Genomic DNA, 72089 nt, shown 5'->3' on the forward strand with positions numbered 1-72089 from the left:
AAGTCGCCATATTGTATTGCTCATAAAGCCATTTTGAAATTCATCTGAAACCCTATTTTTCGATTATCGATGCAGGAACCAACACTGCCGTGCTAACGAGAGTAGAGAGGAACTACAGGTGGGGTCTTCAGAGACAAGGCTTCCCGTGAGCGTGAGTGAACGGTTTTTCAATCCAGAGGCATCCACGCTATTAACTTCGTTTGATGTAAGTCGCCATATTGTATTGCTCATAAAGCCATTTTGAAATTCATCTGAAACCGTATTTTTCGATTATCGAGGCAGGAACCAACACTGACGTGCTAACGAGAGTAGAGAGGAACTACAGGTGGGGTCTTCAGAGACAAGGCTTCCCGTGAGCGTGAGTGAACGGTTTTTCAATCCAGAGGCATCCACGCTATTAACTTCGTTTGATGTAAGTCGCCATATTGTATTGCTCATAAAGCCATTTTGAAATTCATCTGAAACCCTATTTTTCGATTATCGATGCAGGAACCAACACTGCCGTGCTAACGAGAGTAGAGAGGAACTACAGGTGGTGTCTTCAGAGAGAAGGCTTCCCGTGAGCGTGAGTGAACGGTTTTTCAATCCAGAGGCATCCACGCTATTAACTTCGTTTGATGTAAGTCGCCATATCGTATTGCTCATAAAGCCATTTTGAAATTCATCTGAAACCGTATTTTCCGATTATCGAGGCAGGAACCAACACTGACGTGCTAACGAGAGTAGAGAGGAACTACAGGTGGTGTCTTCAGAGAGAAGGCTTCCCGTGAGCGTGAGTGAACGGTTTTTAAATCCAGAGGCACCCACGCTATTAACTCCGTTTGATGTAAGTCGCCATATTGTATTGCTGATGAAGCCACTCTGAAATTGACCTGAAACCATATTTTTCGATTTTCTAACCAGGAACCAACACTGCCTTGTTAACGAGAGTAGAGAAGAGCTACAGGTGGGGTCTTCAGAGAGAAGGCTTCCCGTGAGCGTGAGTGAACGGTTTTTCAATTCAGAGGCATCCGCGCCATCACCTTCGTTTGAGGTAAGTCGCCATATTGTATTGCTCATAAAGCCATTCTGAAATTCACCTGAAACCATATTTTCCGATTATCGAAGCAGGAACCAACACTGCCGTGCTAACGAGAGTAGAGAGGAACTACAGGTGGGGTCTTCAGAGAGAAGGCTTTCCGTGAGTGTTAGTGAACGGTTTTTCAATTCAGAGGCATCCGCGCTATCACCTTCGTTTGAGGTAAGTCGCCATATTGTATTGCTCATAAAGCCATTCTGAAATTCACCTGAAACCATATTTTCCGATTATCGAAGCAGGAACCAACACTGCCTTGTTAACGAGAGTAGAGAAGAGCTACAGGTGGGGTCTTCAGAGAGAAGGCTTCCCGTGAGCGTTAGTGAACGGTTTTTCAATCCAGAGGCATCCACGCTATTAACTTCGTTTGAGGTAAGTCGCCATATTGTATTGCTCATAACGCCATTCTGAAATTCACCTCAAACCATATTTTCCGATATTGAAGCAGGAACCAACACAGCCGTGCTAACGAGAGTAGAGAGGAACTACAGGTGGGGTCTTCAGAGAGAAGGCTTTCCGTGAGTGTTAGTGAACGGTTTTTCAATCCAGAGGCATCCACGCTATTAACTTCGTTTGATGTAAGTCGCCATAGTGTATTGCTCATAAAGCCATTCTGAAATTGATCTGAAACCATATTTTTCGGATTAGCGAAGCGGGAACCAACAGTCTTGTTAACGAGAGTAGAGAGGCACTACAGGTGGGGTCTTCAGAGAGAAGGCTTCCCGTGAGCGTGAGTGAACGGTTTTTCAATCCAGAGGCATCCACGCTATTAACTTCGTTTGATGTAAGTCGCCATATTGTATTGCTCATAAAGCCATTTTGAAATTCATCTGAAAATCTATTTTTCGATTATCGATGCAGGAACCAACACTGCCGTGCTAACGAGAGTAGAGAGGAACTACAGGTGGGGTCTTCAGAGACAAGGCTTCCCGTGAGCGTGAGTGAACGGTTTTTAAATCCAGAGGCATCCACGCTATTAACTTCGTTTGATGTATGTCGCCATATTGTATTCCTCATAAAGCCATTTTGAAATTCATCTGAAAATCTATTTTTCGATTATCGATGCAGGAACCAACACTGCCGTGCTAACGAGAGTAGAGAGGAACTACAGGTGGGGTCTTCAGAGACAAGGCTTCCCGTGAGCGTGAGTGAACGGTTTTTCAATCCAGAGGCATCCACGCTATTAACTTCGTTTGATGTAAGTCGCCATATTGTATTGCTCATAAAGCCATTTTGAAATTCATCTGAAACCGTATTTTTCGATTATCGAGGCAGGAACCAACACTGACGTGCTAACGAGAGTAGAGAGGAACTACAGGTGGTGTCTTCAGAGAGAAGGCTTCCCGTGAGCGTGAGTGAACGGTTTTTCAATCCAGAGGCATCCACGCTATTAACTTCGTTTGATGTAAGTCGCCATATTGCATTGCTCATAAAGCCATTTTGAAATGCATATGAAACCGTATTTTTCGATTATCGATGCAGGAACCAACACTGCCGTGCTAACGAGAGTAGAGAGGAACTACAGGTGGGGTCTTCAGAGAGAAGGCTTCCCGTGAGCGCGAGTGAACGGTTTTTCAATCCAGAGGCATCCACGCTATTAACTTCGTTTGATGCAAGTCGCCATATTCTATTGCTGATAAAGCCACTCTGAAATTCATCTGAGACCGTATTTTTCGATTATCGAAGCAGGAACCAAAACTGCCGTGCTAACGAGAGTAGAGAGGAACTACAGGTGGGGTCTTCAGAGAGAAGGCTTCCCGTGAGCGTTAGTGAACGGTTTTTCAATCCAGAGGCATCCACGCTATTAACTTCGTTTGATGCAAGTCGCCATATTCTATTGCTGATAAAGCCACTCTGAAATTCATCTGAGACCGTATTTTTCGATTATCGAAGCAGGAACCAACACTGCCGTGCTAACGAGAGTAGAGAGGAACTACAGGTGGGGTCTTCAGAGAGAAGGCTTCCCGTGAGCGTTAGTGAACGGTTTTTCAATCCAGAGGCATCCACGCTATTAACTTCATTTGATCTAAGTCGCCATATTGTATTGCTCATAAAGCCATTTTGAAATTCATCTAAAACCGTATTTTTTGATTATCGATGCAGGAACCAACACTGCCGTGCTAACGAGAGTAGAGAGGAACTACGTGGGGTCTTCAGAGAAAAGGTTTCCCGATGGCGTTAGTGAACGGTTTTTCAATCCAGAGGCATCCACGCTATTAACTTCAATTGATGTAAGTCGCCATATTGTATTGCTCATAAAGCCACTCTGAAATTGATCTGAAACCATGTTTTTCGATTATCGAAGCAGGAACCAACACTGCCGTGCTAACGAGAGTAGAGAGGAACTACAGGTGGGGTCTTCAGAGAGAAGGCTTCCCGTGAGCGTTAGTGAACGGTTTTTCAATCCAGAGGCATCCACGCTATTAACTTCATTTGATCTAAGTCGCCATATTGTATTGCTCATAAAGCCATTTTGAAATTCATCTAAAACCGTATTTTTCGATTATCGAAGCAGGAACCAACACTGCCGTGCTAACGAGAGTAGAGAGGAACTACGTGGGGTCTTCAGAGAAAAGGTTTCCCGATGGCGTTAGTGAACGGTTTTTCAATCCAGAGGCATCCACGCTATTAACTTCAATTGATGTAAGTCGCCATATTGTATTGCTCATAAAGCCACTCTGAAATTGATCTGAAACCATGTTTTTCGATTGTCGAAGCAGGAACTAACACTGCCGTGCTAACGAGAGTAGAGAGGAACTACAGGTGGGGTCTTCAGAGAGAAGGCTTCTCGTGAGCGTGAGTGAACGGTTTTTCAATCCAGAGGCATCCACGCTATTAACTTCATTTGATCTAAGTCGCCATATTGTATTGCTCATAAAGCCATTTTGAAATTCATCTGAAACCGTATTTTTCGATTATCGATGCAGGAACCAACACTGCCGTGCTAACGAGAGTAGATAGAAACTACAGGTGGGGTCTTCAGAGAGAAGGCTTCTCGTGAGCGTGAGTGAACGGTTTTTCAATCCAGAGGCATCCACGCTATTAACTTCATTTGATCTAAGTCGCCATATCGTATTGCTCACAAAGCCACTCTGAAATTGATCTGAAACCATATTTTTCGATTGTCGAAGAAGGAACTAACACTGCCGTGCTAACGACAGTAGAGAGGAACTACAGGTGGGGTCTTCAGAGAGAAGGCTTTCCGTGAGCGTGAGTTAACGGTTTTTCAATCCAGAGGCATCCACGGTATTAACTTCGTTTGATGTAAGTCGCCATATTGTATTGCTCATAAAGCCATTTTGAAATTCATCTGAAACCGTATTTTTCAATTATTGATGCAGGAGCCAACACTACATTGTTAACGAGAGTAGAGAAGAGCTACAGGTGGGGTCTTCAGAGAGAAGGCTTCCCGTGAGCGTGAGTGAACGGTTTTTCAATTCAGAGGCATCCGCGCTATCACCTTCGTTTGAGGTAAGTCGCCATATTGTATTGCTCATAAAGCCATTCTGAAATTCACCTGAAACCATATTTTCCGATTATCGAAGCAGGAACCAACACTGCCGTGCTAACGAGAGTAGAGAGGAACTATAGGTGGGGTCTTCAGAGAGAAGGCTTCCCGTGAGCGTTAGTGAACGGTTTTTCAATCCAGAGGCATCCACGCTATTAACTTCGTTTGATGTAAGTCGCCATATTGTATTGCTCATAAAGCCATTTTGAAATTCATATGAAACCGTATTTTTCGATTATCGATGCAGGAACCAACACTGCCGTGCTACGAGAGTAGAGAGGAACTACAGGTGGGGTCTTCAGAGAGGAGGCTTCCCGTGAGCGTTAGTGAACGGTTTTTCAATCCAGAGGCATCCGCGCTATCACCTTCGTTTGAGGTAAGTCGCCATATTGTATTGCTCATAAAGCCATTCTGAAATTCACCTGAAACCATATTTTCCGATTATCGAAGCAGGAACCAACACTGCCGTGCTAACGAGAGTAGAGAGGAACTATAGGTGGGGTCTTCAGAGAGAAGGCTTCCCGTGAGCGTTAGTGAACGGTTTTTCAATCCAGAGGCATCCACGCTATTAACTTCGTTTGATGTAAGTCGCCATATTGTATTGCTCATAAAGCCATTTTGAAATTCATATGAAACCGTATTTTTCGATTATCGATGCAGGAACCAACACTGCCGTGCTACGAGAGTAGAGAGGAACTACAGGTGGGGTCTTCAGAGACAAGGCTTCCCGTGAGCGTTAGTGAACGGTTTTTCAATCCAGAGGCATCCACGCTATTAACTTCATATGATGTAAGTCGCCATATTTTATTGCTCATAAAGCCACTCAGAAATTGATCTGAAACCATATTTTTCGATTGTCGAAGCAGGAACTAACACTGCCGTGCTAACGAGAGTAGACAGTAACTACAGGTGGGGTCTTCTGAGAGGAGGCTTCCCGTGAGCGCGAGTGAACGGTTTTTCAATCCAGAGGCATCCACGCTATTAACTTCGTTTGATGTAAGTCGCCATATTGTATTGGTCATAAAGCCATTTTGAAATTTATCTGAAACCGTATTTTTCGATTATCGATGCAGGAACCAACACTGCCATGCTGACGGGAGTAGAGAGGAACTACAGGTGGGGTCTTCAGAGAGAAGGCTTCCCGTGAGTGTGAGTGAACGGTTTTTCAATCCAGAGGCATCCACGCTATTAACTTCATTTGATGAGTCGCCATATTGTATTGCTCATAAAGCCATTTTGAAATTCATCTGAAACCCTATTTTTCGATTATCGATGCAGGAACCAACACTGCCGTGCTAACGAGAGTAGAGAGGAACTACAGGTGGGGTCTTCAGAGACAAGGCTTCCCGTGAGCGTGAGTGAACGGTTTTTCAATCCAGAGGCATCCACGGTATTAACTTCGTTTGATGTAAGTCGCCATATTGTATTGCTCATAAAGCCATTTTGAAATTCATCTGAAACCCTATTTTTCGATTATCGATGCAGGAACCAACACTGCCGTGCTAACGAGAGTAGAGAGGAACTACAGGTGGGGTCTTCAGAGACAAGGCTTCCCGTGAGCGTGAGTGAACGGTTTTTCAATCCAGAGGCATCCACGCTATTAACTTCGTTTGATGTAAGTCGCCATATTGTATTGCTCATAAAGCCATTTTGAAATTCATCTGAAACCGTATTTTTCGATTATCGAGGCAGGAACCAACACTGACGTGCTAACGAGAGTAGAGAGGAACTACAGGTGGGGTCTTCAGAGACAAGGCTTCCCGTGAGCGTGAGTGAACGGTTTTTCAATCCAGAGGCATCCACGCTATTAACTTCGTTTGATGTAAGTCGCCATATTGTATTGCTCATAAAGCCATTTTGAAATTCATCTGAAACCCTATTTTTCGATTATCGATGCAGGAACCAACACTGCCGTGCTAACGAGAGTAGAGAGGAACTACAGGTGGTGTCTTCAGAGAGAAGGCTTCCCGTGAGCGTGAGTGAACGGTTTTTCAATCCAGAGGCATCCACGCTATTAACTTCGTTTGATGTAAGTCGCCATATTGTATTGCTCATAAAGCCATTTTGAAATTCATCTGAAACCGTATTTTCCGATTATCGAGGCAGGAACCAACACTGACGTGCTAACGAGAGTAGAGAGGAACTACAGGTGGTGTCTTCAGAGAGAAGGCTTCCCGTGAGCGTGAGTTAACGGTTTTTAAATCCAGAGGCACCCACGCTATTAACTCCGTTTGATGTAAGTCGCCATATTGTATTGCTGATGAAGCCACTCTGAAATTGACCTGAAACCATATTTTTCGATTTTCTAACCAGGAACCAACACTGCCTTGTTAACGAGAGTAGAGAAGAGCTACAGGTGGGGTCTTCAGAGAGAAGGCTTCCCGTGAGCGTGAGTGAACGGTTTTTCAATTCAGAGGCATCCGCGCCATCACCTTCGTTTGAGGTAAGTCGCCATATTGTATTGCTCATAAAGCCATTCTGAAATTCACCTGAAACCATATTTTCCGATTATCGAAGCAGGAACCAACACTGCCGTGCTAACGAGAGTAGAGAGGAACTACAGGTGGGGTCTTCAGAGAGAAGGCTTTCCGTGAGTGTTAGTGAACGGTTTTTCAATTCAGAGGCATCCGCGCTATCACCTTCGTTTGAGGTAAGTCGCCATATTGTATTGCTCATAAAGCCATTCTGAAATTCACCTGAAACCATATTTTCCGATTATCGAAGCAGGAACCAACACTGCCTTGTTAACGAGAGTAGAGAAGAGCTACAGGTGGGGTCTTCAGAGAGAAGGCTTCCCGTGAGCGTTAGTGAACGGTTTTTCAATCCAGAGGCATCCACGCTATTAACTTCGTTTGAGGTAAGTCGCCATATTGTATTGCTCATAACGCCATTCTGAAATTCACCTCAAACCATATTTTCCGATATTGAAGCAGGAACCAACACAGCCGTGCTAACGAGAGTAGAGAGGAACTACAGGTGGGGTCTTCAGAGAGAAGGCTTTCCGTGAGTGTTAGTGAACGGTTTTTCAATCCAGAGGCATCCACGCTATTAACTTCGTTTGATGTAAGTCGCCATAGTGTATTGCTCATAAAGCCATTCTGAAATTGATCTGAAACCATATTTTTCGGATTAGCGAAGCGGGAACCAACAGTCTTGTTAACGAGAGTAGAGAGGAACTACAGGTGGGGTCTTCAGAGAGAAGGCTTCCCGTGAGCGTGAGTGAACGGTTTTTCAATCCAGAGGCATCCACGCTATTAACTTCGTTTGATGTAAGTCGCCATATTGTATTGCTCATAAAGCCATTTTGAAATTCATCTGAAAATCTATTTTTCGATTATCGATGCAGGAACCAACACTGCCGTGCTAACGAGAGTAGAGAGGAACTACAGGTGGGGTCTTCAGAGACAAGGCTTCCCGTGAGCGTGAGTGAACGGTTTTTAAATCCAGAGGCATCCACGCTATTAACTTCGTTTGATGTAAGTCGCCATATTGTATTCCTCATAAAGCCATTTTGAAATTCATCTGAAAATCTATTTTTCGATTATCGATGCAGGAACCAACACTGCCGTGCTAACGAGAGTAGAGAGGAACTACAGGTGGGGTCTTCAGAGACAAGGCTTCCCGTGAGCGTGAGTGAACGGTTTTTCAATCCAGAGGCATCCACGCTATTAACTTCGTTTGATGTAAGTCGCCATATTGTATTGCTCATAAAGCCATTTTGAAATTCATCTGAAACCGTATTTTTCGATTATCGAGGCAGGAACCAACACTGACGTGCTAACGAGAGTAGAGAGGAACTACAGGTGGTGTCTTCAGAGAGAAGGCTTCCCGTGAGCGTGAGTGAACGGTTTTTCAATCCAGAGGCATCCACGCTATTAACTTCGTTTGATGTAAGTCGCCATATTGCATTGCTCATAAAGCCATTTTGAAATGCATATGAAACCGTATTTTTCGATTATCGATGCAGGAACCAACACTGCCGTGCTAACGAGAGTAGAGAGGAACTACAGGTGGGGTCTTCAGAGAGAAGGCTTCCCGTGAGCGCGAGTGAACGGTTTTTCAATCCAGAGGCATCCACGCTATTAACTTCATTTGATGTAAGTCGCCATATTGTATTGCTCATAAAGCCACTCTGAAATTGATCTGAAACCATATTTTTCGATTGTCGAAGCAGGAACTAACACTGCCGTGCTAACGAGAGTAAAGAGGAACTACTGGTGAGTCTTCAGAGAGAAGGCTTTCCGTGAGCGTGAGTGAACGGTTTTTCAATCCAGAGGCATCCACGCTATTAAGTTCGTTTGAGGTAAGTCGCCATATTGTGTTGCTCATCAAGCCATTCTGAAATTGATCTGAAACCATATTTTCCGATTATCGAAGCAGGAACCAACACTGGCTTGTTAACGTGAGTAGAGAGGAACTACAGGTGGGGTCTTCAGAGAGAAGGCTTCCCACTGATCTCACTGACAATTGCTGGATCGCGCTTGCCGCTCCCGCAAGTGAAGCCACCGGGCGTCACTCGCTTGGGATACGATTTGCCGTTTTTGCTAGCCTTTGCTGCGGTTTTCCAGCGTGCTGACGACACATTTTCTACTCGTTCGTCGTCATTCGCCGAAGAAGTTTTTTGAATACTCTGTGTATTGTTGAGACTTTCCGTTGTGAACACGTGGAAAATTTTACGAAAGTGCAGTGTGGCAGGAAAAAGGCACAACGCGTCGAAAGGAAGGGCTGGCGGCGTGTTCAAAGCATCCTTGGCACGCCGAAGTGCCGTGTCTCTGTGCCTTCGCGCGCTTGGATACCGACCAAGAACCGACGCCATGTGAATGTGTTTAGCGAGTGCAATGTGTGTGAAGCCGTATCAAAAGGTACAACTCGTCGAAAACGTGTCGCCGGTGTCGCGGCGTGATCAAAGCTTCCTTGGCACGCCGAGTGATGCATCTTTGTGCCTTCGCACGCTTGGATACCGGTCAAGAATTGACGCCGCGCCAAAGTTCTGAACGTGTGTCGCGTGTAGATGCCTTTAGATCATTTATATATATCGGCCACGGAGTTCTGGATCGTCCAGCTGTTCCGGTGAGTTGCTATCAATAAAAGGGGGAGATCTGTACGTATTCTTATGTACTATATTAACCATGGCTATGTCCCAAATCTACTCTAATAGATTCCGTGGGAGCACGAATAGGGCAACGTTGTACGTGGAGCCAGGGGGGTTTTCGAAAGCAAATGTACAAGACGGCGAGAATGAAAATCTTTGAAGCGCGGCCGATATGGTCGTGTGCAATCTGTTGACCAATTACAATTAGGCGAGTCGCGTAGGTTGATAATAAGCCAGCACTGATCAGTGATGAGGAGCTGTTGTGCACGGTATTGTCAGTGATGTGATTGCTGCGCCAATTGCGCCAAACTGCGCCAAGGGGCTAACCCTGCTACATCCTGCTACATTTCGCCGAAATATGGGTAATCTGCGCCAAGCCTGCGCCAAAGTACCAATTTCGGTCGCCTTTCAAAACCGAAACTAAACTGAGTGCCGTAATTGAGCATGCGTGAGCTAGGTGGCGCAAGCGACCGCCCGACAGAAAGTAGGCTGTATCAATCGTCCATCCGGTCTAGCATGGTTTTTCCCGCCGTGCCTCATTTCGCGCTCTCGTGGGTCTCGTCTCGCATCCTCTTGAATATATTTTAAGGATAGATGCAAGCGTACCAGCCATGCCGTCATGTTGTAAAACGAAACCACGTTTTTGCGCATGGGGAGTAACTTGTGATCTGAAGCACTCGCTTCCGAAAGAAACGGTCGTGGCAAAACTATCTTTGGTCCCTGCCTACCAGTCGCCGTGGTTATGACGTCGGGTGTTCCCGTCCACACATTGCTGCAGATATGGCGCTTTCTAAAATGAAACGTAAGGACCGCTGCAGGGTAATCAGCAATCTTGTCCTTGTTTAAATTAATCGGTATTACAAAAATCCCTCTAGCTCAAAGACTGTTGTGTCGAAGTACTGTTTATCTAGGTTTCTCTCGGTCGGATTTCTTTTGAGAGGGACATCGGTACGTGAAAAGTCTGTCGCAAAAGAAAGTTTAAGACAAGTTAGCTAAAGCAACAAAAGGCAATGCCGGCACGCTGAACCCGCACAGCGCGCTTGTTTATCTTGAGTTCAGTTGTTGCACAAAGCGCTCCAAGAACTTTTTGACCCTGACTCGCGATGTCTTGTATTGATGCGCTCAGGTTCTTTTTTTTAATTATTATTAGCTTTATTGTCCTTGTTTTGTTTGCGCTTTTTAACCATTTAACTTAGCTTGTGCCTCGCATACTGGCCTGGCAAGCACGCGCCGCTGGACTGTTTTTCTTTTTTTTTTATTCTGGATTGTTACATTTTGCATACAATTTTGGGGACCAGATGGCGACGGAGCGGAGTGGCAGAGTGTCGGTTTCGATCGAACAGCTGTCTCCGCTCGCATAACGAAGCGCGTGCAACTGCAAGCTGCCGAAGTTGCCCTCACGTGCATGCGAACATGATTGCACGACAGTGGTACCAGCCGGGACGCTTGCAATCCATTGCTTTACGTTTGCTTGCTTCTGACGAAAATCTGGCATGTCGGGAACCAGTAAAACGGTGGGAGACGTTTTGGAATTGCTCGGCAACGCCTACAGCACTGTACACTTGTGGGATGTCTCAACGTCTCTTTGGAGACATTGAAAGTGGACATTCATTACTTGCCGAAAGCTAAGCGAGGCGTGCAGCAGCCTTGCAGAAAGTTTCATCAAGCAAAAGGAAAAGCATCCACCAGTCGCACTGCACCTTTTTCATGTGTACAGTTTCGTATTGCATTGCAGTAGTTACGTGTTTCATCAGTTGGATACTGCTTCAATTTATTATATTATATAACCAGTGAAGTTTATGCTTTCATATTTACTGCTAAGCTGGTCATTTTCAAATAAATTTAGTGTGTGCAATTTAGTTCTTATTTATCTATAGCGGGTACATATATATATATATCATTTAACTGAAGCATTGCAAAAAAATGTGTCATTGCCATTTCAGTTAACAACTTGAATGACTCCCAGGTAGTCTAACTTGACCAAAATTTGATTATTGTGGCGAGCAAAGTGCCTTCCTTTGTCCAGCACTTTAAACAAATATTTTTTTTTTTATTTTTATAAGAAGATCTGCACCAAAAACCACTTTTTGCTGCTCCAAAACACTGTTTTGGCTGCTCCAAAGGCCACTTTTGCTGCTCCAAAACACTGTTTTGGCTGCTCCAAAGGCCACTTTTGCTGCTCTAAAACACTGTTTTGGCTGCTCCAAAGGCCACTTTTGCTGCTCTAAAACACTGTTTTGGCTGCTCCAAAGACCACTTTTGCTGCTCCAAAACACTGTTTTGGCTGCTCCAAAGGCCACTTTTGCTGCTCCAAAACACTGTTTTGGCTGCTCCAAAAGGTGCTCCAAAACGGCTTAGGCCAATCACATCACTGTATTGTGTAAATCGTCTAAGGACGAAAAAAAGACGTACCTTCTCCCCATCTCCCGTCGCTAGTGGACGCTGGATTAAGCTCGTTCCTAAACCGCGAGGGGAAAAGACGCTGATGCAGAGGCACGAACAGCTTCACGCACATTGCACTCGCTGAACACATACACACGGCGTCGGTTCTTGGTCGGTATCCAAGCGTGCGAAGGCACAGAGACACGGCACTTCGGCCTGCCAAGGATGCTTTGAACACGCCGCCAGCCCTTCCTTTCGACGCGTTGTGCCTTTTTCCTGCGACACTGCACTTTCGTAAAATTTTCCACGTGTTCACAACGGAAAGTCTCAGCAATACACAGAGTCTTCAAAAAACTTCTTCGGCGAATGACGACGAACGAGTAGAAAACGTGTCGTCAGCACGCTGGAAAACCGCAGCAAAGGCTAGCAAAAACGGCAAATCGTATCCCAAGCGAGTGAAGCCCGGTGGCTTCACTTGCGCTGCAGCGAACAAGCGGGGAAGCGCGATCCAGCAATTGTCATAGAGATCAGTGAGGCTTCCCGTGAGCGTTAGTGAACGGTTTTTCAATCCAGAGGCATCCACGCTATTAACTTCGTTTGATGTAAGTCGCCATATTGCATTGCTCATAAAGCCATTTTGAAATGCATATGAAACCGTATTTTTCGATTATCGATGCAGGAACCAACACTGCCGTGCTAACGAGAGTAGAGAGGAACTACAGGTGGGGTCTTCAGAGAGAAGGCTTCCCGTGAGCGCGAGTGAACGGTTTTTCAATCCAGAGGCATCCACGCTATTAACTTCGTTTGATGTAAGTCGCCATATTGTATTGCTCATAAAACCATTGTGAAATTGATCTGAAACCATATTTTTCGGATTAGCGAAGCGGGAACCAACAGTCTTGTTAACGAGAGTAGAGAGGAACTACAGGTGGGGTCTTCAGAGAGAAGGCTTCCCGTGAGCGTGAGTGAACGGTTTTTCAATCCAGAGGCATCCACGCTATTAACTTCGTTTGATGTCAGTCGCCATATTGCATTGCTCATAAAGCCACTCTGAAATTGATCTGAAACCATATTTTTCGATTGTCGAAGCAGGAACTAACACTGCCGTGCTAACGAGAGTAGACAGGAACTACAGGTGGGGTCTTCTGAGAGGAGGCTTCCCGTGAGCGCGAGTGAACGGTTTTTCAATCCAGAGGCATCCACGCTATTAACTTCGTTTGATGTAAGTCGCCATATTGTATTGCTGATGAAGCCGCTCTGAAATTTACCTGAAACCATATTTTTCGATTGTCTAACCAGGAACCAACACTGCCTTGTTAACGAGAGTAGAGAAGAGCTACAGGTGGGGTCTTCAGAGAGAAGGCCTCCCGTGAGCGTGAGTGAACGGTTTTTCAATTCAGAGGCATCCGCGCTATCACCTTCGTTTGAGGTAAGTCGCCATATTGTATTGCTCATAAAGCCATTCTGAAATTCACCTGAAACCATATTTTCCGATTATCGAAGCAGGAACCAACACTGCCGTGCTAACGAGAGTAGAGAGGAACTATAGGTGGGGTCTTCAGAGAGAAGGCTTCCCGTGAGCGTTAGTGAACGGTTTTTCAATCCAGAGGCATCCACGCTATTAACTTCGTTTGAGGTAAGTCGCCATATTGTATTGCTCATAAAGCCATTCTGAAATTCACCTCAAACCATATTTTCCGATATTGAAGCAGGAACCAACACAGCCGTGCTAACGAGAGTAGAGAGGAACTACAGGTGGGGTCTTCACAGAGAAGGCTTTCCGTGAGTGTTAGTGAACGGTTTTTCAATCCAGAGGCATCCACGCTATTAACTTCGTTTGATGTAAGTCGCCATAGTGTATTGCTCATAAAGCCATTCTGAAATTCATCTGAAACCATATTTTTCGATTGTCTAACCAGGAAGCAACACTGCCTTGTTAACGAGAGTAGAGAAGAGCTACAGGTGGGGTCTTCAGAGAGAAGGCTTCCCGTGAGTGTTAGTGAACGGTTTTTCAATCCAGAGGCATCCACGCTATTAACTTCGTTTGATGTAAGTCGCCATAGTGTATTGCTCATAAAGCCACTCTGAAATTGATCTGAAACCATATTTTTCGATTGTCGAAGCAGGAACTAACACTGCCGTGCTAACGAGAGTAGAGAGGAACTACAGGTGGGGTCTTCAGAGAGAAGGCTTCCCGTGAGCGCGAGTGAACGGTTTTTCAATCCAGAGGCATCCACGCTATTAACTTCGTTTGATGTAAGTCGCCATATTTTATGGCTCATAAAGCCATTTTGAAATTCATATGAAACCGTATTTTTCGATTATCGATGCAGGAACCAACACTGCCGTGCTAACGAGAGTAGAGAGGAACTACAGGTGGGGTCTTGAGAGAGAAGGCTTCCGTGAGCGTTAGTGAACGGTTTTTCAATCCAGAGGCATCCACGCTATTAACTTCATTTGATGTAAGTCGCCATATTGTATTGCTCATAAAGCCACTCTGAAATTGATCTGAAACCATATTTTTCGATTGTCGAAGCAGGAACCAACACTGCCGTGCTAACGAGAGTAGAGAGGAACTACAGGTGGGATCTTGAGAGAGAAGGCTTCCCGTGAGCGTTAGTGAACGGTTTTTCAATCCAGAGGCATCCACGCTATTAACTTCATTTGATGTAAGTCGCCATATTGTATTGCTCATAAAGCCACTCTGAAATTGATCTGAAACCATATTTTTCGATTGTCGAAGCAGGAACTAACACTGCCGTGCTAACGAGAGTAAAGAGGAACTACTGGTGAGTCTTCAGAGAGAAGGCTTTCCGTGAGCGTGAGTGAACGGTTTTTCAATCCAGAGGCATCCACGCTATTAAGTTCGTTTGATGTAAGTCGCCATATTGTGTTGCTCATCAAGCCATTCTGAAATTGATCTGAAACCATATTTTCCGATTATCGAAGCAGGAACCAACACTGGCTTGTTAACGTGAGTAGAGAGGAACTACAGGTGGGGTCAACGAGGTAGAGGGGCTTAGAGCGATAAACCGGGGTTCCGGTCTGCACTCGAAAGTGACCCCCATAAGGAGGCTGCCATTGTACGCAAATTTGACCACACGTCACATGACCAAACCAAATACGTGACGTCACAGGAAAGATGGCAGCGCCCATGCAGCGGCTGGCCCCAGCTGGGCCGGAGCTTGTCGGATGCTTTGTTGGTTGTCGTTCGTCTCGGCGAATTGATTTCAGACGCGGAAGCCGTCATATGAGGCCGGTCGAAAGCGAGTTCAGAGTTCAGCGTTGTGTTTGACGTAGGTATAACGTGAAAATGCGGAGAAACGGTGTGCATTTCGCTGGTGACCGACCGGGATATTGCCACGGAAGAGACAATCTGACCTACGTTGCTCGGACCTCGGATTGATTCGGATACCGGTAGGATAAAATTTAAGGCGACGTTTCTGTGCTCTCGTTGACCATCGGAATCTTCGAGGTTTGCAGTGAAGCGTGTGCAATATATTTGGATAGACAGTTTAGCGACGGAAATTGCGTGAGTCGTGCTTGGCGGTGTGCAATCGTGGTGCAGCTTCGATCAAATGACCGAGGGCTCACTTCGGTTGTGCGGCGCACCGGAAGGCTGCATTGAAGCTGGTAGTTCCCGTGCCGTGCTGAATGATGCTGTGCTGCTTACAAATTGTTCCGGCGTAGAAGTACACTTTCACGGAGCGCAGGTGTGCGGCGCACCAAAGAGCTGCCTTCAAGCTGGTAGTTCTTGTGCCATGCTTTAGGTGGTGCTGTGCTGCTTCCGAAATTGTTCCGGCATAGACGTGCACTTTCGCGGAGCCCAGGTATTGCAGTTGGCATTGATCCCGCTGGTCTGTCGCACGTTTCGTCAACACAAACGTTTCATCCACACTCGTTACGCGCTGTCCGGACATTTCACCGAGCGTGTTACGTACCCAGCTCACGCCGCTTTGTGGCAACAGTCTGCAGTGGCTCATTACCAGAAAAGTGGTCCCACATCCATTTCAGTTCAGTTCGTCCACGGCAGTCGCCAAACCCCGAAGGAGAGGATTTATTCGGACAGAATGCCACTAAAGCAATGCAGCTTCTTCAGTGGTCAGGATAGATTCTCTTCTGCTAGTTTTGTTATACTGTCACGGATCCTTGTTCCAGTCCTATCTTCTATCAATATTCACTATTCTGGGACACTGCAGGTCATGCTCAGCTGTAATCGTATGTTCAGGTGGAGGTGCTGGGCACTTTACCCGTAGCCCTTCATTCTGTGTGAACCCGGCGGCTCTTCAGCCGAGTTACCCGATAATGGGACACGGCTGGCGGACTATTCTGCGTCTTCTACCCCTGTCGAGCCGTAAGCAAAGTCCTGACCCGAGCCTGGCAGAACAACCGCAAGACGACCGAGTACCACAAGGAGTAACCTCGGAAATACACCACGAAGCACCTGAAATCCGAGCCAGTTGCTGCTACCAAAAAAAATTACCGGAATTCGGTCTCCTGTCAGAAAATCCGAAGCTGACTAAGCCAACAATGACAAACCTGTAGCAGCAAACCGTGTCCCCTCCCACCATTGTTTGCATGCCCGTCGCAAATCGCACTCCAACGCTTTTTCACGCAAGCTGTATGAAGACGTCAAGGACTGGATTGAACAATATGACAGTGTCGCCCGCCACATTGGGTGGACAGACAACCAGCTCCTGCAGAACCTATACTTCTCGTGGAAGAAACTGCCGGCACTGGTCTGAGAACCATGGATCCTCCTTAACGTCATGGGAAGTTTGCAAGATCAAGCTGAAGCGCGCATCCGTCAGCCAACATCAACGAAAGAGAGCCGCATTCTTGATTCTGTCCAGGACACTGCCCCAATGAGAGCGCCACCGCACTCGTGGAGGATGTTTTGCGCTTGATCGAGCGCCCACGCCCACGCCGACCTTGATGCTACAGAAGACAAGAACCTAAGAATCCCATGCGCCTCACGTGAGGGACAACACCTTCGGCAGCCTTGTCCGCAACCCCCCAACAGTCGAAGTGTTCATATCACTGAGGCTTCCAACATGGAATGTGCACTGCATGCCCGAGCCTGCCACTATGAACAACTTCCCGGCGTCTCGACACTCAAGTTCTCCAGCTACTACTTCGACGCCAGCCTCCCAGGCATCCACGACATCACCCGCGACGTTGTCTGGGAGGAGATCAGGAAGCTACTTCCTGCCATCAGTTGCCCGGCTTTTATTTTGATTGCCGAGATTGTTTCGGAACAAGTTTGACAGGTATTTCAACCGAGACTTCTGCGAGCGAAGCGGCATCTGACAAACCTTGGGCAACTTACGCCACAATGGCACGACGACCGCCACCGGCTGCCCCTTAGTATTCAATGCCAATTCAATGAGACACTCTAACGCCGAAGCATTCCCGACATCGTGTGTAGGACTGTGCTCAACAAAGTACACCGAGGAAAACGTAGGTGATGCGAATGTGCGACCGAAAACCACTTTGCTACCACTGCATGAAGCCGACCATGTCTACCAAAGCAGCCCGTACCAATGAATTGGTCGGCGAGGGTTCGTGCCAAACGACCCTCGATTACGTCTCGAGGAGCGACCACGGGAGATTAAGGATTACCTTCGGCGACCTTTGTCCCTGATGCCGAAGGTGCTGAATCGAAGATTCTGAATCCCTGATTACCCCAAAGCTCCTCATGTCCATCACTCAACAAGAGGTAAGCACGACAAAGCAGGTGAGCGGCGATGCAGTGACAGTGGATTTGGTGTCGGTTGTCGTCCAAGGACAATACCTAAAAATTTGCTGACACCAATTTTCTGTGTCCACTCCACGAAGCACACAATTTCCAACTTTGAGGGAGAATGCCCCTGAGTGACTTGAAGGAATAAAATGGTTGGTTGCTCTCAAAAGTGAACTGCAAGCATCACCAGACTTGGATAGCAAACAAAATTTGTTGCCAGCTTTCAAGTCAACGGTACAGCAAAAGGCACAGCCACATAAGCAATACATGCCCGAGCTTGCTACATTGATGCCGAAAACTACCAGGAAAATTTTCGGATTAGAAGCCAGCCCTGCAGCTTCAGTGCACATGACGTATGATTACAAGACAGCATCAGTCGGTCAAAGTTGCCACTCGACCAAACTGAACACCGACGTGCCAGGAGCGTCATCCGACAACAAGGTCCACAGGTACTACGACTGAACGCCTGACACGAGACTGTCGCAGAAAGAACTCGTTATGGAACCATTTACTAAGAATCAATAATTATGTAATCAAGTGGAAATAAACATATTTGATACACTAACCAGATAAACATATTTCTGCTTGCCTTCATGCCTTGAGAGTCTACACACCAAAAATTGTGTCCATTGCACGCTCTGAACCTTACGAGGACACTCGCTTCTCTGACCCTTCAATATTAATTAAGGGGTCATACCAGACTGGCAGACTTCTTGCAAGGGGCTGCACTCGTTCAACCTTTCCTGAACATGTGGTGCATCCAAAAACCAACTCCAGTGATGTGAAAATGTTATTTATTAATTTATTCCTTCCAGGGGCCTTCGTAGGCATTGCAGAGAGGATACTTAAAACTACACACATGATAATAGCATTAAAGCACGCTGCTGTAACTTGTTAATTGGAAAAACAAACACATCTCTGAGCATATAGTTTAATAGTATGTGTGGATGCATTGTTATATAGCATGACACTTCCTATATGTATGACACAAAAGACCCTTTGCAGAACCTTATCAAGCAACACAACCGTCACCATTTTTTTCGGCGCAAAGCACACGAATGGGCCCCAGTTCACGTCTAACGCCAATGCAGCCTTCGAGTCCAATAGGTGCTGAGCCGAATTCACAGGGATGGCGGACATAACATTCTTGTCGAACAAATACCCAAAGTATGAAAGCCTGGGGTAATTACAGTAGTAGCTACTGTAATTTGTTTCATCAGAATTTGGCAGACGGCAAAGGCTACGGTCTCGGTGAGTCAATACACACATTGGAGAGAGGCATACATGACAGCATATCACCAGAGTGCTCGTCTGCACAGATTTGTCACACACCTTCGCTCCGTCTCTCTGATTGGCTCGAGGGGGCTCTGGCGGTTGGCCTTTTCCAAGTTACGGTGATGCGAAGTATAGACAGCCCACACTTTTAAGAAGAGTCTATTGAAGAGACCGAAAGGAATGGTAGTCAACATTTTTCAACAAGACTGCTCTCCAGGCAAGGGATGAACACAAATATGAATCATCTTATCCAGGTAATTAGAACAATTAAATAATTGACCGACTAATACAATGCACTCTTGATGGAAAAGAGTATAGCTGCAATAAATCCTACAAAACAGGAAAAATGCGCAGTTAATCTCTGCATGCACCAAAACAGTTGTTCTTATAGCAAGTCGAATAGCTTTGAAGCAGGTGCCTGCAACGATTTATTCTTCCCCATACTCAATAAAACGCCAACCTCGTAGCTGAAAATAAGGGTGCACTTCGCACTCACACACACACACAAAAAAAAGGAAGAAAAGCGATCGAATGTAGAATCGTGGATTAGCACAAAAGGTTAAAATCGCAGGAGCTTCCTCGCTAAAAGTTGCTATGGTTGTTCGGTGACGGAGGGCTGAGACAACTTCCCTTAGGCCCTAACGCGACGTATACATTTCGCGTAGATTCTCAGATATTTCAACGTTCAAACAAAGCTAAGAGAATGCGAAAATTTCATGTTAAAAGCACTCAAAGTTCTATCGATCCTCGGACACATCCCGGAATCCGAGCACCGGTACGGCGATGCAGAGCTGATGCTGTCTCACAGGCGTTAATATCCAGATAATCCAGAGCGATCTTGCGCAAAAACGGTATAAAGTCTCATTCCTTCATATTTTCACATTATACCTGCGTCAGCGAGCACGAAGAAGCCCGAAGTCGTCGGAAAGCAGCTGCACATCACGGCTACCGCGCACCGAATAAACTCGCATCCGCCAGCTCTGGGCGCTGCCATCTTACCTGTGACGTCACGGCTCTTGGGAGGTCACGTGACGAGTGGTCACATTTGCGTAAAATATGGCGGCAACCGGGGGGGTGCCACTTCCGAACTTCCGGTTTATCACTCTAAGCCCCTCTACCTCGTTGGGTGGGGTCTTCAGAGAGAAGGCTTCCCGTGAGCGTTAGTGAACGGTTTTTCAATCCAGAGGCATCCACGCTATTAACTTCGTTTGATGTAAGTTGCCATATTGCATTGCTCATAAAGCCATTTTGAAATGCATATGAAACCGTATTTTTCGATTATCGATGCAGGAACCAACACTGCCGTGCTAACGAGAGTAGAGAGGAACTACAGGTGGGGTCTTCAGAGAGAAGGCTTCCCGTGAGCGCGAGTGAACCGTTTTTCAATCCACAGGCATCCACGCTATTAACTTCGTTTGATGTAAGTCGCCATATTGTATTGCTCATAAAACCATTGTGAAATTGATCTGAAACCATATTTTTCGGATTAGCGAAGCGGGAACCAACAGTCTTGTTAACGAGAGTAGAGAGGAACTACAGGTGGGGTCTTCAGAGAGAAGGCTTCCCGTGAGCGTGAGTGAACGGTTTTTCAATCCAGAGGCATCCACGCTATTAACTTCGTTTGATGTAAGTCGCCATATTGTATTGCTCATAAAGCCACTCTGAAATTGATCTGAAACCATATTTTTCGATTGTCGAAGCAGGAACTAACACTGCCGTGCTAACGAGAGTAGAGAGGAACTACAGGTGGGGTCTTGAGAGAGAAGGCTTCCGTGAGCGTTAGTGAACGGTTTTTCAATCCAGAGGCATCCACGCTATTAACTTCATTTGATGTAAGTCGCCATATTGTATTGCTCATAAAGCCACTCTGAAATTGATCTGAAACCATATTTTTCGATTGTCAAAGCAGGAACCAACACTGCCGTGCTAACGAGAGTAGAGAGGAACTACAGGTGGGATCTTGAGAGAGAAGGCTTCCCGTGAGCGTTAGTAAACGGTTTTTCAATCCAGAGGCATCCACGCTATTAACTTCATTTGATGTAAGTCGCCATATTGTATTGCTCATAAAGCCACTCTGAAATTGATCTGAAACCATATTTTTCGATTGTCGAAGCAGGAACTAACACTGCCGTGCTAACGAGAGTAAAGAGGAACTACTGGTGAGTCTTCAGAAAGAAGGCTTTCCGTGAGCGTGAGTGAACGGTTTTTCAATCCAGAGGCATCCACGCTATTAAGTTCGTTTGATGTAAGTCGCCATATTGTGTTGCTCATCAAGCCATTCTGAAATTGATCTGAAACCATATTTTCCGATTATCGAAGCAGGAACCAACACTGGCTTGTTAACGAGAGTAGAGAGGAACTACAGGTGGGGTCTTCAGAGAGAAGGCTTCCCGTGAGCGCGAGTGAACGGTTTTTCAATCCAGAGGCATCCACGCTATTAACTTCGTTTGATGCACTGATCTCTATGACAATTGCTGGATCGCGTTTGCCCGCTCCGCGAATGCGGTCACAGGCGGCCATCTTTAGGTAGAGTTATATCACCTCTAGCCAATGTAAGCTGCTGCAGCCGCTATCATCCATCCATGGCAGATAGCGTTTTGGCAGGTGGGTTGGCAGGCTGCGGTCAAAATAGCGTGGGTGATATTGCGTGCTTGATTAAAATTATTTGACGAAACATGTTTTTGAAACCCGGCGTGAACAGTAGTCCGGCTTTTGAGGACCTGGTAAAAGTTTCACGAAATCGCAGCACCGGGAGAAAAGCAGCACAGCACGTATCGAAAGTCGCATCGAAAGAAGCATCGAAAGCAGACGAAGGTACGGAGTCTGCTTTTGATGCGAGCTGCGCTGCTTTCCCCCGGTGCTGCGCTTTCGTAGAACTTTTGCCGGGTCCTCACAAATGAGGCTACCGTTCACGCCGGGTTTCAATAATCTGCTTCGTCGAACAACTTTAATCAAGCACGAAATGTCACCCACGGTACAGTGTACTAGATCTACCGCTATTTTTATGGCAGCCTGCCGCCATTGCGCTGTCCGCCATATTACTATGATGGCTAGAGATGATATAACTCTACCTAAAGATGGCCGCCAGTGACCGCATTCCGGTCTATAGGAGGAGCTGGTCAAACGCGATCCAGCAAATAGACATAGAGATCAGTGGTTTGATGTAAGTCGCCATATTGTATTGCTCATAAAACCATTGTGAAATTGATCTGAAACCATATTTTTCGGATTAGCGAAGCGGGAACCAACAGTCTTGTTAACGAGAGTAGAGAGGAACTACAGGTGGGGTCTTCAGAGAGAAGGCTTCCCGTGAGCGTGAGTGAACGGTTTTTCAATCCAGAGGCATCCACGCTATTAACTTCGTTTGATGTAAGTCGCCATATTGTATTGCTCATAAAGCCCTTTTGAAATTCATATGAAACCGTATTTTCCGATTATCGATGCAGGAACCAACACTACCTTGTTAACGTGAGTAGAGAGGAACTACAGGTGGGGTCTTCAGAGAGAATGCTTCCCATGAGCGTTAGTGAACGGTTTTTCAATCCAGAGGCATCCACGCTATTAACTTCGTTTGATGTAAGTCGCCATATTGTATTGCTCATAAAGCGATTTTGAAATTCATCTGAAACCGTATTTTTCGATTATCGATGCAGGAAACAACACTGCCGTGCTAACGAGAGTAAAGAGGAACTACAGGTGGGGTCTTCAGAGAGAAGGCTTCCCGTGAGCGTGAGTCAACGGTTTTTCAATCCAGAGGCATCCACGCTATTAACTTCGTTTGATGTAAGTCGCCATATTGTATTGCTCATAAAGCCATTTTGAAATTCATCTGAAACCATATTTTTCGATTATCGATGCAGGAACCAACACTGCCGTGCTAACGAGAGTAAAGAGGACCTACAGGTGGGGTCTTCAGAGAGAAGGCTTCCCATGAGCGTTAGTGAACGGTTTTTCAATCCAGAGGCATCCACGCTATTAACTTCGTTTGATGTAAGTCGCCATATTGTATTGCTCATAAAGCGATTTTGAAATTCATCTGAAACCGTATTTTTCGATTATCGATGCAGGAACCAACACTGCCGTGCTAACGAGAGTGAAGAGGAACTTCAGGTGGGGTCTTCAGAGAGAAGGCTTCCCGTGAGCGTGAGTGAACGGTTTTTCAATCCAGAGGCATCCACGCTATTAACTTCGCTTGATGTAAGTCGCCATATTGTATTGCTCAAAAAGCCATTTTGAAATTCATCTGAAACCATATTTTTCGATTATCGATGCAGGAACCAACACTGCCGTGCTAACGAGAGTAAAGAGGAACTGCAGGTGGGGTCTTCAGAGAGAAGGCTTCCCGTGAGCGTGAGTCAACGGTTTTTCAATCCAGAGGCATCCACGCTATTAACTTCGCTTGATGTAAGTCGCCATATTGTATTGCTCATAAAGCCATTTTGAAATTCATCTGAAACCGTATTTTTCGATTATCGATGCAGGAACCAACACTGCCGTGCTAACGAGAGTAAAGAGGAACTACAGGTGGGGTCTTCAGAGAGAAGGCTTCCCGTGAGCGTGAGTGAACGGTTTTTCAATCAAGAGGCATCCACGCTATTAACTTCGCTTGATGTAAGTCGCCATATTGTATTGCTCAAAAAGCCATTTTGAAATTCATCTGAAACCGTTTTTTTCGATTATCGATGCAGGAACCAACACTGCCGTGCTAACAAGAGTAGAGAGGAACTACGTGGGGTCTTCAGAGAAAAGGTTTCCCGATGGCGTTAGTGAACGGTTTTTCAATCCAGAGGCATCCACGCTATTAACTTCAATTGATGTAATTCGCCATATTGTATTGCTCATAAAGCCACTCTGAAATTGATCTGAAACCATGTTTTTCAATTGTCGAAGCAGGAACTAACAGTGCCGTGCTAACGAGAGTAGAGAGGAACTACAGGTGGGGTGTTCAGAGAGAAGGCTTCCCGTGAGCGTGAGTGAACGGTTTTTCAATCCAGAGGCATCCACGCTATTAACTTCGTTTGATGTAATTCGCCATATTGTATTGCTCATAAAGCCATTTTGAAATTCATCTGAAACCGTATTTTTCGATTATCGATGCAGGAACCAACACTGCCGTGCTAACGAGAATAGAGAGAAACTACAGGTGGGGTCTTCAGAGAGAAGGCTTCTCGTGAGCGTGAGTGAACGGTTTTTCAATCCAGAGGCATCCACGCTATTAACTTCATTTGATCTAAGTCGCCATATTGTATTGCTCATAAAGCCATTTTGAAATTCATCTGAAACCGTATTTTTCGATTATCGATGCAGGAACCAACACTGCCGTGCTAACGAGAGTAGAGAGAAACTACAGGTGGGGTCTTCAGAGAGAAGGCTTCTCGTGAGCGTGAGTGAACGGTTTTTCAATCCAGAGGCATCCACGCTATTAACTTCATTTGATCTAAGTCGCCACATCGTATTGCTCACAAAGCCACTCTGAAATTGATCTGAAACCATATTTTTCGATTGTCGAAGAAGGAACTAACACTGCCGTGCTAACGAGAGTAGAGAGGAACTACAGGTGGGGTCTTCAGAGAGAAGGCTTTCCGTGAGCGTGAGTTAACGGTTTTTCAATCCAGAGGCATCCACGCTATTAACTTCATTTGATCTAAGTCGCCACATCGTATTGCTCACAAAGCCACTCTGAAATTGATCTGAAACCATATTTTTCGATTGTCGAAGAAGGAACTAACACTGCCGTGCTAACGAGAGTAGAGAGGAACTACAGGTGGGGTCTTCAGAGAGAAGGCTTTCCGTGAGCGTGAGTTAACGGTTTTTCAATCCAGAGGCATCCACGGTATTAACTTCGTTTGATGTAAGTCGCCATATTGTATTGCTCATAAAGCCATTTTGAAATTCATCTGAAACCGTATTTTTCAATTATTGATGCAGGAACCAACACTACCTTGTAACGAGAGTAAAGAGGAACTACAGGTGAGTCTTCAGAGAGAAGGCTTCCCGTGAGCGTGAGTGAACGGTTTTTCAATCCAGAGGTATCCACGCTATTAACTTCATTTGATGAGTCGCCATATTGTATTGCTCATAAAGCCATTTTGAAATTCATCTGAAACCCTATTTTTCGATTATCGATGCAGGAAGCAACACTGCCGTGCTGACGGGAGTAGAGAGGAACTACAGGTGGGGTCTGCAGAGAGAAGGCTTCCCGTGAGTGTGAGTCAACGGTTTTTCAATCCAGAGGCATCCACGCTATTAACTTCATTTGATGAGTCGCCATATTGTATTGCTCATAAAGCCATTTTGAAATTCATCTGAAACCGTATTTTTCGATTATCGATGCAGGAACCAACACTGCCGTGCTAACGAGAGTAGAGAAAAACTACAGGTGGGGTCTTCAGAGAGAAGGCTTCTCGTGAGCGTGAGTGAACGGTTTTTCAATCCAGAGGCATCCACGCTATTAACTTCATTTGATGAGTCGCCATATTGTATTGCTCATAAAGCCATTTTGAAATTCATCTGAAACCCTATTTTTCGATTATCGATGCAGGAAGCAACACTGCCGTGCTAACGAGAGTAGAGAGGAACTGCAGGTGGGGTCTTCAGAGACAAGGCTTCCCGTGAGCGTGAGTGAACGGTTTTTCAATCCAGAGTCATCCACGCTATTAACTTCGTTTGATGTAAGTCGCCATATTGTATTGCTCATAAAGCCATTTTGAAATTCATCTGAAACCCCATTTTTCGATTATCGATGCAGGAACCAACACTGCCGTGCTAACGAGAGTAGAGAGGAACTACAGGTGGGGTCTTCAGAGACAAGGCTTCCCGTGAGCGTGAGTGAACGGTTTTTCAATCCAGAGGCATCCACGCTATTAACTTCGTTTGATGTAAGTCGCCATATTGTATTGCTCATAAAGCCATTTTGAAATTCATCTGAAACCGTATTTTTCGATTATCGAGGCAGAAACCAACACTGACGTGCTAACGAGAGTAGAGAGGAACTACAGGTGGTGTCTTCGGAGAGAAGGCTTCCCGTGAGCGTGAGTGAACGGTTTTTCAATCCAGAGGCATCCACGCTATTAACTTCGTTTGATGTAAGTCGCCATATTGTATTGCTCATAAAGCCATTTTGAAATTCATCTGAAACCCTATTTTTCGATTATCGATGCAGGAACCAACACTGCCGTGCTAACGAGAGTAGAGAGGAACTACAGGTGGGGTCTTCAGAGACAAGGCTTCCCGTGAGCGTGAGTGAACGGTTTTTCAATCCAGAGGCATCCACGCTATTAACTTCGTTTGATGTAAGTCGCCATATTGTATTGCTCATAAAGCCATTTTGAAATTCATCTGAAACCCTATTTTTCGATTATCGATGCAGGAACCAACACTGCCGTGCTAACGAGAGTAGAGAGGAACTACAGGTGGGGTCTTCAGAGACAAGGCTTCCCGTGAGCGTGAGTGAACGGTTTTTCAATCCAGAGGCATCCACGCTATTAACTTCGTTTGGTGTAAGTCGCCATATTGTATTGCTGATAAAGCCATTTTGAAATTCATCTGAAACCGTATTTTTCGATTATCGAGGCAGGAACCAACACTGACGTGCTAACGAGAGTAGAGAGGAACTACAGGTGGTGTCTTCAGAGAGAAGGCTTCCCGTGAGCGTGAGTGAACGGTTTTTCAATCCAGAGGCATCCACGCTATTAACTTCGTTTGATGTAAGTCGCCATATTGTATTGCTCATAAAGCCATTTTGAAATTCATCTGAAACCGTATTTTTCGATTATCGAGGCAGGAACCAACACTGACGTGCTAACGAGAGTAGAGAGGAACTACAGGTGGGGTCTTCAGAGACAAGGCTTCCCGTGAGCGTGAGTGAACGGTTTTTCAATCCAGAGGCATCCACGCTATTAACTTCGTTTGGTGGAAGTCGCCATATTGTATTGCTGATAAAGCCATTTTGAAATTCATCTGAAACCGTATTTTTCGATTATCGAGGCAGAAACCAACACTGACGTGCTAACGAGAGTAGAGAGGAACTACAGGTGGTGTCTTCAGAGAGAAGGCTTCCCGTGAGCGTGAGTGAACGGTTTTTCAATCCAGAGGCATCCACGCTATTAACTTCGTTTGATGTAAGTCGCCATATTGTATTGCTCATAAAGCCATTTTGAAATTCATCTGAAACCGTATTTTTCGATTATCGAGGCAGGAACCAACACTGCCTTGTTAACGAGAGTAGAGAAGAGCTACAGGTGGGGTCTTGAGAGAGAAGGCTTCCGTGAGCGTTAGTGAACGGTTTTTCAATCCAGAGGCATCCACGCTATTAACTTCATTTGATGTAAGTCGCCATATTGTATTGCTCATAAAGCCACTCTGAAATTGATCTGAAACCATATTTTTCGATTGTCGAAGCAGGAACCAACACTGCCGTGCTAACGAGAGTAGAGAGGAACTACAGGTGCTGTCTTGAGAGAGAAGGCTTCCGTGAGCGTTAGTGAACGGTTTTTCAATCCAGAGGCATCCACGCTATTAACTTCATTTGATGTAAGTCGCCATATTGTATTGCTCATAAAGCCACTCTGAAATTGATCTGAAACCATATTTTTCGATTGTCGAAGCAGGAACTAACACTGCCGTGCTAACGAGAGTAAAGAGGAACTACTGGTGAGTCTTCAGAGAGAAGGCTTTCCGTGAGCGTGAGTGAACGGTTTTTCAATCCAGAGGCATCCACGCTATTAAGTTCGTTTGATGTAAGTCGCCATATTGTGTTGCTCATCAAGCCATTCTGAAATTGATCTGAAACCATATTTTCCGATTATCGAAGCAGGAACCAACACTGGCTTGTTAACGTGAGTAGAGAGGAACTACAGGTGGGGTCTTCAGAGAGAAGGCTTCCCACTGAGGCTTCCCGTGAGCGTTAGTGAACGGTTTTTCAATCCAGAGGCATCCACGCTATTAACTTCGTTTGATGTAAGTCGCCATATTGCATTGCTCATAAAGCCATTTTGAAATGCATATGAAACCGTATTTTTCGATTATCGATGCAGGAACCAACACTGCCGTGCTAACGAGAGTAGAGAGGAACTACAGGTGGGGTCTTCAGAGAGAAGGCTTCCCGTGAGCGCGAGTGAACGGTTTTTCAATCCAGAGGCATCCACGCTATTAACTTCGTTTGATGTAAGTCGCCATATTGTATTGCTCATAAAACCATTGTGAAATTGATCTGAAACCATATTTTTCGGATTAGCGAAGCGGGAACCAACAGTCTTGTTAACGAGAGTAGAGAGGAACTACAGGTGGGGTCTTCAGAGAGAAGGCTTCCCGTGAGCGTGAGTGAACGGTTTTTCAATCCAGAGGCATCCACGCTATTAACTTCGTTTGATGTCAGTCGCCATTATGCATTGCTCATAAAGCCACTCTGAAATTGATCTGAAACCATATTTTTCGATTGTCGAAGCAGGAACTAACACTGCCGTGCTAACGAGAGTAGACAGGAACTACAGGTGGGGTCTTCAGAGAGGAGGCTTCCCGTGAGCGCGAGTGAACGGTTTTTCAATCCAGAGGCATCTACGCTATTAACTTCGTTTGATGTAAGTCGCCATATTGTATTGCTGATGAAGCCGCTCTGAAATTGACCTGAAACCATATTTTTCGATTGTCTAACCAGGAACCAACACTGCCTTGTTAACGAGAGTAGAGAAGAGCTACAGGTGGGGTCTTCAGAGAGAAGGCCTCCCGTGAGCGTGAGTGAACGGTTTTTCAATTCAGAGGCATCCGCGCTATCACCTTCGTTTGAGGTAAGTCGCCATATTGTATTGCTCATAAAGCCATTCTGAAATTCACCTGAAACCATATTTTCCGATTATCGAAGCAGGAACCAACACTGCCGTGCTAACGAGAGTAGCGAGGAACTATAGGTGGGGTCTTCAGAGAGAAGGCTTCCCGTGAGCGTTAGTGAACGGTTTTTCAATCCAGAGGCATCCACGCTATTAACTTCGTTTGAGGTAAGTCGCCATATTGTATTGCTCATAAAGCCATTCTGAAATTCACCTCAAACCATATTTTCCGATATTGAAGCAGGAACCAACACAGCCGTGCTAACGAGAGTAGAGAGGAACTACAGGTGGGGTCTTCAGAGAGAAGGCTTTCCGTGAGTGTTAGTGAACGGTTTTTCAATCCAGAGGCATCCACGCTATTAACTTCGTTTGATGTAAGTCGCCATAGTGTATTGCTCATAAAGCCATTCTGAAATTCATCTGAAACCATATTTTTCGATTGTCTAACCAGGAACCAACACTGCCTTGTTAACGAGAGTAGAGAAGAGCTACAGGTGGGGTCTTCAGAGAGAAGGCTTCCCGTGAGCGTGAGTGAACGGTTTTTCAATCCAGAGGCATCCACGCTATTAACTTCATTTGATGTAAGTCGCCATATTGTATTGCTCATAAAGCCACTCTGAAATTGATCTGAAACCATATTTTTCGATTGTCGAAGCAGGAACTAACACTGCCGTGCTAACGAGAGTAGAGAGGAACTACAGGTGGGGTCTTCAGAGAGAAGGCTTCCCGTCAGCGCGAGTGAACGGTTTTTCAATCCAGAGGCATCCACGCTATTAACTTCGTTTGATGTAAGTCGCCATATTTTATGGCTCATAAAGCCATTTTGAAATTCATATGAAACCGTATTTTTCGATTATCGATGCAGGAACCAACACTGCCGTGCTAACGAGAGTAGAGAGGAACTACAGGTGGGGTCTTGAGAGAGAAGGCTTCCGTGAGCGTTAGTGAACGGTTTTTCAATCCAGAGGCATCCACGCTATTAACTTCATTTGATGTAAGTCGCCATATTGTATTGCTCATAAAGCCACTCTGAAATTGATCTGAAACCATATTTTTCGATTGTCGAAGCAGGAACTAACACTGCCGTGCTAACGAGAGTAAAGAGGAACTACTGGTGAGTCTTCAGAGAGAAGGCTTTCCGTGAGCGTGAGTGAACGGTTTTTCAATCCAGAGGCATCCACGCTATTAAGTTCGTTTGATGTAAGTCGCCATATTGTGTTGCTCATCAAGCCATTTTGAAATTCATCTGAAACCGTATTTTTCGATTATCGATGCAGGAACCAACACTGCCGTGCTAACGAGAGTAGAGAGGAACTACAGGTGGGGTCTTCAGAGAGAAGACTTCCCGTGAGCGTGAGTGAACGGTTTTTCAATCCAGAGGCATCCACGCTATTAACTTCGTTTGATGTAAGTCGCCACATTGTATTGCTCATAAAACCATTGTGAAATTGATCTGAAACCATACTTTTCGGATTCGCGGAGCAGGAACTAACAGTCTTCTTAACGAGAGCAGAGAGGAACTACAGGGGCGGTCTTCAGACAGAAGGCTTCCTGTGAGCGTTACTAGAAACGGTTTTTCAATCCACAGGCATCCACGTTATTAACAAATACCGTTGCGAATAATACAGGAAACTCCGGGCTAAAATGGGAGACGGAAGTAGAAAGCGATCCTGGCGGTGTGGAGTGGACAACCCGCCACTTTTCCCGGAAATGAATCAATTGGGTCTGACTCACTAGAGAAATTGATAGTCTTTGAAATATTCCCATTTTTCGACGGAGCATAGGCAGCATAAGCTCTTGATATTGGACCTCTTGGTATTTTGATGTCGAAATGCAGTGTGTTGTATAGACCAGTCAGGATTTGTATAGCGATTTTGTACAATCTAAATAATTATTAATCTTTTCTGAGCTTGTTGATTTATTTGTTTTATTCCTACCGAAACATGTCTTATTAGATGCCCTTGGCTCCAAGTGACCATAATTGGCAATAGGCATACATTTTTTATGAGACCGACTTGAAATGACTCCAAGTGACTAGAATTGATAATTATGTGATTTTTCTGTGTGCTTACTCTTATGAACGGCTTTAAGTAGCTTTTGTTAGCTATTAGCATCTTCTTTGACCAGATTGACCTTAAATGGCTGCCAATAGCTATTGATGAGATAATTGACAATTACCCATTTTGGCGTTGGTGGATGCACATGGTTTCAACTGGCTATTATTGGCTATCAGCCTCCATTTTTATATATATTTGATAGATATGGGCTACAAATATTAATGAGTAATGAAAACTGAGCTATTTCTGTTTATAAACTGGAATGACTTCAGGTGGCTATTGTTGGCGATTAGAATATATTTCTGACCAGATTGGCTAAATGGCTACTAATGGCTGTTAGTCAGTATAATAGCAATTATCTGCTGTCTGAGTGTTTACGATTGAGAATGGCTTCAAGTGGCTATGCTATTATTGGCTATAAGCACCTATTTTTGAATAGATTGGCTGCAAATGGCTACAAACTGCTATTAGTAGTTAACTATTGCTTGAGCTATTTTTTAGATTTACGAAATGGAATGGGCTTGAAGTGGATAATCTGGGCTATTTGTAATTATTTTTGACCAGATTGAATTGAAATGGCTGCTGATGGATATTGATGAGATCATTAAACAATTACGTGCTATTTCAGTACTTAAAAATGAGTATGGCTTCAAGCGGCTATTATTGGCTTATGCATCAAATTTTAGATAAATTTGATTGAAAAGGCTACAAATGGCTATTAGTGACTAATGTTGATATTTATGGGTGTTTTAGTGTTTACTAACTGGAATGACTCTAAGGGGCTATTGTTGGCTATTAGCATATATTTCTGACCAGATTGTCTTCAAATGGCTAGCAATGGCTATTTGTAAGTATAATTGACAATTATGAGCTATTTCAGTGTTTATGGATGAAAATGGCCACAATTGGCTATTACTGGCTATAAACATTTATTTTTATTGCAAGGGCTTAATTTGGCTACAAATGGCTATCAATGACTGCTGTTGATAGTTTATGAGTGATTTTTGTGTTCACCAACTGGACTGGCTTTAAGTGGCTATTGTTGGCTTTTATCATCAATTTCTGACCAGACTGGCTTGAAATGGCTAGCAATGGCTATTAGTGAGTATAATTGACAATTATGTGCTATTTCAGTATTTTTGAATGAAACTGGCTACAAGTGGCTATTACTGGCTATATGCATTTAAATTGGCTTAAAATTGCTACAAATGGCCAGTAGTGACTAGTGTTGATATTTATCAGCGGGTTTTATGTTTACTAACTGGAATGGCTTTTAGTGGCTATTGTTGGCTATTAGCATCCATTTCTGGCCAGATTTGCCTCAGATGGCTTGCAATGGCTATTAGTGAGTATAATTGACAATTATGTGCTATTTCAGTGGTTTTGGATGAAACTGGCTACAAGTGGCTATTACTGGCTATAAGCATTTAGATTGGCTTAAAATTGCCACAAATGGCTAGAAGTGACTATTGTTCATATTTATAAGCAGGTTTTATGTTTACTTACTGGAATGGCTTTTAGTGGCTGTTGTTGGCTATTAGCATCCATTTCTGGCCAGATTTGCCTCAGATGGCTTGCAATGGCTATTAGTGAGTATAATTGACAATTATGTGCTATTTCAGTGTTTTTGAATGAAACTGGCTACAAGCAGCTATTACTGGCTATAAGCATTTAGATTGGCTTAAAATTGCTACAAATGGCTAGTAGTGACTAGTGTTCATAAATATAAGCAGGTTTTATGTTTACTAGCTGGAATGGCTTTTAGTGGCTATTGTTGGCTATGGCCAGATTTGCCTCAGATGGCTTGCAATGGCTATTAGTGAGTATTAACTGACAATTATGTGCTATTTCAGTGGTTTTGGATGAAACTGGCTACAAGTGGCTATTACTGGCTACAAGCATTTAGATTGGCTTAAAATTGCTACAAATGGCTAGTAGTGACTAGTGTTGATATTTATAAGCAGGTTTTATGTTTACTAACTGGAATGGCTTTTAGTGGCTATTGTTGCCTATTAGCATCCATTTCTGGCCAGATTTGCCTCAGATGGCTTGCAATGGCTATTAGTGAGTACAATTGACAAGTATGTGCTATTTCAGTGTTTTTGAATGAAACTGGCTACAAGCGGCTATTACTGGCTATTAGCATTTAGATTGGCTTAAAATTGCTACAAATGGCTTGTAGTGACTAGTGTTGATATTTATAAGCAGGTTTCATGTTTACTAACTGGAATGGCATTTATTGGCTATTGTTGGCTATTAGCATCTGTTTCTGGCCAGATTTGCCTCAAATGGCTTGCAATGTCTATTAGTAAGTATAATTGACAATTCTTTGGTATTTCACTGTTTATGGACGAAACTGGCTTCCAGTGGCTATTATTGACTATAAGCATTTATTCTTTATCGAACTGGCTTAAAATATCTACAAATGGCTATTAGTGGCTAGTCTTGATAGTTATGAGCAATTTTAGTGTTTACTAACCGGTCTTGCTTTTAGTAGCTGCCGTTGTCTATTATCATTCCTTTCTAACCAGATTGGCTTCAATGTGCGAGCAATGGCTATAGCAAGTATAATTGTGGATATTCATGAATAGCCATTCATAGCCATTCAATAGATATTCACGAATAGCCATTCATAGCCATTTGAAGTCATTCTGGTAAAAAATAGATAGTAATAGCCAAAACTAGCCAGATGAAGCCATTTCAGTTTGTAGACAAAGAAATAGCTGCTAATTATAAATACTAGTCACTTTAAGCCATTTGTAGCCAATTCAGGCCACCCAAGTCAGGAACAGATGATTATAGCATATAATAGCCAATCCAAGCCAACCAAGTCAAGAACAGATGCCTATAGCCAATACTATCCAGTTAAAGTCATTCAAATCTATACACACTCCAATTGCATAAATTGCCAATAATAGTCACTGATAGACATATATAGCCATTTTAAGCCGATTTGGCCAAGAAGTGCCCATAGCCAATAATAGTAGGCACTTGTATCCATTCATATTCAAAACATCATGAATACCATGTCACTAAATGTCACTCATGTTCATTCTGAAGCGATTTAAGGTGATATTGTTAAGATGATATGCAATTGCTAACAATAGCCACTTGAAGCCATTTTCATTCATAAGTATAGCGTAGCAGAATATTGCAACCAATAAGCACTAATAGCGATTTTTTGGCAATTCGAGCCAACCAGGTCAATAGCAGATGCATATAGCCAATAATAGTCATTGGAAGCCAACTCAGCCTGCAAAAAATCAAATAAGTCGAAATAGTGACTGATCATCATTGATAGTCACTAGAAGTCATTTGGACCCCAAATCCGCCATATAATTTATAAATATGACAATATGGCCAATATAGCCATGTAAAGCCATACCAGTCTGCACACAATCAGGTAAGTCGAAATAGTGACTAATAGCCATTGAAAGTATCTAGAAGTCATTTGGACCCCGAGTCTGCCATATAAATAAGAAAATATGATTGTATAGCCAATAGTAGCCATTGGAAGCCAACTGAGCCTGCATAAAATCAAATAAGTCGAATTAGTGAGTCATAGTGATGGATAGTCACTACAAGTCATTTGGACCCCAAGCCCACCTTATAATTTATAAACATAATCATATTGCCAATAATAGCCATATTAGACCAACTCAGTCTGCACACAATCAGTTAAGTCGAAATAGTGACTAATAGCCAATGATAGTCACTAGAAGTTATTTAAACCACGAATCTGCCATATAAATAAAAAAAATTATTGTATAGCCAATAATAGCCATTGGAAGCCAACTCAGCCCGCACACAATTAAATAACTCAAAATTGTGACCAATAGTCATTAATAGTCAGTATAAGTCATTTGAACTCCGAATCTGCCATATAATTTATAAATATAATCATATAGTCAATAATAGCCATATGAAGCCAACTCAGTCTTCATACAATCAAATAGCTCCAAATAAGAACTGATAATCATGGACAGTCACTAGAAATCATTTGGACCCCAAATCTGCCATATAATTTATAAAAATGATCATATAGCCAATAATAGCCATATGAAGCCAACTCTGTCTGCACATAATCAAATAAGTTGAAATAGTGACTAATAGCCATTGATAGCCCCAAGAAGTCATTTGGACCCTGAATCTGCCAAATAATACTGAAATAGGACCAAATAGCCAATAGTAGCCATTGGAAGCCAACTCAGCCCGCACACAATCAAATAACTCAAAAGTGTGACCAATTGTCATGAATAGTCAGTAGAAGTCATTTGAACGCCAAATCTGCCATATAATTGATCGATATGATCATATATCCAATAATAGCCATATGAAGCCAACTCAGTCTTCACACAATCAAATAACTCGAAATGGTGACTGATAATCATGGACAGTCACTAGAAGTCATTTGGACCCCGCATCTGCCATATAATTATAAATATGAAAGTATAGCCAATAGTAGCCATTGGAAGCCAACTTAGCCTGCATAAAATCAAATGTCGAAATAGTGACTAATAGTGATTGATAGTCCCGAAAGTCATTTGGACCCCAAATGTGCCATATAATTTATAAACATTATCATATAGCCAATAATAGCCATATGAAGCCAACTCAGTCTGCACACAATCAGGTAAGTGGAAATAGTGACTAATAGCCATTGATAGTCACTAGAAGTCATTTGGACCTCGATTCTGCCATATAAATTAAAAATGTGATTGTATAGTCAATAGTAGCCATTGAAAGCCAACTCAGCCCGCACACAAATAAATAACTCAAAAGTGTGACCAAGTGTCATTAATAGTCAGTAGAAGTCATTTCAACTCCAAATCTGCCATATAATATATAAATATGATCATATAGCCAATAATAGCCACATGAAGCCAACTCAGTCTTCACACAATCAAATAACTCGAAATAGGAACTGACAGTCATTGACAATCACTAGAAGTCATTTGGACCCCAAATCTGCCATATAATTATAAATATAAATGTATAGCCAATAGTAGCCATTGGAAGCCAACTCAGTCTGCTTATAATCAAATAAATTGTAATAGTGACTAATAGCCATTGATAGCCACAAGAAGTCATTCGGATCCTGAATCTGCCATATAATTCTGAAATAGGATCAGATAGCCAATAATAGCCATTAGAAGCCAACACAGCCCGCACACAATCAATCAACTCAAAATTGTGACCAATTGTGGTTAATAGTCAGTGGAAGTCATTTGAACTCCGAATCTGCCATATAATTTATCAATATAATCATATAGCCAATGATAGCCATATGAAGCCAACTCAGTCTTCCACACACACAAAATAAGAACTGATAATCATGGGCAGTCACTAGAAATCATTTGGACCCCAAATCTGCCATATAATTTATAAAAATGATCATATAGCCAATAATAGCCATATGAAGCCAACTCAACATAATCAAATAAGTTGAAATAGTGACTAATAGCCATTGATAGCCCCAAGAAGTCATTTGGACCCTGAATCTGCCATATAATACTGAAATATTATCAAATAGCCAATAATAGCCATTAGAAGCCAACTCAGTTTACACACACTAAAAATGACTAATTGTCATGAATAGTCACGAGAAGTCATTTGACCCCAAACATGTCATATAATCAAAAAATATTATCATCCAGCCAATAATAGCCACTGGAAGCTAACTAGTCCACACATAATCAAATAATGTGAAATACTGACTAATAGTCATTGATTGTCACTAGAAGACATTTGAAGCCCTCAATCTGCCATTTATTTAATAAATATGACTGTATAGCCATTGGAAGCCAACTCAGTCCCCCACAATCAAATAGCTCCAAATAGTAACTAATAGTCATGCATAGACACTAGATGTTATTTGGACCCCCGACCCTGCCATATAATTCAGAAATATCAAAAAGCCAATATTAGCCATTGGAAGCCAACTTAGTCTTCACACCATCAAATAACTCAAAATAGTGACCAATAGTGCTTAAAAGTAACTAGAAGTCATTTGAACTACCATATCTGCCATATCAAATTTAGATCAAAGAGCCAAAATTGGCCATTGAAAGCTAACTGAGTCCGCACGCAATCAAATAACCCAGAATAGTGACAAATAGTCATTGACAGTCATTAAAATCGTTTGGAACCGAAATCCGCCATATAATTAGGAAATCAAACCAAATAGCAAATAATAGTCATTCAAATCCAATCAGAGACCTAACCTCACGAATATCCCGAAATGGTCAGTAATGGTCATTAAAGTCTATCGCAAGTGGAACTACCTAGTAAACAGCTGCTTGGTCTATATGCCCCAAAATAGCTCAGGATATTGGCCCAGAGCCATTAATAGCCATTGGAAGGCAATCTAGTTTATACTCGTCCAAATAACTCAAAAGTACAATCCAACAGTCATTGCTGTCATTAGAAACAACGCAGGCCCCCAAAACGACAGGTCATACTGAATCGGACACTCTTTCTACTTCCTTGTAAATACTGGCTCTCCATTAAACAGCCAGTGTAGCATTTACTGGCTGTAATTACTACGTCGTGTAGCATTTCCAGCCTCATTGGAAGTGAATCTCATATAATTTAAAATAATGACCTATGAAGCAATTACATATTTGAATTACTGTGCTTTATTTCTAACTGCAAAGAGCCAGTCACTACAGCTCGTAACAACCTTTGCTTTTAAAGTGGTCCATAAATAGTCAATTTACTAGAAAGTGACTAATTGCCAGTAGCTCATTTGTACCAGGTGTAATACATAGGTCCATACAATCTAAATACTTACTGCTAATATGAACCTCGCCTCATTATTAGAAATACAGTGTATCAGCTCTTGCTCAATTGAAATCGGAACACCGACTCGCCATATATTCACAATTCCTGATAGTGTGAAGAGAAAGAATAGTGTAGTGAACGACAGTTATCTTTTTAATTTCGAGCTCATAGTTTACCATCCCACACCGAAAGATGGCAGCACTTCTGTGTCTCCCGACAACCCCATGTATTTTGGCTCGAGTTTCCAGTATTGTTAGTCAATGGTATTTGTTATTAACTTCGTTTGATGTAAGTCGCCATATTGCATTGCTCATAAAGCCATTTTGAAATCCATCTGAAACCGTATTTTTCGAGTATCGAAGCAGGAACCAACCACTGATCTCTATGACAATTGCTGGATCGCGTTTGCCCGCTCCGCGAATGCGGTCACTGGCGGCAATCTTTAGGTAGAGTTATATCACCTCTAGCCAATGCAAGCTGCTGCAGCCGCTATCATCCATCCATGGCAGATAGCGTTTTGGCAGGTGGGTTGGTCAAAATAGCGTGGGTGATATTGCGTGCTTGATTAAAATTATTTGACGAAACATGTTTTTGAAACACGGCGTGAACAGTAGTCCGGTTTTTGAGGACCTGGTAAAAGTTTCACAAAATCGCAGCACCGGGAGAAAAACAGCACAGCACGTATCGAAAGTCGCATCGAAAGAAGCATCGAAAGCGGACGACGGTACGGAGTCTGCATTTGATGCGAGCTGCGCTGCTTTCCCCCGGTGCTGCGCTTTCGTAGAACTTTTGCCGGGTCCTCAAAGATGAGGCTACCGTTCACGCCGGGTTTCAAGAATCTGCTTCGTCGAACAACTTCAATCAAGCACGAAATGTCACCCACAGTACAATGTACTAGATCTACGGCTATTTTATGGCAGCCTGCCGCCATTGCGCTGTCCGCCATATTACTATGATGGCTAGAGATGATATAACTCTACCTAAAGATGGCCGCCAGTGACCGCATTCCGGTCCATAGGAGGAGCTGGTCAAACGCTATCCAGCAAATAGACATAGAGATCAGTGGAACCAACACTGCCTTGTTAACGAGAGTAGAGAGGAACTTCAGGTGGGGTCTTCAGAGAGAAGGCTTCCCGTGAGCGTGAGTGAATGGTTTTTCAATCCAGAGGCATCCACGCTATTAGCTTCGTTTGATGTAAGTCGCCACATTGCATTGCTCATAAAACCATCGTGAAATTGATCTGAAACCATATTTTTCGGATTAGCGAAGCAGGAACCAACAGTCTTGTTAACGAGAGTAGAGAGGAACTACAGGTGGGGTCTTCAGACAGAAGGCTTCCTGTGAGCGTTACTATAAACGGTTTTTCAATCCAGAGGCTTCCACGCTATTAACTTCGTTTGATGTAAGTCGCCATATTGCATTGCTCATAAAGCCATTTTGAAATTCATCTGAAACCGTATTTTTCGATTATCAAAGCAGGAACCAACACTGCCTTGTTAACGAGAGTAGAGAGGAACTTCAGGTGGGGTCTTCAGAGAGAAGGCTTCCCGTGAGCGTGAGTGAATGGTTTTTCAATCCAGAGGCATCCACGCTATTAACTTCGTTTGATGTAAGTCGCCACATTGTATTGCTCATAAAACCATCGTGAAATTGATCTGAAACCATATTTTTCGGATTAGCGAAGCAGGAACCAACAGTCTTGTTAACGAGAGTAGAGAGGAACTACAGGTGGGGTCTTCAGAGAAAAGGCTTCCTGTGAGCGTTACTATATACGGTTTTTCAATCCAGAGGCATCCACGTTATTAACTTCGTTTGATGTAAGTCGCCATATTGTATTGCTCATAAAGCCATTTTGAAATTCATCTGAAACCGTATTTTTCGATTATCGATGCAGGAACCAACACTGCCGTGCTAACTAGAGTAGAGAGGAACTACAGGTGGGGTATTCAGAGAGAAGGCTTCCCGTGAGCGTTAGTGAACGGTTTTTCAATCCAGAGGCATCCACGCTATTAACTTCATTTGATGTAAGTCGCCATATTGTATTGCTCATAAAGCCACTCTGAAATTGATCTGAAACCATATTTTTCGATTGTCGAAGCAGGAACTAACACTGCCGTGCTAACGAGAGTAGAGAGGAACTACAGGTAGGGTCTTCAGAGAGAAGGCTTTGTTGTAATTGAGTTTATGAATCGCCACCAGGGTGCCCATTTTTCCTTTAATCGCCCTTGTGCGCGTGAATAAAGAAGTGTAGCAGCGTTCGTCGGGGCTGGACGTGTCCTTTTTCCTTCGGCGTGTCCGCTTGGCCGCGGACCGCCGCTGCCCTCCACGCCATCGTCGTCGTACCGTAAGCATTCCTGCGCATATATCCTAATGCAGTATAGCCCCTCAAACACTACATTCTGGCGACGAGGATAACTGGAATAACTGAGATCGAGCTACCTCGACAGATTTCAAGATGTCGGCGTTCGCGAGCACAGCTCCTCCGCCATTCATGCCAATGCCGGGTGCCCCCGCGCTACCCTGGGCGATGTGGAAATTAATTTTTTTAAACCACTTAGATGCAATCGATGCCGACGCATTCACCCCGAGACGGAAACGGGCCCTGCTAATTGGAATGCTTGGCCAGGAGGGTCAACGGATCGTGTCCACCTTCAACCTAGCAGGAGCTGCCGTTAGCGCCGAGCTTACTGAATTCGACGTACTGCTCCAGTCATTAGATCGACAGTTCGGCTTTACTACCAACGTAGTTCTCGATCGCAAGAAATTCTTAACTCGGGTTCAGGCCCCAGGAGAAAGCGTATTGGAATTCCTTGGTGCTTTGCGTCACCTGGGCTCCTTTTGCAATTTCGGAGCGACTTTAGAAGATCGCATCGCCGAGATTTTTCTGGCTTAACTGCGATCATCAGAGGTACAAGATCGCTTAATCCGAGAGGCTGCGGGGGCTCAGCCACCAAGCCTCGAACGTGCTGTACTCCTTGCTCAGCAGTTCGAGCAGTCCTCTCGCGATTGCGATCAGTACCGCCAGCTATCAACAAATTTAAACTCGCAAGAACAGTCTTGTGTTGAGCGGGTCTTCGCGCCGCGGACGCAAGACAACGCCGCTCGACCGTCCCCGTCATCAGGCCGTGTCCAAGACGGCGAGCGCCAGCAATTCGTTGCCTCCTCATCCCGAGCTGAAGGTTTCAATTTATCTCCGCGCCACCAACCGCGCCCATCGGGTTGTGTTTGCGAGCGACGACCAGCACGTGACGCCCCTCCGGGAGCGCGTGCTTTCCGTTACGGTGCACCATTATGCGACTTTTGTGGCCGTCCACCCCACCCTCGGGACCGATGCCCCGCGTCGGGGGCTACGTGTTTTTCATGTGGCAAAGCCGGACACTTCGCCAACGTGTGTCGGAGTCGTCCACCTCCATCCGCCTGCGATCGGCGCCAGCTGGCCTTTCCCGCTGGGCGCGGCCGAGGATCCGGTCGCCGACTTCCGCCAAACGGAGGCAACCGAGCGCGGGCCCCCATCCATGGCATCGTGACCTTCCCCGAGGAAAACGAGGACGAGGAGATCCTGTCCACTGTCTACACCGTCAGACCGGCCAGAAGTCCTTCGCAGCATGACCGTCACCGTAGCCTCAACTTCGTAGTCGACGTGGAGGTGAACAATTTTCCCATGTCCCTTCTGATTGACACTGGGTCCGAAGTCTCAATTCTCTCTGAAGCGACGTTTTCACAGCTCACGACCTCTAAATAACTACAGTTAAGAAAACCGCCACGGACCCTCGTCCATTATCTGCGAGGGCAGATCCCCGTTCTGGGTTGTTTTTACGGACTTGTCAAATTTCAGGATCGGTCGGAGACTATTCTTTTTTATGTTGTTCGTGACGGCCGATCGCTCCTTGGCACCGATGCCGTGCGTGATCTGAAACTTATCCTTTCGGGCGCGTCTCTGACGTGTCGTATCGTTCATAAAGGTGGCTCCCGTTCAACCATCCCGGGACATGTGACACCGGCTGGTGTTTCACAGCCAACGAGTCCCAGTCCGTCAGGTTCTTCAGACGAGTCTCAGAGACCTTCGAAAGTATCTTCAGATCCATTGAACATGCCCAGTCCTCTAAATCGTTTTTCAAGTATCCCACATGAGCCATCTGCGCCAGGTGTATCTCCACCGAGGACACCAAGCACAGCTACGTCGAGGGACGTTTCCAAGCTTCCTGCTGGCTTCGAACATTTCGAAGATCTCTTTTCACCTGGTCTAGGTCTGGTAAAAAACCAAGCCCATACGATCACCGTCCGTCGAAATGTGCCGCCAGTTCAAGCCAAGCTCCGTCGACTGCCGATCACCCTGCGTGACGTAGTAACGGCGGAGATCCTGAAGCTCGAGCAGCAGGGAGTTATCGAGCGCGTGAGTGCTTCGGAGTGGGTTTCGCCCATCGTGGTTGTTAAGAAGAAAGAGGGCGGCATCCGTATGTGTGTGGATCTCCGAGCGCCGAATAAGGCCATCGTTGTCGACTCTTTTCCGCTCCCACACATTGACGAGCTGTTGAACTCCTTAAGTGGAGCATCCCATTTTTCCAAGTTGGATCTCGCATCAGCATACTATCAGGTCCGGCTTGATCCTAAAAGCCGTGACCTTACAGCGTTCATCACTCATGAAGGCCTTTTTCGTTTCACACGAGTTTGTTTTGGCCTGGCTTCCGCGCCTGCAGCGTTCCAGAAGATCATGTCTAATATCCTTAAAGGGATACTGAACCGAAATTTCGAACTCACAAAACAAGGCTGGACAGATAGGCGGGACGATGCAAAACCCAAAAACATCACTCATACAGCGATATCTCAAACGGATCGCCATATTTTTAGAAAAGAAGCGCCCGACTGAACCCGGCCGACGAGGCCGACAAGGCAAGGCACGTCACGATTCTTATTCCCTCTCCTCCTCACTACGTCCCGTGTCGAGCTGGTGAACCGAAGCGAGGAGGAGAGAAGCGAGGCCGCTCCCCCTCATTCTCAAATTCTCCCGGAGGACAGTGATGTCAGAGGCCTCGCTTGATCGCGCCCTTCTTTTCGAAAAGTGCGGCCATCCGTTTGAGATATCGATCTACGAGCAATGTTTCGGAGTTCGTAGAGTCCCGTTCAACGCTTCTAGAGCTTTATTTTGCGAAATTCAAATTTCGGTTCAGTATCCCTTTAAAGACTGCAAGGGCGTACAGTTTTACTTGGACGACGTCATTGTGTACGGTTCGTCTCAGCAAGAACACGATGAAAATCTGCATACTGTGCTCCAGAAAATTTCCCAAGCTGGGATGAAACTCAATAAGAAGGCCGTTTTTAGTGTCCAAGAGCTTACTTTTCTCGGACATCGGCTGTCGGCGGGAGGCTTAGCGCCCCTTCCGTCAAAGATAGACGTCGTTCTGAATTTTCCGGCGCCATGTGACCCTTCTCAGTTGAAGGCATTCTTGGGCCTTGTCGAATATTACAGTAAGTTTATCCAGCACTGTGCCACCATTGTGGAGCCCCTTCGTCGTCTTCTTCGCAAGGGTGTGACTTTCGTCTGGTCGTCCGAAGCCGACACCAGTTTCCAGCAGATTAAGGCCTGCATTCAGCAGGCACCCATTTTGACTATGTTCGACCCTTGCCTCCCAGTTGTTGTGTCCACGGACGCCTCAAACTACGGGTGGGAGCTGTTCTACAGCAACAGCATGGATCCCAGCTGAGGACTGTTGCTTTCGCCTCCCGTTCTCTCACGGAAGCAGAGCGAAAATACTCAACTGGGGAGAAAGAGGCTCTCGCAATCCTCTGGGCCTGCGAGAAATGGCACATCTACCTCTGGGGTCGACAGTTTACCATCCGGACCGACCACCAAGCATTGGTCACCATGATGTCTACGCAAGGAGCTGGCGTTCGCCCATTGCGGATCAGCCGCTGGGTTGCCAGGCTCTTCAATTACAACTTTGTAATTTAGAACCGCAAAGGAACCGACATTGTCGTTGCTGATGCCCTTTCTCGCCTTCCAGTTCACGATACTGAAGATGGTACGACTTTTAGAGAAGAAATTGTTTCCATCGTCTGCGCTTCCCTCACAGAGAAGGATTTCCAGGAGGCAACTTCACGAGACCCTGCGTTGCGTGAAGTCATGAAATATACTTCATCATCATGGCCAGAGGAAGGCAAGCTATCTCCAGAACTCAGGTCATATTTCGTTCTTAGAGATCAGCTTTCCGTGGTCGACGGACTCCTTTTCCAAGGGGAGAAGATCATCGTGCCGCCGAGTCTGCGCGACAAGGTTATCCAGGTCGGCCATGAGACCCATCAAGGAATATCGAGGACGACGAGTTTTATAATGGAACTTTATTGGTGGCCACATATCGCAGAAAACATCAAGAACGTAATCCAGCATTGCACTGTTTGTCACTCCACCGACAAGCCCGCTAAGGCTTCCCCGGCGCCCCTACAGCCGGTAGCATTTCCTTCCCGTTCGTGGACCAAGCTTGCCATCGACATCGTTGGGCCGTTTGAGCAAGCCCCACCAAAAGAACGTTACTTCATTACTTTGGTGGACTACCACAGCAAGTGGCCGGAAGTGGCTTCGTCCCACAACGTCACGACAGCGTCTGTCGTTGACTTTTTGAAATCGATTTTTTCTCGAGAGGGCCTGCCTCTCGAGATAACAACAGATAACGGTCCACAATTCACATCCCATGAGTTCAACCAGTTCCTACAGACAAATGGCATAAAACACGTAAAATCTTCCCTTTATCACCCTCAAGGTAATGGGCAAGTTGAAAGATTCAATAGAGTCCTAAAGTCCGTCATCCAGTTGGCAATGGTGCAACGCCGTCCGCTTCGAGAGGCCATCTTTGAATACCTTGGAGTTTATCGAAGCACTCGGCATGCGGCCACAGGTGAAACCCCGGCGTTTCTGCTGCATGCAAGAAATCATCGGACTCGCCTACACATCCAAGGACGAGCAACTCCGGATCCACCTCTACCTCGGCACATTGTCCAGCGCGACCTGCCGGAAAGGGTACAGGCGTACCAAGCAAAGATGAAAAAGTACTCGGACTCAAGGCGAGCAGTGAAAGTGCCATCTTTTAAAACAGGACAGTATGTAAAGGTCCATAAGCCAAGACACCATAATAAATTTCAGCACAAGTATTCTGAACCACAGATGATTTCTGCGAAAATTGGTCCTTCTACATATACACTTGATGATGGTACAACATGGAATGCCGACAAATTTACTCGTACACCTCTCAAACCTACGTAGCCTACTCACACAGATCACACAGATCATCCTGGGCGGCTGATGAAGCTTTGTTTCCTTGTGCACCTCTTCAGCCCATCCCTGCCGTTCCTCCCGTCAGCTTTTCACGAATTCCTCCACCTCCTGGTGTCTTCGGCACTGAACCACCCTCCGTGATTGGTCGTGAAGCGTCCGCCAGTGCTCCTCCTCCGCCTGGTCTACACTCTAGAATCAGAGCGAAGTTCCCCTAGACCAAGCCATCTGGACCAGTCCTCCCCCGCAAAGTCGTCACCGGAAGTGAGCGGAACTACCGAGTACAGCGAAGCATCAACCTCTGCCAGATCTGCTTCACCAACTCCGGATCATGACAATATCGAACAGGAGCAACCTTCTTTCATTCCTCTTGGTGGGCTGATGAATGACTATCCAGCTTCACGTCCCCCAGCCCGACCGCAGCGACCCAAGCAACGACCAGCTTGGCTCGACGACTATGTCTGCGATTATGTGTGTGCTGAATGAATTTTTGTGCCCTGTGTGCTCATGATGAAACGTTGCGGGATAGGATGTGTTGTAAATAGTTTTGGTTCCCAGTTTTATTTCGTTCTTCATGTTCTCTCTTTTTTTTATTTTACGGAAGGAAGAAAATGATATGTTGTAAATACCTTTCGTAGCCTGATAGATTTCGTTTCTTTTTGCTCTCCTTTTGCTTTATTTTATGAAGGGAGAAATGTTGTAATTGAGTTTATGAATCGCCACCAGGGTGCCCCTTTTTCCTTTAATCGAAGAAGAAGTGTAGCAGCGTTCGTCGGGGCTGGACGTGTCCTTTTTCCTTCGGCGTGTCCGCTTGGCCGCGGACCGCCGCTGCCCTCCACGCCATCGTCGTCGTACTGTAAGCATTCCTGCGCATGTATCCTAATGCAGTATAGCCCCTCAAACACTACAGGCTTCCCGTGAGCGTGAGTGAACGGTTTTTCAATCCAGAGGCATCCACGCTATTAACTTCGTTTGATGTAAGTCGCCATATTGCATTGCTCATAAAGCCATTTTGAAATTCATCTGAAGCCGTATTTTTCGATTATCGATGCAGGAACCAACACTGCCGTGCTAACGAGAGTAGAGAGGAACTACAGGTGGGGTCTTCAGAGAGAAGGCTTCCCGTGAGCGTTAGTGAACGGTTTTTCAATCCAGAGGCATCCACGCTATTAACTTCATTTGATGTAGGTCGCCACATTGTATTGCTCATAAAGCCACTCTGAAATTGATCTGAAACCGTATTTTTCGATTGTCGAAGCAGGAACTAACACTGCCGTGCTAACGAGAGTAGAGAGGAACTACAGGTGGGGTCTTCAGAGAGAAGGCTTCCCGTGAGCGTTAGTGAACGGTTTTTCAATCCAGAGGCATCCACGCTATTAACTTCATTTGATGTAAGTCGCCATATTGTATTGCTCATAAAGCCACTCTGAAATTGATCTGAAACCGTATTTTTCGATTGTCGAAGCAGGAACTAACACTGCCGTGCTAACGAGAGTAGAGAGGAACTACAGGTGGGGTCTTCAGAGAGAAGGCTTCCCGTGAGCGTGAGTGAACGGTTTTTCAATCCAGAGGCATCCACGCTATTAACTTCGTTTGATGTAAGTCGCCATATTGTATTGCCAGTGATGTGATTGCTGCGCCAATTGCGCCAAACTGCGCCAAGGGGCTAACCCTGCTACATCCTGCTACATTTCGCCAAAATGTGGCTAATCTGCGCCAAGCCTGCGCCAAAGGACCAATTTTGGTCGCCTTTCAAAAACGAAACTAAACTGAGAACCGTAATTGAGCATGCATGAGCTTGGTGGCACAAAAGACGCCGTCGGACACAAAGTACCCCGCATCAATCGTCTATTCGGTCTTGCATGATTTTTCCCGTCGTCTCGCGTTTCGCGCTCTCGTCGTCTCGGGAATCTCGTCTGGCGTCTTTCTTACTTTTTTTTTAATTTTTTTAGCGATAGACGCGGGCCTGTGCGGACGCTCCGATGTTAGTGTGCCGAGTGCCAGACATGCCGCGCGGCGAGAGTTCCTTGCGCGGCGAGCTACTTTGTGAGCTGAAGCGCTCGCGCGACCACAGTAGCCGTGGTTGCGCGACGTCGTGTGTTGCCGTCCCCACGTCGCTGCAGATATGGCGCTTTTTAAACTGAAACGCATCGACATTCCTGCTCTTGTTTAGATCGTATCCCTCTTTAACCCAAAGACTGCTTTGCGAAGTTTTGATTACCTAGCCCTATTGGAAAAACGTACAAGAAACAAACCTGCTGCTTGTACAGTTCTGGTGTGACACCAACATAATTTCTTTGTGTTATGTATGCAGCTAGTTTGGTTTGGCGTTCTGCATAACTGGAGATACCGGCACCGCTATGGCTCCGGGTCTGTCTATACTGGCAGCCACTTTGCTTGCCGATATGATTCGGTGTGGCTGGTATCATTTTGCGTCCGATGACGTAGGCGACTGCTGTCTTTCCAACAAAACGCTTATACCACAGGACCACCGGTATAACCAAATCATACATGCAGAAAGACGACCGCCATCTTCCAACAAAAACGTCCATCGTTCACCACCGCTATCGTTGCATACACCATACATGTCGAAAAAGAACATAAGCCACGTTTACACGAATGCGACTTAGTCGCATTGAATCCAGTTGCCGCAATCAGTATGCGGTCATCTAAACGGCATAATGCGCAAAGCGCATCGCATTTTGGAACGGGGAGGATTATCGGAAGGCGCTCGCTGCGGGAGCGAGTGAACAGCTGAGAACATGGCGGCGGCCAACCTCGTCGGCGGCGCGGAGAGCGGTCCCGCAATTTTTTTCCCGAGAACGCAAGCTTTTATTGCGATCATAAGTAAGCGGAATATAGCGGAGCTGCTCGGTGAGGGCGGCCCCGTCCAAACCTTTGCGAAGTACGACTTGCGCGTCTGAAGGGGTCACAAAGGTTTCGGTGCAAGCACGAATGACACCGAGAGCTCCGAGCACTGTAGAGCACTGCATGGTAGCGCAGAACGAGCAGCTCCTACCTCGGTGCAGTTCCTGGCTCCGCAAGAGCCTCTCGGACTCGGGGTCCGGTTGGTCCGGTCGCGATCGGCGAGGTCTAGCGCGGCGAAACCCGGAGGCTTCCTCAAAGCGTGCACACACACGTCGCCTCTCGTTCAGAGTGAACCGGCGGCCCGGCCTGGAGTCCTAAACGCCTTCCGTCTCCCAACTTCTTCCACAGCACCGAAGACAGCGGGCACGATCTTTACGTTCACTGAATGCGTCGAAAGGCCTCCACGTGCGATGCATCGGAAAACGTGGTGCGGCCGGTGCCGGAACGGAACTGAATAACTTCGAGCTTTGAGTCAACGTGCACGGCAACAAACCGATCGTGACACCAAGCCGCGGATACCGCATCGCCGGTCGACAGCGGCAAACGGCCCGTTGCATGCTCGTATCGTGGGCCGTGACTCGTACTCGGCCAACTTGGCGTCTTTTCGTGGCCCCTCGCGTCGTCGCAACCAGTCACAAACCCGACAAACCCACCAGCCTGAAACCGTAGCGACCGTAGCCTGCGTTGGAGAAAAGCGAAACCGAAACTTAAAGCTTCCGCCCAGTGGCTTCCGCTGCCGCGGCTTTTCTAACTTCGCGGCTTCCACTTCCGGTCGTCGCGGAGATGGCTAACAATGGCGAACATAAAGCGGTGTGGGGGGTCGTTGGCTCGTTTACGGTAACGGGACAGATGTTTTGCGGTCCGTTTCTACTGCGTCTCTGGCTCTCAACAGGACGGCGCCTCTCATAGTTCAACCAGGCGTGGTCAGCCTGCGTCAGGCCGGTTCGACTCGTCCGATCGCCGGACCCTGCGGCGACTTCCAAGTACGGCCGTTAGGCCTAGGATCCGAAGGCCTAGGATCCGTGAAGCGGTAAGCGAATCTCGTCCCGTTTTCGTTCTATTTTTAAATTACGTTAGGTGCGCTACAGTATAAGCATGCGTGCCAAGTGTTCGTGACAATTTTGAACTAGAATAATTGTGCTTCATTGCAGTCATTTGCCGAAAATGTAAATCGAGCAATGAACGAGGAGCCATGCTTGAAAACGGTGTATGTACGATGTTAACTTCTGCCTGGGCGGCTAAAAAAAAAAAAAAAGTTAAGACTGGTTACGGTTGGATACGAGGCTGGTCCCAATGCAATGGTAAGCACTTAGAACGCCTTTCTGAACGGCATGTTAGCAATATAGCGATCAACGAGACGAGCGACGGCGAGAAGCTACGAGAGCCGGCGCCGAGCGCCGAAGATTTCTCACTCTTGCTGCTTGCGCCGCTCGGTTCTTGGGCTTCTAGAAAACGTCGCTCATCGCCTTGGTCGCTCGCACCAATCGCTTTCATAATGTGTGTCTCGTCGCGCGGCTGACTGCCGTGTTTATTCGAATATAAATCGACCCTTTTTTTTTTTTTCGGAAATTGTGACTAATGAATTTTGACACCTACATTCTCGACCAAAGTTTGCGACCCTACCGGAGGCATGAAGCTATCGAGTCACCGAGCCGGCGTTGCCGTAGAGCCGCGCCGCTTCTTGTTTCAAAAAGCTTTTGGTTGCCGAAATGGCTCGCCGCCCGCGGTGGCTGGTGCCGCTATCGCGCGCACCCTTCGGGCGTCGGATTTCGACATCGCGCCTCTAGCGTTCCCCTTGCTGGGCAACGGGTAAGGAGAGGAACGCGATGCGCCATGCACTTTACCCTCCATCCTCGCAAACGCGCACAAAAAAAAAAAAAAAAAAAGTTATTTTTGTTAGTTGCTAGAGGCGGCTCGGCTCGCGTGTTGCTCATGGCGACACGGCGGCTTTGCTTGCGTCTTTGTAGTTTGTCTTCCGTCGCTTCGCACCTTTTTTCGTTTCTTGTCGTCATTGTACAACGGTGTGAGTGAAGTATTGCTGCGAATTTGCGAGGATGTCTACCCAGCTGACGAAGCTTCGGACGATGCTAACATGTCCAGAAGTTCTGACGGTGATGAAGTTTTTGGCATCGCCCCGTGATTTAGCTGAGAGTGATGTAAATAAAGGTTTTTTTTTCTTTCTTTTGCCCAAAATTTCCCCTGTTCTTAAAAATAAAAAGAAGGTCGACCTATGTTTGAATTTTTATTTATTTTTTTTTTGTTCTTGGTGGATCCAATAAGTAGGGTTCGACCTATTTTCGAGTAAATACGGTAACTTTAATTTTTATTTTGGGTTACGTCGGACGCAACTCGAATGCTTGACAGTTACGTTGGGCGTAACTTTAATTTTTATTTCGGGTTCCGTCGGACGTAACGTTAGACACTCCGTTACACTTAAGGAAAATAGGGGCTGCTGGTTCATCATATAAACCAACCATTTATGTTTAATTAAAATGCATCACTGACCTCAAAAAAAAAATACTGCTATCCTAGAGTTTATGCTATAGGAATGTAGCGCTTCAGATAAATTTGTTAATTCTTACTTTTAGTACCTGCCCCCTCCAGATACAACATCTGGCCTAAAGCAGTGTTCCGGATCTCCTTCCAAGACATCAGGCGGGTCGTCATTCAATCCATGAGTCGGCGGCGTCTCATGGGCGTGTTGCTGGTGCTTACTGGATGGTGCTACCGAGGGAAAAGTGGTCATGCTTGGGAAAGGCAAGTATGGCCGCCGTAAGTATACATATTGTCTTTACCTTTGCTCGAATCCACTTTTAAGAAATGCACAGTTCGCATGTGTGCATCTCTCAATGTTTCCACAGTCGGCTGTTTTTTTTTTTTTTTTTTAGTGCTCCAACTCTGTCAGCGCTAGTTTCTCTAGATCATGCAAATGGGATGCCACACTAAACCACATATGCTCTCGCAACAAACAGTGCTGTGCAGAAGCACAGTGGAATTTACTCTAGCTTTATAATGCAGCACAAAATAGTTGACTCCAAGTATAGCTACTTTTGTGACTCCGTTTAACCAAAAGCTCTGCCGAAACAAACTTGCCGCCTTAAAGGTAGTGCAAAAGAACCTCGCGTGCCTAACCTGGAGAAGGGCATTTTTTTTCATAGGTCAATTTTTTCTTAAACCAATACCTTCAGCCTCCTTGAAATGTTAACATCATGTGACACACGGAAGAACAGTAAACTCTTTAATGTTGGCGAACCTTTAATTTTCGCGGCCTTTAATTTTGCAGAATTCAGTGGCTGCGATTATGTCCTTGTGACCGATTCTAGAAGAAATAGGGGCCACGAAGATAAGGGGGTTTTACTGTACATCGGAGGAAAGAGGAAGTCACTTATGTTTGTATGCAGGAGTAAAACCAACAACAACGATCATGGTGTCGACACTTCGTAAGCCTATCTGTGTCTATTGAATGATATCAATTTTGTTTTAGTTCGTTAAACATTGTTGCCTGTACATTGTGGGATGTCGTCTTCAACACGAGCAGTGGTTTTCTTCTCAAGCAGGCAGCATGGATGCGTGCCGCACCACAACATAGTTCATTTGCAGGTGGTACCGCAGGTTGAAGGATGGTTGGCACAATATGGGGGAATCACAATTCAATGTTCTACCTCGGGCGTAGACAAGATTTGCTTATTCTAAATCATTTTGTCTAAAAATGTGGGATTTGCGATGAATGTACCCGCATGGTTGGAAGGGCCAGACAAGCCTTGTGAGCGCTTCATTTTCTAGCGTCTCAGTCCTGAACCCACTCACGCACCACATGTGTAGATGTTCCGATAGGTGGGAGCACTTATTTGGAAAATGGTGAATGGCAACTGTTATCTTTATCAGACTTCTGTATTATGGTCAAAGTTGGACTGCATATTTGCAATACTTTTTCTCACTTAAAAATATGTCATACTAAAATATGTAGAATAGCCGATGACAAAAAGAGAATGGCTGGGCGTCCTCCAGCACGTGCTTGTGCTTTTCACCCCACTTTGGACAGATGTGCTTGCTCCAGGCTCATGAGGCGCTGAAACGTCATCGAAGGTAGCAGACGGGCTGGTGGTGGAACAACGGAGACTTCTCCCTGCCTTTCTCATGCTGTCAGTGGGCGTGTACCTCTATACTCTAACTTAGCTTAACCTGCACAGAGCTGAGGAGAATAGGCTTGGCGAGTGCCCTTACTGCATATCCATTTGTACAGCTGAGGCACTTTCTGAATCAAGAACATTGTGTATCTTACCTTCAAAAACACATCATTCTGGGGGTGCAAAAGGAATTGTAAGGCATATCTTTGTTTGTATTGTCCTATTACGCATCACAGGCACGTAGCCAGGGGGAGGCTTATGAGGCCCGCCCCCCCCCCCTCCCCCCCGATATCTTCCATTTTGCATGGGTCCTCCTCTCCCCCTCCCCCTCATACAGCGTTTTGTTATGAGGGGGCCCCCCCTGAAACAAAATTCTGGCTACGTGGCTGACGCATCGACTCCAACTTAATGCGGAGTCGACCCACCCTGTTGATAAATTTAATGCCTGCCAGGTAATTTGTTTTGCATTCAGTTAATATATCAGTATTCAGTTAGGTATCCCAAGTCATTAGTCGTTGAGATGCTGTCTCTCTGCAAGTCAGTCATGTTTAACATTCATAAAACTGCTTGTCAAATAATGGCACTGTCGAGGACATGTACTCGGCTCGAGCAATCGCTGTGCACAAGCTGGTCGTGTGGATGCAGACAGCAAACATCCCGGTTGAAACGTCCTTCCTCGCAGTGTAGCTCAAGACTAGGTCAGGGCCCCACTCACAAACGTCTGTACTTTGCATCTCTTTAAGCTGGACCACTTTTGACACTACAAGCCATTGCAGCAAAAACAGTGTGAGACATGATTATAAGCTCGACGTACCATGGCATCCAACTAGAAGGTCACATGGCTTGCAGCTTCTGCCGTGGTTAACTTTAAACTGAGATAGTTTGGAATAATGCTCCCGGTTTTTAGTGTTGCCCGGCACGGTTAACAATTTGGTGATAGAGTGCTGCATTGAAAAATCTGCATTCGTGACTGTATCACCTTATGAATGCATACTAGCTATTAAACTCTCCATTCTGCAGAGAAATGAAATGCACTTTGCTTCCAATTGCAGCTACTTCTGGAACTTCATGGTATGAAGCACCTTATGGCTGCAAGCTCTGACCGATCTTGTTCTCTGGTCTGCGCAGGCCCATTGCACGGAGTCACCCCGAGAGCCTCACCAGAGGTTCCTGCCCGTGGTCGTTCTAAATTTTTTGTTGTAGGTATGCATCCTTTCTGTCTTTCCCTAATGTACTCAGGCGTTTTCTTTTCATTGTCACAGATTTGCCTCAAAATTGGTTCAGCACAAAAATGGATGCTGTACAACTGTATCCCGCATATTTTGTTCAAAATAACTTTTCTTTGCGAAAGTTAGATTTTTTTTATGAAGGTTAGTCTTTTTTGTTTTTATTCACAAATTTATTTGAGTTTCCATGGGCAACACTAAAACGTTATGCCAAGGGCAAGGACAAGTTCACTGCTCTAACTTGTTCTCAACTGATTGCAAGAAATTTTGTTAATGTCGTGAAACCTCTTTCCAGCACTTGCTTTGCAGCATGGAAACAAAATATACATGGGACATACTCTTCTTTAGACTGCTTGTTCATTCTGCAGGTCTGCCTTCTATAGATGTCGTGCTACTGGAGAGCAGGCGAATTCGATTGTTGGTTTTGCCATAGCTTTTTTTTAGCCGTTGTGTTAATAGTTCTTGTAAATTTAAAAATTTTCCTAAAAAGCAAGTTGGCAAGAATATCTATTTTGACTAGTTAGCTGAAAATAATGATTTAGTACCCTTTAGTGAGTAAAATAGATAGTGTGTGCCGCTGTTAGTGTCAAGTAGAGATGCACGCTTTTTAGGCATTTTGCGCAGGGTGGTACCAATTTTTATTGGTTAGCCTCTTGTGCGCCAACTAAACTCTTTCTATCCAGACACCTGCCCTTTGCTTTTATTTGGCAGGCTCTGGCAATAAAATAATATAGTGTTATTCCTCGGTGGCTTAAAAACCTAAAGAAAGAAGTTTCTCCATGTTTAAACGCAAACTTTTATAAAGGCAAAAATGAATTAAGCCAGTAGCAGACGACACATAGCCTCAGCGGTGCTCCGCACCAACAGTGTTGCGTCAAAATAGCGGTCGTCTCCTTTTTGCTGCCTTCTCTCTCTTTCCTTCGGCGCTCTCCTCCCTTTCCTCCTCTCCGGCACCTTTGTCACCACACCCACTGGCTAAACTCTCCCACTATTGGGCAGGAGATCGAACAATAGGGGACGCTCTGACCCGTTTGTTTTCCCCACGCTTGGTGTTTACTCAACACAAGGCCTATGCACAAGCCGACAGGCCTTATGGGCATGGCCATGTCATCTTCTACAATAGAGCGCGGGGCGCAGTTTAATAAAAAAAATACTAACAATCGACGAAGCGACGTTAAGTGCCGGATCTATCCTCAGAGAATGCGAGCTTGACCCACTTCGGCTTTTGTGATGAGCTGGCATCGTGCATGCTGCATTGTTCATGCAGGCCGAGTGGAAACAAAAGAGCCCCTCCTCCCCTTCGCCGGAGAACACGAACTCCCGCCGAACGCTGACGCCGTGTTCGGTTATGTCGGCCGAACGCTGCGTCATTGTATTTGTTGTCCCCATCCGTGTAGTTGTTAGGTTAACCGCTTGGGGCGTCACGGTCTGTCCTCCTCCCCGATACGGCTCTGCATTGCAGTAGTAGGTTTTTTTTATAGTCTTTAGAGTTAAATGTGAATATTTGACAGAAATCTCCCAGGTTGGGGTGAAAGAGGGTTAAATGAATGCATTTGATCATTCGCCTTAATTCGGTACCCATCATTTCAAGGCCTGTGTGGCCTTGTCCTGGGGTGTGTCTATGGCTGTGGCTCTGAAGGAGCAGTTTTTTTAATAGGTACAAGTACAAAGTATAAAAACAAAAGGATCTATGTGCTGATCATGAAAGAATATGCTAGCCATTCTATGTAGCTCTGCCAAGTACTTGATTGTGATTTGTTTTTATTTCCAGCTACTTGGTTGCCTCAAGATCTGGAGATCCTAGTGGCCACAAGCTTGGACTCAATCTTCTGTGGTCCGGCCAGGACCATGGGGGAGGTAATCCCAGCAACAAGAGCATCACAGTATCTCCCTGCCTGTGACTTTCGATTAGCATCACGACAAGGGAGTCCTCATGCCACCAAGTGTTAGGTATGCTACTCGAAATAAGCATTCTTACCTATTCTTGAAGTGAAACAGCAAAAGCACTACTAAGCCTAAAATGCAAAAAACATTCAAATCTCGGGTTGGATGGAGTTCCAATTACAAAAAGGCGTCTGCAGACATGATTCACATGTGAACTTAAAGCCCACGGATGTAGGTTCGACGGAGTCACAGAAATAACTTCCCGCAGATGGCTTCGCTAGTGCCATACCCAAACAAATTCTTAAAATAATCATTGTGTTACGTTGGTGTCATTAATCTTATGTACCTACCCCACCCAGCAGTCGGGAGATGTGAAATATAAAAAAAAATGGGAACTTGCACATTGTCAGCTCTGCAAAGATAATATATTGAACCGAGCATAGCACGTTCAACTTAAGAAAGCAATTCAGTGCAGGCCTAGTTTTAAGCTTCACATATTTGTTAATGCCCTTCATAATGAAGTAAAAACTGCTTAAGTTGTGGCCCACTACAGGCTTTCTATTAGTGTTAAAAAGTGTTATGGCAGTTTAAACAGCTCGCTCCAAATATTTTCTTGAAATGTATAGGTTTATGGAAATTATTATGTGGATGTTTGCAGACAGTCATGGTGAGACCAATCTTTAGTGCCAAGTGTTCCACTTATTCAGAGTTGGTTGAGTCTGTAAATATTGTAGGTCGCAAATGATATTTTTATGGTATGCGATGGGCACAATCATCCGTAGTGACTAGCTCTACCTAGGGGAACTTTATACGTTTACTACGGCAAGATGGTTTCACAAAACTAAGTATTTAGTTTATTCAACTCCTGCACTAACCTTATCTCTAGAAACTTTTTATATTCTTTACGATGCTGAGTTAGGATTCTGGAGGTAGTTTTTCTAGAACTACGCTAGACATTTCCAGTTCATAATTTTTCTCGCAAAGAATTCGAGAGAGCCAAACCCTGTAATATACGGATGGAACTCTCAGAATGATACGACTGGCAGTTTGAAACATTCGGCACTTTAACAGTAACAATGACATGTCACTTGCCTATGTAATGCTCATTGTCGCAGATCAAACTGCTTTTTCCGTCTGCACTCATTTTCAGTGGACTCATTCAGCGAACTCGCACCCGAGACTGCAGCGCTGGGTTCTGCGAAGTAATTTGCATGAATATAGATGCAACAGGTTTCTTTGAGTGTGCGTCTAACACGTATTCTTCATATTGAATCTGCCACTGTATTCATGACCATGTCCACATTCCAGCTTATTTTTATTTCGACATTTGGGTTTTCTTCAGTACTTTTCTCAACATCTGTGCTTATTGAGCCGTACTCAAGACCATTAATCTTGTCTTTCACTATTACATTAATATATAAAACTGTTGATGCCGAGTGAGAATTCAAGGTCCCGAATCTGTCGTGCGAGTTAAATAAGAACCAATAAAAAGCTCTACAAAGGAAATTTTGTTAAAGGAGGCTCTATAAGCATTAGAATAGCACATGCCATGCTAAAAAAAAATACACAATTCTTGTTAGGTATGCAAGGATGACACTGCTGTTTCTGATGTGTCACAAAAAAAAATCAGTGCCATACAGTGTTCCTTATGGAAGTACAAACTGTCGAATTCAAAGCGCAGAAGTTTTATTCAAGAATGTTCCTCAATACAAATGTATTTAGAGATCTGAGCCACTGACTCATACATGACTATGTGGCGAACATTCATTTTCATGTGCATTATAGTTTACAAGGTCTAGTCTGCATTGATTTATTGCATTCATGCTGAAACTGGGAGGGGTTCTCTGGGTATGAATAAAGATATAAACATTTCTTGAAATCAAAACATTTGAGAACGGACAAAAGGAAGGATCTGAGAACGGTATCTTAGATTCTCTTCTCTTTTTCTTATCTAATTTTCACCTTATTTCACCTGATGCATTTAGTTTTTTTAGCGCAGCTCTTAGCACCCGTTTTCGCGTTTCGCAGCGCCGCCCTCGGCGTAACCGCCCAACTAAACTTGGCAGGAAATTGAATGAATGTTGCGGTCATGTGACGTTAATATTTCCGCTAAGTCTAGCTGAGAAACTGAATTTTTTATGGATGACATGACACGGTCATGCAACGTCATTTTCCCCGCTACTTTTAGCGGGAAAACTGCATTTGTGTTGAGGTCATGTGACATCAATTTCCGCGCTAAATTTTGTGGAAAACTTAACCTGCTAAATTTAGTGCGCAAATTTTCCCGCTAAATTCAGGGAAATTTTTTGCTAAATGGGAGGGAGCAGAAGAGTAGGAGGGTTAGGGGGTGGGGGTCATACCCTCCCATCCTCCTCTTCAAGATCTGTGCTCTAATTTCACATTACAGAGAATTGTAAACGTCTCATATTTCATCTCATGTTTATTCAACTTTTATATTGCAGGTGCGCTTGCAGCACAAATCTGGGTTGTGCTGATCCTCTACGCACAAGTTAGGAACTCCTGAGTGGCAAGAGTGGGAGTTTGGTCTGACAGCTCAAGGGACACCATTGTTCAGTATTGAATTTTTAATTATCTTCTTTTGAGCAAAGTTAAGCTTTGCTGCTTGCAGTTCTTCTAAAAATAAATACCTGCAACCAAATTTACCACGTCACGACATTTTGCCTCTGCTCTTAGTGCTCCTGGTGAGCCTCGGATAAGAGCTTACTGGTGTGCAAACATCATGCTTGTTTGAAACCACTCACTGATGTAGACTGGCTGACATCCAGCATTCCAATGAAACGCTGGATGTCCACAGGTCTTTCTTGAACAATGCAAGCGGGAAAGGAACCATACAATCGTATCGTATTGGGGGACATTCTAGAGAGTGTTTTTTTGTATGTTTTACAGATTTTTTTTTTTTAAAAGCCGTAAAAGCTACATTTACGCGGTCTGTGCACGTGAGTTATATGGCCAGGGCGGCATAGTATAAAAGGCTAATTTTTAATGATCAGTCAGCTTATTACAGAGATGTGCCAGTCTTCTTTCAGAAAACTAGATGGAGGTTCATTCTAGCATAGTTTTATCTCGCGAATCTGAATATCCCGTTCGTTTTCCACAAAGATATAACTAAACGTGAGAAAACAAAAAAACATCCTACCAATACTGACATCGTAAGAAGACCTTTCGGCCGCCAAGCATGTCGCTTAAGGGCCGCGCCTCCAATCTCAAGTTTTCTAGGTATATTCTCCCGCATTGGCACCAGTCGTGACACATTTTTCTGCCCTTTTAAAAAATAGCACGTGTGTGCATAGCTTTTATAGGTGCTGAAGATGCATGAGCAAAGATTTCGAAAGCCACTTTTGTGACGTCGCTCTCCAGGGAAGTGCTTTCACAGCGCTTTAAAAATGACTCTATGCAGCCTCGATTCATAAAATTACCAAATAATTTTGATATTTGAGATTCTGGAGGTCATATGAAGAAGATTTAAAAGTGTTTTCTCAAATACAAAACCGCTTCAGCCTCTAAGTATAGTATGTTCCTGAAATTTTTAATCAGTGAAAATAGACCCATGGTTCCAATTAGAAACTTGCTAAGCATCATCAAAACACACTAAATCAACTTTCTTTGTGAAGATATAAAACAAGAGCAGCATTTTATGGCGTTCTAAAAAAATGGTCAATTTGGACGCGTTTCCAGACTTTGGTTTCTTAGCAGAGCGCGTCTTTGCACCTGCGGTCCTGCTGCCCGGTGGCCGCAGTGCGAAGCCGCCCCCTCGCCTCCCTCGTAGGATGGAGGGAAGCAAGGCGCATGTGCATTGCGTGTCTAAGGGGGAACAGGACCTTGGGCGCAGAGATGAGCTCTGATAAGAAACTGAAACCTAGAAACTCGTGCAAATAAAGCGTTTTTACAGAACGCGTAAAAGGCTACCCCTGCATTATATCCTTCTGAAAAGAGTTGATTTTGTGGTTTTCAATGACTCAGCAAGTTTCTAATTGAAACCATATTTTCATTTTCACTAATTAAAAAGTTAATTAACAAATTGTATTTAATTATCTGACTGATTGTTACGATTAGGTCCCTATACTACGCACGCCTGGCCGTATAACTTGCCTTCACAAACCGCATTAATTTAGCTTTCACGACCTTTCTAAACATATATGTAAAGCTTAAAACTAAATCGCCCTGCGGCGCGAAAACGGGAGCGGGCAGGGGACAAGTTTTTCTTCAATTTTCTACAAGAGCCCCGACTTCAAATCTGTACAACAGTGAAAAGGCGAAACGAGCACGTTGGAGCCATATGGCTCCACCGTGCTGGTATCGCCTTTTCGCTGGTATAGGTTGTCCCATATTACGTTATGCATGCATGGTTCCACATGGTTCCGTCATGTTCCACTACGCTGGTATAGGATGTCCCATAATGCGACACGCTTGTATGGTTCCGCCTACCTGTATCGTTCCGCTTTAAACCACTATACTGGATCCGCCGATTCGGTTGTATAGGATGTCCCATATTACGGTTACGCTTGTATGAGCCTTTTCCGACATCTTTCCATCATCAAAATTTTCCAACAGGGAGGTTTCTCTCGATAAGCTTTCTTTCGAGAGGGACCCCGGTACGTGAAAAATCTGCCGCGAAAAAAGTTGATGACGAGAAGTGAGCTAAAGCAAAGAAGGTAATGTCTGCACGCTGAACCCGCACACCGCGCTTGTTTGTCTCGAGTTCAGTCGTTGCACAAAGCGGCCCAAGAACTTTTTGACCCTGATTCGCAATGTCTTGCATCGATACGCTCAGGTTCTTTTTTTTTCTGTGTGTTTAGCTTGCACCTTGCCTGCCGGCCTGGCAAGCACGCGCCGCTGGACTGTTTATTGTCGTATGCTGGACAGTTACATTTTGCATACTATTTTGTGAACCAGTTGGCGAGGGAGCGGAGTGGCATGGTTCCGGTTTCGGTCGAACAGCCGTTGTCTCCGCTCGCGCGACGAAGCACGTGTAACTGCAAGCCTGCCGAAGTTGCCTTCACGTGCATGTGAACATGATTGCACGAGAGGCACCAGCCGGGACGCTTGCAATTCATTGTTTTACATTTGCTTACTTTTTATAAAAATCTGCCACGTCGGGAAGCAGTAAAACAATAGCAAGTGTTTTTTTTTTAATTGCTCGGCAACGTTTACAGCACTGTATACTTGTGGGATGTCTCAGCAGCAAAAACACAAGCAGCGAGTTCCGCCCCAACACGTCACATCACAACACAACACATACTGCCCTTCGTTTGTCCAGCACTTAAAACAAATATTTATTTTTCTAAGAATATATGCTCCAAAAGTCACTTTTTTAGCTCCGAAACACTGTTTTGGCTGCTCCAAAGGCCACATTTGCTGCTCCAAAACACTGTTTTGGCTGCTCCAAAAGGTGCTCCAAAATGGCTTAGGCCAATCACATCACTGTATTGCTCATAAAGCCATTTTGAAATTCATCTGAAACCATATTTTTCGATTATCGAAGCAGGAACCAAAACTGTCTTGTTAACGAGAGTAGATAGGAACTACAGGTGGGGTCTTCAGAGAGAAGGCTTCCCGTGAGCTTGCGGAACGGTATTTCAATCCAGAGGCATCCACGCTATTAACTTCATTTGATGTAAGTCGCCATATTGTATTGCTCAAAAAGCCATTTTGACATTCATCTGAAACCGTATTTTTCGATTATCGATGCAGGAACCAACACTGCCGTGCTAACGAAAGTAGAGAGGAACTACAGGTGGGGTCTTCAGAGAGAAGGCTTCCCGTGAGCGTGAGTGAACGGTTTTTCAATCCAGAGCCGTATATGTAGAGAGTTTGGTCAATGGGAGGCGCGGGCAGAGCCAGGGCGTGCGGCAGACTCGGAAAGAGGGCTTGGCATGCTCTCTTGACCAACCAGAAGCCGAAAAGAATCCCCTAGCGGTGGTAGCGAGAAACAGTTCTGAGCCAATCGATCATCGAAGGTCTCTGTTCGTATATGGTTTTAATAGGTGTATAAGAGTGAAGTGTAGTAACTCTTTGTGGTTGAAAATAGGGTGCACGTGTTGTTTCATCATGATCATGCAGAAAGATGTAAGAAACGAATGCGCCGCTCAACTCTGTTTTGCGCGGACAGAGTGTGACCGCTCTGACGGCAGATTCTCGGCGTTTGGCGTAAGGATTATGTCGATCTTTCCGCTAGTCGCACTCTTCCACCATCATTTTAGAAAAGTGTGATTGAAACATCACGTGTACCATATTTTCGGATCCCTATCATTTCGTCGAAACTCGTTTCGTGGAATTACATTTCGTGGACAACTTTTCGTGGACACACGTTTCATGGACACACGTTTCGTCGACAGTGTGACGTTTCGTCGACAATCGTTTCGTCGACAGCACCACCGTAAAACGTTTCGTCGACAAACTTTTTTTTTTTTTTCGCGGTTCCGAAAGGAATGCTGGAAACTTCAGGTACATGCGCTTGTAACAGATGAAGAAGACGATGCCTAGCGTAGTTGCTCTCCAAGGTGAGCAACTGCGCTATCCTCTCGCTCTCATCCGTGTCAGATGGAAAAGCAAGAGCGCACAGGACTTCGCGCGCGGCCTATTCGGATATTTGCAAGTTCCGATGCCCGTTTATAGAACCGAAAGTTACTGGAAGAAGAAAAGCGGCGGAGAAAAATATGCGTAGGCACAAAGCAAAATTTCGATCCAATGGTGGATTGCGGAAAAGGGCGTAAACACTGCTTTTTTCTTCATATTGGTTATTTTTAAACAAAAATACAGCTTGCAGCCTTTTATTGCAACATTACAACCCTGATACTGAAATTAAAATTAAGCATGTTCATTACCCTCAATTATTCAAAAGGAAAAGTGATCAGTGTTTTACTGGCTACTGCGACTTATACGCGAAAAAACTGTTTAGTCACACTCGTTTCATCGTGATTTATCCTAAAGGGCCGATTAAAAAGGACATTACACAATAAGCGGGCTGTAAACGATGTCAAATAAAAATAAATAACAAAAGCACGACAACCAATAACACTCGCACTACCGGGAGCACGCTGCCCGCGAGTAAACCTAAAAAAAAAAAAAAAAAAAAAAAAACTACATTGCAATCAACGAGGTAGATTGCAATGCAATAAATAAATAAATAAATAAACACGAGAATTGGTAACAGATAAATAAAGCAGTACACCAAGTTTAGTCGTATTACACAAAGTAAACCATAGTTGATATCGAATGTGCATCTTAATGCATTATATTGGCGACGTGCTCGATCGAAAGCGTCGCTGAGGTGGCCTTCCACGATAGGCCGAAAGCAAAGGATTTCTTATCGACGGAAATAACAGGAGTGTAAGAACTTATATTTTTACGGTGTTGGCAGTGTTGCTTTGAAAGAGCATTTATTTTAAGCTTCTGCCATTCTAATTACAAGCACAATCGAACATGTTGTTCGCGAGGTAAAAACGAGATGAAACCATAGGATGGGCGCCACCAAAAAAATCTCGCCGCTAATAGCTTCTCTCGAGCAGCCGCCACATGCAAGGCCTCGGAGGCGGTAGTACCACTAGAGTCTAGTGGTACTACCGTCTAGTGACTAGACGAAATCTGTCGGCAGCAGCCGACTGGTCCCCACACGCGACATTAAATTGTTCTTTTATCGATGCCAGCAGACAGATACCTGGGGCAAGTTCGTAGCTCTTTTCATAAAAGAGCGGCTTCCAAATCTAATGTTCTTTGGTCACATATTGGTTTATCTGCATGTAAAATTTCAGTACAGGCATAGCATATGCAGAACTATTGTGTTATTCATTATCCAGAAGCTAAATAGGCTAAAGACTAAAAATTGTATGCGGTCTGGTAAGTACAGTACGTTGAATACCCAGTGTTTGGAGGAGAAAACAACCGTGTTTTATCACCGTAAAAGTAAACCACGCGTAGGAAAATGCTCAGTCTCCTTCAAAGGTTATTGCTAGCGGCTAAGACTAGGTGCCAATTAGCTTGAAAACCGATTTTATGCCATTTTGAACGGTAGGAAGGCTGTGTGCACCGCAAACAGGCCTCGTTTATTCTTTTAAATTTTCTTTAAGAGCTTCAGTGTTTTGACGTGTGGACTATCTATGCTATGTTCAGGTGGCTCTTAAGGATTCTGCCAAAAGACGCGATGCGCGGAAACATACGCTTGCTCTGGAAATGACCCAGCCACTTTTTCAAAACAGTCGGAGTGCCGGCGGCCAGCCCGCGAAGGGTTGCATTCGGTGACGTACAGACACCTCGATCACGTATGCTGCCGCAAGCGTAGCCCTCAAGAGCAGTTCATATTGTTGAATGTTTTAAAAATCTAATTTGAGAAAGAACAATGGGTCGATTACAAAACCTCCCGGCTTTGACAACGCTTCCCCGAAGGTTCGGGCAAAGACGCGAGCGAAACCATTCAAATCGTAAGTTCCGAAATCAGTGCAATCGGCGAGCCTCCCCCCCCCCCCCCACACACACACACAAAAAAGAATAAGCAGAAAAAAATTTGCGATAGTTAAAGTTGGTGAGGCAAGATGGCTGCGCACTGGTTCGCCATACTTGGCCCAGTCGGCCATCTTTCATCCATCCAGCCATCCATCCATCCAACACAAGGCCGCGCGCCGCGCAGGCGCAGAGGTCGCGAGGAGGCGCAGCTGGCAGAGCCAGGACAGAGCTCTGAGCCAGGACAGCCAGTAGCTGGCAGAGCTGTGGGCAGGGCGAGATGTCGACGAAACGTCGCAACATCTGTCGATGAAACGAGCGGGTGCTCGTTTCCACGAAACGATCTGTCGATGAAACATCGCAGTGTCGACGAAACGATTTGTCCATAAAACGTCGTTCGACGAACTGATTGCCACCGCATATTTTCAGCCATCGAGAGTTACTCCAATGCAGCTATCAGGTTTGTTTCTCGCGACCACCGCCAGGGTATTATTTCCGGCTTCTGGTTGGTCACATTCGAATTTCTGAAGACGCCCTGGAACACGGCCAGCCCGCTTTCGGCCAATGGCGCCGCTTCATTTGTCTACTATACTTCCCAACGAATGGCCAAACTCTCTACATATACGGCTTTGTTTCAATCCAGAGGCATCCATGCTATTGAGTTCGTTTGATGTAAGTCGCCATATTGTATTGCTCATAAAGCCATTCTGAACTTGATCTGAAACCATATTTTTCGATTATCGAAGCAGGAACCAACACTGCCTTGTTAACGTGAGTAGAGAGGAACTACTGGTGGGGTCTTCAGAGAGAAGGCTTCCCGTGAGCGTAAGTGAACGGTTTTTCAATCCAGAGGCATCCACGCTATTAACTTCGTTTGATGTAAGTCGCCATATTGTATTGCTCATAAAGCCACTCTGAAATTGATCTGAAACCATATTTTTCGATTGTCGAAGCAGGAACTAACACTGCCGTGCTAACGAGAGTAGAGAGGAACTACAGGTGGTGTCTTCAGAGAGAAGGCTTCCCGTGAGCGTGAGTGAACGTAGAGCACTATATAGCTCCTACGGAGCAGAGTAGCGCAATCCTTTGAACCCCGTGTTTTGCCGACAACATGGCCGACAGAGCGGCTCGGCGCGAGTCACGTGGTACTCAGGGTTCCAGGAGGCGGCCCGCCCTATGGGAGAATACATGGAGACCGACATAACACGGCTGATTAAAAAAGTAACGGCGAGTTCACATTTTTCAAAACTAGCCTGTCGTGAAGTTAGTAAAGCGCTAAACACTTTACCAAAGTTTTAATAATATCGGATGCGTGTGCAAATTTTGAGAAGGCAATTTCCAAGGCAATGGCGTTTGAAGCAGACGATTTTTGCTCGCAGCGGAGATGGGCTTTTCGGGTTGGCCGGAGCGGGTCACGCACTGATCTCTATGACAATTGCTGGATCGCGTTTGCCCGCTCCGCGAATGCGGTCACTGGCGGCCATCTTTAGGTAGAGTTATATTACCTCTAGCCAATGTAAGCTGCTGCAGCCGCTATCATCCATCCATGGAAGATAGCGTTTTGGCAGGTGGGTTGGCAGGCTGCGGTCAAAATAGTGTGGGTGAAATTGCGTGCTTGATTAAAATTATTTGACTAAACATGTTTTTGAAACCCGGCGTGAACAGTAGTCCGGTTTCTGAGGACTTGGTAAAAGTTTCACGAAATCGAAGCACCGGGAGAAAAGCAGCACAGCACGTATCAAAAGTCGCATCGAAAGAAGCATCGAAAGCAGACGATGGTAGGGAGTCTGCTTTTGATGCGAGCTGCGCTGCTTTCCGCCGGTGCTGCGCTTTCGTAGAACTTTTTTCGGGTCCTCAAAGATGAGGCTACTGTTCACGCCGGGTTTCAAGAATCTGCTTCGTCGAACAACTTCAATCAAGCACGAAATTTCACCAACGGTACAGTGTACTAGATCTACGGCTATTTTTATGGCAGCCTGCCGCCATTGCGCTGTCCGCCATATTACTATGATGGCTAGAGATGATATAACTCTACCTAAAGATGGCCGCCAGTGACCGCATTCCGGTCCATAGGAGGAGCTGGTCAAACGCGATCCAGCAAATAGACATAGAGATCAGTGGGGTCACGTGAATGGTGTGACGTCGCCGTGTCGTCTGCTGCATGATGCCGCTCAGGCAATTTTTAAAAAAAAAGTTACGTCCTTGTATGGCACAAAACTTATCGCATATTATTCTAAAATGTTTCATTATTATGTCAAAAATGATTTCCATTCCGCACATCCCCACAAAACTGAAGAAACAACGATTTTCTCACGTTCTCCATGCATTTCTGACCGCAGTTGGAACCTCCGGGCGTTCGCCGCTAGTCGCCGAGAGGCGGCGTTCTAGATTGCGCTACTCTGCTCCGAAGGAGCTATATAGTGCTCTAAGTGAACGGTTTTTCAATCCAGAGGCATCCACGCTATTAACTTCGTTTGATGTAAGTCGCCATATTGTATTGCTGATAAAACCATTGTGAAATTGATCTGAAACCATATTTTTCGGATTAGCGAAGCAGGAACCAACACTGCCTTGTTAACGAGAGTAGAGAGGAATTACATGTGGGGTCTTCAGAGAGAAGGCTTCCCGTGAGCGTTACTATAGACCTTTCCAGCGGCAGTCTCGAACGAAGCGATTTACAGCGCGTGTCCCTGGTTTTGAGAGTGTACGTCAGTGTTGCCCGACTGCGCTGAGCTGTGGAGTTTCTCGTCAGTAGGCTGTGGCAGCCTGCGTTGGCGCAATTCCGGACGCTGGTGGCGGCTGAATTGCCGCGTTTTCTTTTTTATCTTGTGTTCTGTGGCGAGCATAACTTATTGAGGTCTTTAAGAAAGCGGTGCTCTATTTTTGGGAACAAAAACAAAGAAATGAAAGCTGTTTTGTTGAGTCCGTGCGCGACAGAACAAATGCAACTGGAATGTTTGTTTCATTTTATGTTCATTGTTTTACGGCACCGTAAACTCAGCCGTGTCAATCTATAAATGTCAAAATATTTGACCACACAGGATATCCGTACTGCATGGATATTCCCCGCCCACAACATAAAATTCAATGAGTCTCATCAATCGAACAAAAAATATATTGTACGTACCCCTCGGTGCTGCGTTATCCGAACAGAATTTGAGAAAGGTCTCAAATAACACAGCATATCCCACATACAGTGTCGACGATAGTCACTTCACGACGATCGGACGGAATCCGGTGTGTTTTGGGGAACATGTAGAAGAGAGCTCCTTTTTTGCACAGCTTCATAGCAAATGAACGAACGTGCTTATTATGTCGCCACACTCCGGACCCGACCCTATCAGCTAGTTTTTGCGAAGACCCGCGGAACACAGCCTGGAAGGCTTTTTGGAGATTATCTCGACGGAAATAATCCTCCAAGCACGTCGAACTGCCTGCGTCGCGGGCTGCTTGACGTTCGCTCTCTTCGTTTGCTTCCTGCGAAGGCCGAGCGGGCTACGCGCCCTGGTATTCCCTGGTTCTCACAGTGGAAGATAACATACAAAGGGTAGGCATCCTAAACAGGCGAATAAAATAAAAACTTCGGCAGCCAAAACTTCCAAGAAAAGCCGGCGAACTCCGAATGCACAATGCAGGTGGGGAGTCACGCTGACCGGGTTTCCACAGCTCAGGCGGGTGCCAGAAATTTCTGGCTGATAGGGGTCGCTCGATTCGCAAATGGGCGACGGCCAGAGCGCTCTTTTTGGAAAGGTCTATAAACGGTTTTTCAATCCAGAGGCATCCACGTTATTAACTTCGTTTGATGTAAGTCGCCATATTGTATTGCTCATAAAACTATTCTGAAATTGATCTGAAACCATATTTTTCGGATTATCGAAGCAGGAACCAACACTGCCTTGTTAACGAGAGTAAAGAGGAACTACAGGTGGTGTCTTCAGAGAGAAGGCTTCCCGTGAGCGTGAGTGAACGGTTTTTCAATCCAGAGGCATCCACGCTATTAACTTCGTTTGATGCAAGTCGCCATATTGTATTGCTCATAAAACCATTGTGAAATTGATCTGAAACCATATTTTTAGGATTAGCGAAGCAGGAACAAACACTGCCTTGTTAACGAGAGTAGAGAGGAATTACATGTGGGGTCTTCAGAGAGAAGGCATCCCGTGAGCGTTACTATAAACGGTTTTTCAATCCAGAGGCATCCACGTTATTAACTTCGTTTGATGTAAGTCGCCATATTGTATTGCTCATAAAACTATTCTGAAATTGATCTGAAACCATAATTTTCGGATTATCGAAGCAGGAACCAACACTACCTTGTTAACGAGAGTAAAGAGGAACTACAGGTGAGTCTTCAGAGAGAAGGCTTCCCGTGAGCGTGAGTGAACGGTTTTTCAATCCAGAGGCATCCACGCTATTAACTTCGTTTGATGTAAGTCGCCATATTGAGTTGCTCATAAAGCCATTCTGAAATTCATCTGAAACCATATTTTTCAATTATCGAAGCAGGAACCAACACTGCCGTGCTAACGAGAGTAGAGAGGAACTACAGGTGGTGCCTTCAGGGAGAAGGCTTTCCGTGAGCATGAGGCCGTGTTCCAAAATTTACTCGATCTTACTCCAGGGCAAGGGTTTTGTACCCTTCGCGTTCTAAAACCTACCCGCGTATAGCGTTTTTCAATCTGTGCTGTCACGTGACACGATCCGCCGGAGTAACTCGGATCCATTTGGGTAAGATTTGGAACACAGCCTGAGTGAGCGGTTTTTCAATCCAGAGGCATCCACGTTATTTACTTCGTTTGATGTAAGTCGCCATATTGTATTGCTCATAAAACTATTCTGAAATTGATCTGAAACCATATTTTTCGGATTATCGAAGCAGGAACCAACACTGCCTTGTTAACGAGAGTAGAGAGGAACTACAGGTGGGGTCTTCAGAGAGAGGGCTTCCCCTGAGCGTGAGTTAACAGTGTTTGAATCCAGACGCGTCCACGCTAGAAACTTCGTTTGAAGTTAGTCGCCTTATTGCATTGCTCATAATAACAATCTTAAATTGATCTGAAACCATGTTTTTCGGATTATCGAAGCAGGAATCAACATTGCCTTACTAACGAGAGTAGAGAGGACTGCAGGTCGGGTCTTCAGAGAAAGGGCTTCCCCTGAGCATGAGCGAACGGCAACGTTGGTGAACGGTGTTTCAATGGACCTTTTCCGAGAAGCGTTCTGCGCACGCGCGAGCACCCGATGCCAAGCGGTGGAAGTCGGCACGAAAAAATCGAGGAAATTCGGAATGAGGCTGTAAATCGACGAGTAGAACACGTAATTGCAGCATATATATATAATTGTGTTACACAAAAAAAGAAAGTGGACGGAAAGAAAAACACGACGTTTGGGTGGACGCTACGGATTTCCTTCTTTAAAGTCGCGCTAGGCCTACCTCGTTGCATTGGGCACGCGACGCTGCTCAGAGAGCGAAGCAACTGGTAACGTAGCTCCCATTATTGATTGGTAGCGCAGGTCACTTCCTCGATTTTTTAGTTCGCGCAGCCACCGCCTGGTGCCGTCGGTATATGGAAAAGGTCCATTGGCACCGTAAGTGTGACGTCATGGGTCCAAACAAACCGTTGCTAGTGTCGTTGTTATGGACAAATACATGTGGCTAGGATTCGCTACGAAAACCCGACTGTTCAAAAATCAGGAGTAGGATTTAAACTTCTAAAAATCGCAGATATAGAAAGCTTGAATATCATATATGTTTCGACAGAAGTGTGCCGGAAACCGCTTGTTTCTGAAATATTTACGACTGCAACTTCCGGTCCTCAAGATGCCTGCAGCAGACGACGAATGCAAGAAGAATGCCGTCTGCCACACGCCCGTCGGCCAAGCCGGCGCCGGCGTCTGAATCGGGTGAATAAAGACGATATTTTGATATTGCATTTGTTTGAAATATAGTGTGTTTCAGACACGTATAAGAATTCATAGTAGGGTGCGATGCAAAATATGGTTTATCGAAAGTCCGAGCGTCGATCGAGATGATCGTCTGCTAAAAGATCGCAATGCACCCGTACGTGAGAAAAGACTTCAGGGGACCGGTAGATATTCCAAATCTTGTTTGCGAACTCGTGCTACGGGAGGGTGCTTTATAACTGGTTGTAACCATCGCGTGGACAAAGATTCTTGCTGTTTTTTCAGATTTCCGCAGAACCCCAAAACGCGAAAGAACTGGATAAAAAACATAAGGTGAGTTTATTACAGATAATACTCTCATCGCGGGTTCGATGGAGATCTTCACCGAAAGAGAACATCCACTAAATTTATTGTATAAAAAAAAAAGCAAAATCGCGATAGACATGCAATATTTTAATAACCTGACAACGTCAATAATAATGATAACAAACGACTTACCTCGAGGCGTACGATTTGTTTCTCATGCTGGCCTGTACTACGCCGGTAATACACTTCAAGTCGTCGTCGTAACTGATCTGCATGCCGTGGTTTGATTTTACGGAATTTTCGCCACTCTGAATTAAGCTGGGTTCTTCACAGAAGAAAAAAACGCACATTGCGGAGTCTTCTGCGGCCATGGCGATGCACTTGCTTGTGTTGCTCGTTTACGGACGCAATTCAGTGAAGACGCCCGCTTCAACAGAGGCCAGCAAATCTATCGTGTCGTCTGCTACCAAAGCAAAGCGGAGTGCAGTATTTGAGAAATGGCTTTCATCGTTGCAATACGACGCTGAGATGACAAGAACATCTTCATAATTAGATATCAAGAAGTTAGGTTGTTTAGAAAAAATCATTTACTCACTTATAAGTGCAACTCTAGCCTCGTGTGGAGCCTCCATGCATTAGTCCTTAGCAACGTCCCTAGCAACGGTTTGTTCTGACCCAGACGCCATGTAGTGACGTCATAACTTACGGACTCAATCCAAACGCATCCACGCTAGAAACTTCGTTTGATGTTAGTCGCCATAATGTACTGCCCATAAAACCAATCTGAAGTTGATCTGAAACCATATTTTTCGGATAATCGAAGCAGGAACCAACACTGCCTTATTAACGAGAGTAGAGAGGCACTGCTGGTGAGGTTTTCAGAAAGAGGGCTTCTCGTGAGCGTGAGTAAACGGTGTTTCAATCCAGACGCATCCACTCTAGAAACTTCGTTCGATGTTAGTCGCCATATTGTATTGCTCATGAAAACAATCTGAAATATATCTGAAACCATATTTTTCGGATTATCGAAGCAGGAAGCAACATTGCCTTATTAACGAGAGTAGAGAGGCACTGCAGGTGGAGTCTTAAGAGAGAGGGCTTCCCGTGAGCGTGAGATAACAGTGTTTCAATCCAAACGCATCCACGCTAGAAACTTCGTTTGAGGTTAGTGGTCATATTGTATTGCTCATAAAACCATGCTGAAATTGATCTGAAACCATATTTTTCGGATTATCGAAGCAGGAACAAACATTGCCTTATTAACGAGAGTAGAGAGGTACTGCAGGTGGGGTCTTCAGAGAGAGGGCTTCCCGTGAGCGTGTGTGAAGGATGTTTCAATCCAGACGTATCCTCGCTAGAAACTTCGTTTTTATGTTAGTCGCTATATTGTATTGCTCATAAAACCAATCCAATGTCGCTGCAAACCAATGTGGGTGCTGTTCACCTTCGGCTCCTACAGTTCTGGCCATCTGACTTGCTCCTGTGGTTCACCCAAGTGGAGGCCCAATGTGCCGCAGCGAAGATCACAGGACAATTGACCAAATTCCACCAAGTCATAGTAGTCTCTTCACCAGAAGTTGCGACGGAGGTCCGGGATCTCATTCTCGCGCTGCTAACTCTGAACCCCTGCGGCACCCTAAAAGGGGAACTGGTGAGGGGAACATAAATTTCTTAGTACGACGGAAACAGCAACTACTGACATCCAAGGAACTTGGTGACAGAACACCATCTCAAATGCTTCGACGACTCCAGACTGCATGGTGACTCTCCCACGACGTTTGAGTCTTCGCTTCTTCGAGAGCTATTTCTTCAGCGACTACAGGCTGATGTTAGGATGGTGCTCGCACCAACAATGAACATCACAAACGACGCCTTGGCATAGCTGGCGGATAGAGTTCTTGAAGTGGCCTCGCCTGCCTTATCTGCAGTTCCTACCAGTTCTCCAAAGGCGAAGAGAGCCACCGTTATCATCTCTACTTCCAAACTCGAGCGCGAGCGACGATATGCGTGAACAGATCAACCGCCTGACAGCGCAGGTAGGCGCGCTCGTGACCGCCACTACTCTCTCGTCCTACCAACGGTCAAGATCCCGTTTTCGACAGTCCCGACATCCACCATCACAACCCAGTTCTCCTCCACCAGGTATCTGCTGGTACCTCCGTCAGTTTGGGACCAAAGCCTAAACATGTCGAGCTCCGTGTACGGCGTCGGAAATCGGCCCAGCGCACCACTAGAGGCGGCTAGTCGGAGCGCCCTCTCTACCACCCGCCTGTTTTTCGTCGCAGATAAAAACTCAAAACTAAGATTTCTGGT

The sequence above is a fragment of the Ixodes scapularis genome, unplaced genomic scaffold (assembly GCF_016920785.2).
Source record: "Ixodes scapularis isolate PalLabHiFi unplaced genomic scaffold, ASM1692078v2 PGA_scaffold1__304_contigs__length_218370807, whole genome shotgun sequence".
Classification (NCBI taxonomy): Eukaryota; Metazoa; Arthropoda; class Arachnida; order Ixodida; family Ixodidae; genus Ixodes; species Ixodes scapularis.